This window comes from Lissotriton vulgaris, chromosome 6 (genome assembly GCF_964263255.1).
Source record: "Lissotriton vulgaris chromosome 6, aLisVul1.2, whole genome shotgun sequence".
Classification (NCBI taxonomy): domain Eukaryota; kingdom Metazoa; phylum Chordata; class Amphibia; order Caudata; family Salamandridae; genus Lissotriton; species Lissotriton vulgaris.
Window position 1 is genome coordinate 1,371,978,383 of NC_141694.1, and position 72,089 is coordinate 1,372,050,471.

Sequence of the window (72,089 nt, forward strand, 5' to 3'; positions counted from 1 at the left end):
CTTCTGTATATTAACCTCCAGATTGCTTTTCTTACAAAACAAGCTAAATTCCTCTAAGACACGCTGCAGCCCCATAGGTGTTTTAGATAGGAGCAGCGTGTCATCCGTAAACATTAAAGCAGGTATTCTGTGGTTAGCGAGTTTTGGTGAATCTATGTCCTTAACAGCTAGAAGATCCTATATTATCCTGTTTAAGAAGAGGGAGAAAAGAGTTGGTGCAAGCACACAACCTTGTCTCACACCCTTCTCTACGGGGAATGGAGCTGAAAGTTTCCCACTCTTCCCGAATCTTATTTTGGCAAAGGTACCTTCATGTAAGCGTTTAAGCTGTTGCCAAAGGTAAACTGGAGCCCCCATTTCAAGCAGTAAACCCTACAACTGATCTCGATCCACCATGTCAAACGCGGATTTGAGATCCACGAATGTTAGGTAGAGAGAGCCCCCCTCCAGCACTATAGCTTTCCAATGTATTAGTTGTAATCTAAACAACTGGTCTATTGTTGAGGTTTTGGAGCTGAAACCTGCTTGAAGGGTAGTGGGAATCTTATGGTCGTCCATCCAGTTCTGCAATCTTCCCAAAGAACATGGGCAAAGATCTTTTGTGTAACATCAATTAGGCTAATAAGCCTATAATTTGCCGGTTCTAAGGGGTAACCTTTTTTATAGATGGGAATGATCTCATGGTGGCAAACCATGGAGAATTGCATTAAAAAGGCACAGTAGATACTGGCCCCATATTGGCATCCTATCCAATCCGGGTGCCTTATTTGGGAGGACTTTGGCCAGGGCCGCTGTATCCTCAGCCAAAGAACTTGGAGGTATATCTGCCTGAGAAACAGTAATAGAATCAATGGCAGGTGGCCCCAGCTCGATAGCTCCTATTTGGTCTTGGAATACAGCAGTTCAAAGTGAGATCGCCAGACCTCCTCCCCAAGGTTTGGCTCAATTGCATTCCTGCCCTCGGGTCTTCCATTCCTCACCAAGTTCCAAAACCCTCTTGGATCTTTATCGTCTAGGGCTTTTTTAATGGCCCTCCATCTGTCAATTTGCCATTCGGATTTTGCTTCTAAAATAATTTTCTGAAAAGATGCTCTTGCCTCCCTAATACATACAATGTCACCTTCTCTGAGTTTTGTCAACAGGGCATTCTTTGCTTCTCTACATGCCCTATTATACCGAGGGTTGATACTTCTTTGTTCGTTCATTTTATGAGTTGATACGCTAAAATAAAACTGAGCCAGGGTACTAACCATGGCCGCATGGTTTTCCCCCAACACCTCTAAAGAATCAGTGGCACCACTATTATCTACAATTGAACTTGCACTAGCTAAAAAGGGTATAATAGATTTATATAAGGACGCCATTGCATCTGGGGGTTGTAATAAGATCCCCAGTGAATTCTTCTGCCTCCAATAATTGCAATTAAATCAGAGGGAGGCGGGTAGTCACCTCCTGTCCCATTGCCAGTTGATGCCAATCCAGGGTGACGACCAGCGGATTGTGATCACTTTCAGCACGAGTCTGCACCAGAAAGTTCACAATCCTATGCCAAAGTTCCACCTTCACCCAAATATAGTCGATTGTGGAGACTTGGCCATTCCTTTCAAAGGTGTATTTCCCTGGGTTATCAGCAAGCAGGTGACCATTACATGCCATCAATGAATAACTGAGAGTAAGTGAGGTCAACTGCAAAACTAAAGGGGTCCATCCCTTCATCTGGTAGTAGTTACACATTGGGATATCCTATGTTGAAATCTCATCACTCGTGATAGGATGAGGTAAAGCATTCAAGGGTTCAAAGTGGCAATTGAAATCCCCTCCAATGATCGGAAAGACTTGTTTGGGCAATAACCAGAGAAGGGCTGATAAACATTCTAGCGGCTGCGAGGTCTGCCCATACCTAGCAGGACGAGAATAAAGTTAATAATGGCCACCTTTGGGAAAGTATTAAGGGAAAGAATAATACAAAAAATATCAGGGGAATGGGTTTCTATCATCTTAACTGAACAGTCAAGGTGGACACCCACCCGGATACCCAACCCACCCGATGGTCTTCCCCTGTGCCCCTGTATAGCCACTTTACAATAGGTTGCAAACCCAACTCTATGCAAAGGTTTTGGGCCCCACGTCTCCTGAAATAAGCACATTTCGTGGGTGTCAATGAATTCCCCCCAATCAGGGAAATCCATTTTAGCACTCAGCCCAGCTATATTCCAGGACAACAACCTTAGCCCTTGTGGTGTGTATTCCTTAAAACTCTGAGTGTCTAGAATGGAGTCCCCTCTCTCATGGGCCACAAACAAGATCTCCTCATCATGGCCGACAGTGGGTTCAGCAGTGGCCTCAACATAACTAACAGCTATCCCATTAGAATTCTCCATTAGTGCCAAAACATTTCCCGTTTCTGGAAGATATTCAGTAACCACAGCTCCCTGATGCCTTTGATCTTCTATAGCCTGGGATGAGGAAGTGGCTTCCCCACATTCAATTATATTAGACTTGCTCCACACCCTGCAGGGCAATATACAAATTATAGCCTCCTTGCTATCGTCAATAGCTCCCTTAGAGGATTCTTCACTCACCAATACCCTGCTTGGGAGCAATGTCTGATCATGGGCCACAACTCCCTCATCAACAGAGGCAGGCCTGGCTGTTGGGCCTTAGAAATTAAATGTTGGCTACTAGTGGTCAGTCAATCTACCTGGTCTAGAACCCTAAATCTATTACTTACGGGGAATTTGACTGATGGGGGTGTCATATGTACAACGCCCATTATATCCACTTCCGACCTAGGCTCTTTGGTCCCGACTTTCCCAGTTTTCCCATAACTTGCCCCTTCTCTCTAAGGGTGGATATAGTGAAATGGCAGGATAAAAATAGGTTAGAGGGAGGGACTGTATCTGTGATGATGACCGTGCCAAATGCCAATCGCATATGTATTCTACCGCCTGCCTGTCTCTAAAGTTTATCAGGATGTAATCACCCTCAATGTGTTTCTTTCTTTGCCCCACCCAGTTTACTCTGCGGGCGAATAAGATTTCACTGCATACCTGTGGTGGAAGAGGCCTATTAGTGTTAAGCCAGTGGGTACATTTATTTTTAAGGTCAGAATACGACTCCTCTTTGCCATGTTCCAACACAGGGACCCCAGCTAGTACGACAACATACGGGATTGATGCAGGTGGTAAATCTATACACGGCAGGCTAGACTTCATTGCACTATGACTCAGAGTATTCCTGCAGGAAGCAAGGATTTTCTTTTTTCTCAAAGGTTCAGGCGCCAAACCATCCCCCTCATTCAGTGTTACTAAATTCATATTTTCAATAACTTCTACCCCACCATATGTCACATTCCCAGAATTCACACTAGTGGCAGCCTCAGCATTTCCACTCAAGGCAGGTAAAGATAAATTAGAAGGGAGTGGATTAGGTGGGCTTATGGAGGCAGTGGGGTTACATAATACATTTGCTGTTGTTGCAAGAAGACCAATGTCCCCCCATTGGCTTATTGTTCTTAACATGATTTTGTGTAGAGGATGATTCAAAATGCAAGGGTCTTTCCTCTATTGATGAAAGTCTTTCAAGGAGTGGAAGACACGATTTAATAAATAGAGCTTCCATTCTAGCCCAAAAATCTGCTCCAATTTGGGTTGAATAGGCCTCACCCATATTTGGAACAGTCGTACCCGCCAAAGGAGATGGTGAACAAGTTTCAAGTGTAGATGGCACTTCCATAATTTCCGTCACTCCGGTCCTTGTAGATTTTTCGATTTTAGCATTTTTGTTTCTCTGGGGACCTCCACCCCGCTGTCTCTTTGTTACCGGTTCTCGTGGTTGGACTGCCACTTGCGGAGAGGAGTTACAAGCAGACCTCATTGAAGCTCAGGGCAATGCACTACGAGCAGAGTCTTTGTTTGCAGGAACGACGTGCAAGATAATTAATGCAGGTTCCAAAAGAGGAGAGGTATTTACTAAACTTACTGAATCATGCAATGGCTGGCTATCCCCTCCTTTAGGTGCAAGGGGATCAATACCCGAGACTATAGGTTGCTCTGGTGACCTTGTGTGCATTAGCCCACCCAAAGATGATCGTTTAGATAGCATAGTTTCCAGCGATAAACGCCGTTCAGTCAGTTCTATTTTGTGCGCCGGTACCGATGATGCTCTTTTTAGCAACTGGTCCAGTGTCCCCACCACTGATCCACCCGTAACAGAATTCCTCCAATTTCCTCCTCTAGAGGCCATCGTGATTTTATAACCAACTCAACAACTTATCCAAAGGTCAAGAACGCCGAATAAAGATGATGGAACAAGTATGCGAACAGTCTTGTAGGCACTAACCTTAAAATGCAAGGTCGGTCAGAGGGGGGCCGGTCTGTCCTCTTCCGTTCTCGAACGGGCTCAAATGGGCCCGCCCTTGGCCCAGCGCGAGCCCGCATGTGTCCCGCGGAGTGGGTGTCGCGAGCAGTTAAGTGCTGGCAGAAATCAGGGGCCAATGCCCCACAGGTGTTAGAGGCGTGGGGTTCCTGGGACATGTAGTTCTCCCCTCGCATCAGGGCAGTAGCAGGCAAGCAGCAGGGAGCACAGTGGAGGTCTCCCTCAGCAAATAGGGCCTCCTTTCATGCATTACTCTGCCTTATTGGGGCTTCCCATGGGTGTTGCTGTGGGTAATCCCACACAACATCCATGGAACCTGATTAATTTCTAGATTGACAAGGTTTTGTAAACCTGGGAATGCGTCAGTTTCCTACGCCCACCTTGGAGGAGCAACGAGGAGAAATACTTTTATTACTCCTCGTTTTTCCTTTTTTCATTTTATGTCGTCATAACTAGAAGGAACATTTGGGTACGAATATATCTCTGCTGATCATAATTTTAAGCATTCTTTTGTGAAGATGTGTGTTAGTCTTTAATAGCTAGATATATGTCAACAGTTTAAATTTTGTAACTTTTTACTTGATGTGGCAAGTATGATGTGTTTGTTGTGCAAACATTCATTGCCTAGGTTGGTATGATAGTAACATGTATAACAAGCTACTTATGTCTACATGGGCATGGCATATATGCTAGTGGTATTGTTTAACAATAAAGACAATAAGAGAGTTTGTGAATTTAAGATTGATGGGCGGGATGCAACTCTTTACAATTGTTGTAAAACTAAAATTCTACAGTCACTGACAGTCAGAAATATTAGCATGTCATTAGAGTGAGACCGGTTATTTAGAGATCTGCATGGTAGGTGATAATGTGATTGATTGCCATTTGTTCCATAACTAGACAGGCAGATTGTAGTGCCAACTCTGTTCCTATTAGCAGTATCATTTTCTGAATGTAGTCTAGAGTAGATGAAGTGAGTTAAAGTTACTCTTCTTTCATCTTCCCAGATGTCTCCGCAGGCTGTTGCTGCAAGCTTATGGAGGATGTTAACATGAGGTATTCTGCATGGTAGTTGCACAGAATGCTCCATCAGGACAGACCACAATGTTAAGTTCCTTAACAAGTGTCATATTTCACAAATCTAGCCATAAGGTTTGTTCACCATGTCAAAAGACATTTTGAGAGAGATGTCAAAGTAGAAAAGGTTTAAATTTATTGCAAGTAGAAAGAAGAAGTGTTTTTTCTTTCCACAAGCATCTGATTTAGTATTTCTGTGGTGGGTGCCCTTATGTTGGAAATGTAATTCTTAAAGTTTCAGAAACACCGTAGTGGATGCTATTTCAGTCAAGCAAACCGTAAGTGATAGGTATCGCCTTGTCATTCACATGCAGGTGTGCAGCTTTTGTGATGATATTGAGTAATTAGCATTGACAGAGTGGACATTTGTTTAAAGAGCAGTAATGAAATGAAATAAAATGAAAATGCAATTGATGAAATGCTCTTCTATCCATGGGTGTCTAGGTGCTAAGCCCAGGAAAAGAACAGCCCAATAGTTGGAGAAAGGGCCAAAATACCAGGATTATTGGATGTAAAGTCACCTTTTTAAGGCTTTTCTAAAAGCCAGTACATTAGGCTTCTGATTAATTTAAAGAGGCAAGGAGTTCCACAACTTAGAAGTGTAGGTCACAAAGCTCCTGCCACCCCAGTTGAACTTTTTGAATTCGGGAACAACTAGGTTAAAATTTGAACCAGGCCGAAAGGGTGTACATGGAATATAATACTGAAAGCACCAAGTCAGATATTCTGGTCCAATATTGTGTAATGCTTTAAAAGTAATGCACAAAGTCTTAAAGCTATGCACTGCTTCATAGGAAGCCAGTGAGGCTGAATCAGGGCCTGAGATACAGACCTTCATTTGGGAATTCCCAGGAGCAGACGAGCTGCCGCACTCTGTACAATTTGGAGTTTCTTTAGGAACCTTTTCTGTATGTTTTTGAAAAGGGCACTGCACCATTCTATTTTAGTGTTGATCGAGACAGAGACCACAGTGTTTTGTAGTTTCCTGGCAATAAAGGGAAGGACTATTCTCAGTAATTTAAGCAGTAAAAATGAGGAGGAGGTGATTGCATTAATCTGTCATTTGAAAGATAACTTACAGTGAAACTGTACCCCCAAGTTTTTACTTTCATAACCGGACTAGGAAGGCTACCAAGTTCTTGGGAACACCAGCTTGGGTACCAGAAGGGGGTGTTCCTGCTAAATAATAAAACCTCAGTTGTTGCTGAGTTCAATTTCAGACAGTTCTCATCAATCCTCCTCCCAATTAGGACCTTGCAATTGTGAAATCTGGATAGAATACCAAAAAGAAGCCAAAATACTTTATTACATTTGCCAGTGGGGTAACATATATATTGAAAAGGGTAGGGCTCAACGATGAGCCTTTCGGAACACCACATGGTAGTGAAAATGAGGGGGAAGTTACATTTTTCATAGCCACAAATTACTCGTGGTCAGTAAGAAAGGATATCAACAGGGAGAGCACTGCCCCTAATTCCATTGGCAAAGAGACGTTCAATGAGATGGTCATGATTGACCGTGTCAAATTCAGCTGAGAGCTCTAATAGAATCAAGGCAGCGTTTCCCTCATCGTCATGGGTCTGCCTGATCTCTTTGGATGCCATGGTCAAAGTCAGTTCTGTATTATGATGCCTTCTAAAGCCAAACTGAGATGGGTCCAAGAGATGGTTATCATTGATGGAGGATGCCAAGTTATTATTTATGGCTTTTTCAACAAATTTTGCTAGAAACCGTACATCTTGCATAGCTCTGCTGCTTATGGTATTCCATCTTTGTGCTCCATCAACTTTGTGTCTTTACTGGCAGACTGCAACTTCAACAAAAGTACACTCTAACTTTGCATATAACAAGTATGCCGTGAAGGTCCCTACCTGGTGATTGATGACCACAGACTCATAGGAGGTCAACATACTATATATATTTTGCCCATCTTATTAATATTGGCTTCGGTCACTCTTCACTTGGTTTGCTACTCATAGCATAATCCCTAAGTGGAAAAGTTCAACTCAGCCCTCAGTAACAAAATGCTCAATTCCATCCTTATGCACATCAGTAGTCTATCCATCTTGTCAGCTTGGCTATTTATTAATCCTGACCCAAAGCTCACAGAAATTCAGGAAATATTCTCCGACATCTCAAATTTAAAAAATAAAATGTTGTGGGCACTCTATTGCAACTACAGCTCACTCCAACTGAATTGTATCAAAGAGGAATCAATGTTGTAACTTGATGAATTTAGTTTAATTTTGACTTCTGTACATTCTCATGGCCTTTATCACTGAGAGCAAAGTTTTTTTCGGGCTGAGTAAAATTGTGAGAATGCACCGTCATGCAGTGACGGCTCACAGAAGGAGTGCTGCAGGGTAGTGGGACAGGGTGGGGGTTAGTGGAGTCGAACATACGATGACAATGAGTAAAGTAAGTAAATACATAAATAAAATGAATTACCTTGCGCTTGCTGCATCACCGAGTTGTCCATGCAGCGAGCGCAAGGTAAATAGTTTTATTTATTTATTTACTTACTTTACTCCTTGCCGTTGTATGTCCGACTCCACTAACCCCCACCCTGCCCCGGCCCACCGCCGTGCAGCACTCCCTCTGCGAGCCACCACTGCCATCATTATGCATAATCTATACAACAACAAAAACAGCCTGATATCACCAATTAGTTTCAGCTTTATTAATTTGGGTGTGTAACTTTTTTAGGAAGTGGTGAGCAGTGGAAATCTCAGGATATTTTGATACTTTGTCTGGCTGTCTTGAACTCTCTGGAATGACTGCTAGTCACTTAATGCCATGACAAAGTTGGACCCAAATATGCATTAATCTATATTTGTAACTTCTTTCAAGGTAAAACAGTACCAGCTGTCTTACCTCAAACAATACCCATATGAAAAGAGATCTGTAGAAAGATGTCTATTTAAGAGAGTGGTAAGTAAGAGGTTTATTAAGTACTCGATTGCAGAGGCATTGTGGGGCTGGAATAGCAGAGATATGGGAAGAGCCCAAGAAAGAACAAGTTGTTACTGAGTGGTAAAGAGCTAGGTTTTCTTTTTTTTTTCTTTATCTCTGGGAATAAATTTAAAAAAAAACATAGGTCAATGTAAGATAATATACAAGCATACATCAATAAAGATCAATTGGAAATATTGGAAATCTTATATGAATGCGAGTACTTAACAGAGAGGGACTCTTAACACAAAGAACAAATACATTTACCAATATTTAAGTGTTATAATATAATAGTGCCTGACTTTTTATCTATTCTATGTTTGACATAGGCCCCCAAATTTGATAGAATTTCTTACTGGAGTGACTTCCCCTAGTGTTGGCTATAGCCATTTCTCTTTCATACATTTTTCTTATCATTACCCACCATTCCAACGCCCTAGGAGGTGTCTTAGAAATCCACACCTGAGCAATGCATAATAGAGCTGTTACTATAATGACAGAGAAAAGGCATCTTAAACCAGAGTCAGGTGTTACTTTATATCCCAGCATCCTTTCTGCCTCCGTTAGTTGCATATCAATACCTAGACGTTCTCCCACAATTTGAGCAACTTCTTTCCAAAATAGTGTCAAGCATGGTCAGGTACCAAACATATGTAGTTTATCTGCAGCAACCATTACACATTTACCACACATGTCCTTGTCGCCTGCGACTGTCAGCAGCCCACCTGGCAGTTCATTCTGGAGTATAGTATAACATACATATGGTTGCAACTTTAAATTAGCAGAGTACACTGCCTCATCCAAAGTCCCTAATGCATCTTCAATATCTACAGGGCTGATATCCTCACCCAGAAGCTCACTTCATTTAGATACTAACTCCACGCTATCATTGTCCCAAATTTGGGAAAGTAGCTGATAAACCTCGCTGATAGACCACTTTGAACTTGAGTGCAAGTGGGTCAGTATGTCAGATTCTACAGGTGTTCTTATATCTCTATGACTCCATAGACAGTCTCTTACTTGTAGATATTTATAAAAAAGGGGCAGATTTACAAGCCCCCTGCGCCACGTTTATGCAGCGTTGCGTGACGCAACAGCGGCATAAACGTGGCGCATCCCTGCGAGGCATTTACAACGTGAGGCATCTAGGGAGATGCATCATGTTATAAAGCCCAGCGCCACAATGGGGGCGTTCCCACGCAGGGTGGGTGTTCCGGCGCCTGTGCGCCTCGCAAACGTGCCTGCGTGAAATCTACAAGATTTCACGCAAGCACTTCTGCGACGATGCTGCGTCAATTCTTTACGCCTGCTTGAAGCAGGCGTAATGACTGACGCAGCATGTTAAGTATTGGGCGGTCCTGAGCATTGCTGGAGTTGCGTCGCGCTTGCGACGCGACTCCAGCGATGCGCCGCCCTTACGTCTCGAGATGCGTCACGCATCTGCCTACTCTTGCGCCACGGCGCGCCGCATTGTAAATGCGGCGCATCTGCCGTGACTCAAGGGTAGTTTTGCGTGACGCGTTTGTTCTGCCGCATCTCTGCTGATATGCAGAGATGCGCCAGAACTTGTAAATATGCCCCCATATATTTTGGAAGACCAGTTGCCCTCTGTAAGTCTTCAAAGGCTCAAAATCCATTAGTATTATATGGATGCCCAAGTTGGCTAATACCGTATCAAGTCCAAAGTTTAGCTTGAGTATCATGAAATATATCCGGGAGCATAGCATTACCCCAGAGCAGGAAATCGAGCATGCATTAAGGGCAGGGAACATTTAGCTACAATGTCTCACCAAATATAGGCTATATCTCTAAGAGTCTTAAACCATACTCTTTTAAAATAGATATGATAATTTATCTTATATAAGAACATTTTGATGTCATTACCGACTGCAAGGCTATAGCAGTAATATTGTTTACTAGTAGAAAGAAGATTACAACGTCGTCCTGCGAAGGAGGCCCAAAAGTATAGCTTATAATCAGGCAATTGGAGCCCTCTCTGTTTATATGGGAGTTTTAAATGCTGTATAGCAAGGTGCAGCTGTTTATAAGCCCAAATAAAACGACTAATTGCCCCCTCAAGTTTCTTAAAAAAATTATTCAGAATTCGTAATGGTATTGCCTGAAACAAATAAAGAAATTTGGGTAAATAATAATTTTAATAATGCTGCAGCGCCCTATGATACTGATTTGCAGTTTATGAGAGACCTTCCTTTTTGAGGTCACAGAGCTTAGCAAGGGCTCATAGTTAAGTGTTATAATCTTTTCTTATTTATTTTTATTACATTTTTATTGAGCAAAGCATTAGGTTCATAAAAATAGATGATGTACTTCAAAACATTTTCACAAATATTAACCTTAAAACCAGTTACAAAGAATTAGATTGACAGCCAGATAAAAATATGAAACAAACAAGGGGGCTAAAGCAGCTAATTATGTTTTCTTTCAAAAAGATAAATGCAACGTTGTCCTGAGACGCACTAGCGAAAAGATCATTCCCGACTATTCTGCGTTACATACAAATAAAGTGCTTGTGCCATCTTATCGCCTGAACCCCACATTGATACAATATGCTTCTATATTCTGGTAGTAATAATATCTTTCACCCTTTGATCAAAGTGCAGGGTGCATTCTATAAAGTGTAAGAAGAAGTGTCAGTGTCGCTATAGTACAATAAGGATAAAGTGCTAGTGCAATTTGCCAAAAGGCTGCTACATTGATTAGCCGTCCCTTGTACTATGATCTAACTTTAAACTCCTCCAAATCATTAAAAAACTTCCAATTCTGCTCGATTTTCTTAATTGCTCCAACCCTCCTAGCGTAAGCTTCTTCGAATTTTTGGGTTCTTTTCATTTTATCAAACCACTTCAGATGAGAAGGTATTTCCCTGAATTTCCAGTTCTGTAAAATCAGGGAGCGAGCGACCACACATGAAAATAAATAGGAAGGCCTTTTCGGGCCCGGATAGTATCTTTTCGTCTTGACTGGTACCGAACAGTATAGCTTTGACCTCCAGCGGGATGCTCTTGCAGAATGCTTGCCCGATATCCGAAAAAACCTCTTCACAGAACGACCTAAGTCCTGAACATGCAAAAAAAATATGGTGCCACCCGCCTTCCTCAGCTAATTGGCAGCAAAAGCACCTATTTTCTACGCTTGGAAATCTTATGTTTAGAGCGGCCGGAGTTAGATAAGATAGCCACTGCGACAAGAAGGCAATCCTTTTCAAATCTGCGGCACGCAAGGATTTACTTCCTAAAAGGCATATATATTCCCACTTCTTCATATTCAGCCTACACCCGGTCTCCCGAGTTATTTTGTCTAAATGAGTCTCTATCACAGAAGCCTGTCCCTCCTTAAGTAAAATGATGTCATCTGCAAAAAGTTTTACTTTCCCCATATTGGGAATTGGGGGTTGGATAGCAGCATTATTTTGAATCTTTAAAACCAGAGGTTCTATAAAAAAAGTAAAAAGTAAAGGCGAAAGCAGGCAACCCTGCCTGGTTCTACGATTTATGTTTATTGCTCCCGAATGGCTTGAGTTCATTATAACCTGGGCGGTAGCCCCCTGGTATATATTACGTAGCATATTACCTACCTGTGCTGGAAACCCAAACCGGCCCAGGGTAAAAAACAAAGTTTTCCAGTTCACAAGGTCGAAGGCTTTCTCCGCATCGACCATTACAATGCTAGCCGGGATTGATTTTGTGTTGAAATAATCCAATGCATGTATTAAGAACTGGGTATTAGTTGTCATTGTCCTCCCGGCTATGAAGCCAGTTTGATCCCTATGTATTATTTCTTGGGCGAGTTAAGCCTTATAATCTGTTCCACATTTGGAGTAGTCTGTCCCCCTAAGTAAGTTGCTGCTGAACAAGCCCCTGGTATTGCTCCATTAGTTTGATGATTGAGAAGGGCCTGCATTGTCTTTACATTTAGCTTGTAACCAGAAAAAGAGCCGAATATTTTGGCCTTCATTTGAATGACATCTATAGCTTTAATTGGATCTGCGTAAAAAAACGTTTTGTCATCCGCGTAGGCCATTATTTTCAATTCACCGGGCCCTAAATAAGCCAGAAGAATAGATAGGTTAGCGAGAAGTGATCTTATAAAACCTTCGATATATAAAGCAAAAAGTAAAGGGGAGAGGGGACAGCCCTTCCGAGTACCCCTGAGTATCAAAAAAGAAGTAGATTGCGACTGTAAATAAATAAGTTTAGCCCTTGGTTGTTTATACAAGCTCTGACCCATCCATAAAAGCGGCCATGAATATTGTAGCCCGCAAGAGTAGCCTAAAGACATTTCCATGTTACGCGGTAGAATGCCTTTTCTGCATCAAGCATAATTATTCCCATTTCAAAGGAAACTATGGCTGCATTTACATGGGCAGTTGTATCTCTGCCTGGTATAAAACCGTGTCGTTGGTATGAAACTAGTTCTGACATGAAAGGAGCCAAGCGTGTTGCCAGTACTTTTGAGAATATTTTTATGTCTTCATTAATTAGTGATATCGGGCGGTATGACCCACACTCTTCTGATGGTTTATTCTTGTTTAAGAAAAAAATTATGTTTGTAGTGTCCGACAACCTAGGTACATCCCTGATGACACTTATATGGCACATAATCTCATAAAATGGCTGAAACAATCCTTGAATATTTTATAAAACTCCATAGGTATAGCATAATTCCCTGCTGCATTACCAGAAGGGGGGCCACTATAGCATGAGATATTACCTCATGCATAATATCTTGGTTAAGCATCTGTATCTGTTCTTCCTAAAGACTTGGTAAGCTACACCTTTCTACATATTCAACAAATTGACTTTCATCAAACTAACTAGGACTGTCATATAGATTTTTATAGTACCGGGCAAATTGTTCTACTATCAACTCTGGCTGCGTTTAAATACACCCCATCCCCTTTGATAGCTTTTATCTCCAGCTTCTCCTCTTTATCAGAAAGCTGATGTGCTAATACCTTCCCAACTTGCTCTCCATATTCATATTGCAGGGTCCGGTTTTTGTTTTATTTAGCCACAATCCTGTCTTTGAAGACCCTTCATAACATAGCCTGTTTTTAAATCAAAAGCAAGTACGTTTGTGAGTGTGTGCACTGTTCTTTGCGACAGAACCCCTTGCCTAACTTCTTCAGCATGTGATATTTCTAATTGCAAAATAGCCTCTCCAGCAGCTCTGAAAGCCATATTCTTGCTTCTATTCTGTCGGAAAACATATTGGTGAGTAATTACTCTTATGTAGGCTTTAAGTGAGTCCCAGTCTATGAAAGGAGAGTCAGAGCCTTTGTTATCCATTAGAAAAGTCCTAATATTATTCTTACTAAGTATTCCATATTCCTTATCTGCTATCAGATATCGTGGAAAGGAAACACGCGTGCTTGCCTAATATCTGAGCCTAACAGAAATGACAATATTATAGGATTATGGTCAGATACTATTTTAGGACAGACTTCACACTTAGCTATACTCAGCATTCTGCCATTAGCAAAGAACATGGAGTACTGCTTATGTGGTGCGCTGTAGTAAGAGTAACCAGGCTGCATTGAAAATAAGGATCGCCAAACATCTCTGAGGCGGTGTAATCGAGCCATTTCCAAACTTGTGGCTCTTACCCTCCTCATCCTGGCTGAAGCACCACGATTGGTGGAATCCAGATTCAAATTAATAATACAATTTAAATCACCCATCATAATTAACTCCCCCTGCCATTCTATTAATTCTAATGCTATCATATCAAATATTTGAGGCTCATCAGAATTTGGCCCGTAAATAGTACATAGTACATATTTATATTTACGGATCAGTACCTGTATGATTATCCGCCTGCCTCGAGTGTCATGGGAAGTATTAAGCAAAGTACAATCAAATGATTTATCAATTAGGATAGCAACGCCTCTAATGGACACCGTCTGAGATGTACACTCAATTACCTTATAATCTAACTGTCTAAGCTGTTGACTATCTTTATATGCCAAATGTGTTTCAATAAGAGCGACAATATGAGGTTTATAAATTTGCAGCTTCTCTCGGACCATCTTGCGTTTGTTATCAGAATTCAGACCAGCAACATTCCAGCACAGACATTTAATTATCTCCATTACATAGTAGTGAGAGACCCAAAGACCAAAAAATCCTGTGACATCTGTCTTCCTCTCCTACCTTCGTTAGCACCTGAACAGAAAAGCAACATCCAAAACATATAGAGTCTTAGTCTGCATACCTTCCTAAGGCTAATATAATACATTCCAATGATAACTCTTGTGTTTATTCCCTTTGATACTTTTTTAATTACCTCCTCCACTTCCCCACATGCAGCCCAAGCTCCCACCAACCCTGAAGAACCCACCCTTCCACCCTAGTTCCAAAGAGAAGGAATCACCCCAGTCAGGCTGGTGATGGTGCTGACTGCCAATAGACAGCAAGTGCACCCCCCGGGTGCTACCCGCTAGTCTTTATCCCCCCAAGACTTGATTGATGTAAAAAAAAAACATACAACAGGGAGGAGAACCGTGTAAAGACAAAAAAGAATCTCAGCTTTATGCTCTCATTTTAAGCATATTCATCTCTTTAGCGCCTGGAAAAAAGGTGAAAGCAAACCCACACAACAAAACTCAAGCATGCAGAGATCATTATCCAGTGAAGGTCTCCGGGGTCCTTCCTTCCTGGGGACCCCCAAGAGTTAAGAATCTGCTGGGCCGCACTTACTCTTTGAAAAATCCAAGTATGTCTACCACGTATCACTTTTAAACGTGCCGGCTCTTGAAGAAACCTGTGTGGACCTGCTGTTTTCTTGGGATCAATCAACTGATGCAGTCTCAATCGTTTCTCCATTGTCTTCTTACAGAGGTCTGATCTGAGAAAAAAATGACAATGAGTTGGTCGTACCCAGGAGAGCCTGAAAAAAAACAGGTTGACATAGCAAAAAGTTGCCTAAATAGATAATAATGGGATGAGGATGTTGTTGATGGACTCGAGATTATTGATTTAGGAATAGCTGAAGCCTATGAGCTTGTTGTATCTGTGAGTCTCAGTCGGAGAGATCAGTAAATGTCTCTGGGACAGATGGACAATTTATGCACAGGAATCAGTCCCCTCTTTCCCCTCAGGAATACCAAAAAGACTCAAAATCTTCCTTTGCTACCTATTTTCAATGTATTCAACTTTGCCCTTAAGTAACAGAAGCTGTTTGTCATGTAATTCGGCTCTTTTAGCTGTAGCTGCTGTTGTGTCCTCTGTATATGCAACACTCTGTTGCAGTTCCATGATCTTGTGCGTTAAGCCTGCTACCTTCCCCGAGTCTTCAGAGAGTACTTGCTGTATCCGACTGCTATCTGCCCTAGCTTGACTGAAATACCCTTGTGGTTCTACTCTCTGGTCATGAAGCACCTGAAGGATCGTAGATAATGAGGGCTCATTGTTAGAAGCAGCTCCAGCCGGCTTTGTGAGGGGGGGGTTGTATTAATAAATCAGGGGTTTACAGCAGTTCACCCCTCTCTTCCAGACTTGAGGCTATTGAATTCCCCCTGAACTTGAGTCTCACTATGCGGGAGTGCAGTTGCCTGGGTTGAAATATTGCAGATGGACAGTGAGCCAGATAGCCTTGATATTATGGCTCTTACTTCCCCCTTGGCAGTAACCCATTTTCGAAGAGGGTTCACCTTACCAGCCACTTTACCATCAGCCTGCAGCTTTGTAGTATTGTGAGGAGCTATGGAGTATTCCTTAACTTTTCTCACACACTAAAAGGCTCATTATGATTGCGGATTTTCCGCATCCTCCGGGCCGGCGGAAGCCACCGCCGGCCGGGAGGATGCGGAAAATCTGCAGCGGACCCACCAAAGACCCACCGCCACATTAGGATGGCTGGTGGGTCTTGGTTTCCGTCCGCAGCTTTTCCTCCGCGGTTGGCTTACAACCGCGGAGAAAAAGCACTAATCTGGTGACGGTGTCTCTCAGACACCGTCCGCCAGATTAGTATGTGCCTGCAAACATCCTTTTCCGTGGCGGCTTTTCCGCCGTGGAAAAGCATGTGTAACTTCACTAGGGGGCCCGTTGCGGGCCCCCTAGGTGAAGGGGGGCTGGGGGGTGCACATGGGGGGTACCTATGGTACCCCCCTGCATTTGTATGCAGAAAGCGGCAGGCTCCGCGCGGTGCCTGCCTCTTTCTGCATGCAAATGCAATGCGTGCATTTTTAACATTGCCGCAGGTGCAGCTTGAAGCCGCACCCGTCACAATGTTAAAAATAGAGGATGTGACCGCCACCCTGGCGGTCACATCCTAATCGCACAGGAGGGGACTCCGCAGCCCATGCTGATGTCCCCTCCTCCTCAATGATCGCGGACGGACGCAAGTCCGTCCGCGATCATAATCGGCCCCTAAGTATATTTCTTTTTTTATTTGCTTTTTTTCCAAGAGTATTCAGTGCATTTGCTTGCCTCATTGTTAGTATGTAGACTGGAACAATAGCCGGGGTAGATGAGGAAATAAGCAAGGGAGTGGGCGGGATTAGAACAGCTTCCTCTTCTGCAGAATTGTTGTCTGCTGAAGTAGTACTTAAATCCGTCACCCAGCAGCCTGATTGCATCCCTGTTGCAACCTCGTCTCTGTCATCATTCTCAGAGTAAGCCTTTTGCCTACTAACTCCATTATTCATGTGTCCCAAGGAATCTTCCACTAAGGACACTTGGTCAGAGTCACAGCCCCCTCTTGATGTATTTACCCCATCCACAGCACTAGTAGTCTCTGTTAAGTCACTTCTAACAGATCTGGCAAGGCCTAATTGAGGTGTAGCTGGAGAATGGTAAGCAGAAACAGTATGCAAATACAGCTGTCTCGTACTGGCTAACTAATGCCATTGACATCTGTCTTCCCCCTGTACCCAAACAAAGCTTTACTCATCACCCCCCTGCCCCATGGTTTACAAACGATCTTAAAGTTATTAAGTCTAAATGTAAAGCACTAGAAAGAAGATGGAGGAGATCGTACTCTTTAACTTGCAAAGATGCTTACAAAGCTGCTCTTAAAAGTTATCATTCAGCGTGTAAAGAAGCACACATTTTTTACTTTGCTAACACAATAACTAATCGTTATTATATATGGGGTAACCCGAAATGAGTCCTAGGACCTGGGTATCAAGTATTACAGATATGGTGGTCCTAGACATAGAATTCCACACACAAATCTTCAAACAATTTTTAGCTCAGTTATTATTCATACCGGAAATTGATTCCTAAAGTGAAAAAGCAAAAACATAAGAGCCCAAAAACACAGGTGTCCAATGTACATACACACAAAACAGATTATCGTTATTAAAAGTAGAGGAGAGAACTCTACTATTTATTCATAATAAAAATCTCCTCATATGGCAGTACACAAATATACAATATCTACAATTCGAGACAGAAGGGGTTACGGAAAGAAAACAAAAGTGTTTTAGAGTGAAATTCAAGTGCTCGTGCAAAGGATAGAAAGGACCCAGCGGTCAGGGGATATTGATTGGTATGATAATCAAGAAATCTGTTAGCTTAGATGTAGACAGAGCCAGCCCTCAAACGTTAGTTCGTAATGAAGTTTGTAATTGTCTTAGCAAAGGTCCCTTTGCTCAGATGGTTTTTTTGATCTTCAAGGAAGGGTTGATTGGCAGGGGCATAAGAGATGCCGGCTCACTGTAGGGAAAAGCTGTCGACGTTTCGACCCAAGGATAAACAGGGCAAATTGTATCCTCATGGACGGGTCTTCATCAGGACGGGACGATGAAGGGGAAAGAGCATAGTTACATTGGATTCATGTAACCCCAGTAGTTAAGTAGGACACCGGTAACACAAATGTAGGGGCTCAGTTTGTTTAAAACCAACAACATGAAGGTTGATGATAAGTACTCCAGAAGCACTCACCCTGTTAGTGGTGTGCCTATATGCCAACTGGACAATTCGTTAAAAGAGAGCCGAGCAAGCGTGCTCTCGAGTACTAGGAGGAAAAATAAGAAACATAAAGCCATCAGTGCTGTGTTTCTTACGTAGTGATTTTCAAATACAAAACATAGACTGGACAAAGACAAAAATGAACAATGTGAAGCTAGCTAATTGGACTCACCCTCGCTCAGTCGGCGAAAAGATGATGAGTTGGGTTTTCTGTGAAGCAATATACACGCTGTGTCTGTGGACAAGAATGTATAATGAGCTAAGTGGGTCAACAGTTACAAAGTCGGAGTGGTTACATGTAACATCAGGGGATGTTGGTTAGTCATAACATACCTCCTCCGTAGAACTGCGTGGCCTATCAATGGGGCTCTGTCTGTCGATGACTGCTGAGAGAAGCTCGATCAGCGTCAGGTTAAGTACTAGACGTGACGTCAACGTGCACGCTACTGACATATCACGCTATGGCAGGGGCTGTTGCCTAGCAACATACGTGGTGTGGAATAGAAGACAGACTCTAGGCGTCTTAGAAGTTCGGAAAACATAGTAGACATGGAGGCATTCACATGCAACGGAACATAATACACATTATATGCCTTATACAGTACATGTTTACAAAGTACATATAAAATATGCATCCGGATAACAAAGTTCCATATATTTTCCAACTAAAGTACGAGCGTAAACAACAAGTGGAGCATTCAGCCATTGTACAGGGTGGACATTTGTCTTGTTGTTTCTTCGTACTCATTCAGACCCCGATTCACTGTGTCAAATATGTGCATCCATTTGCACTCTCGAGACTAAGGGTACTGGCAAAGTTCCCACCCCTGATGTTTACCGCTACTTTTTCTAAGATCCACCACCGGAGACTTTCAGGTGGGTGACCGAAGGTCAGAAAATGTTCCACCAAAGGAGCGCCTTGTACTTTGCAGCGTATTCTGCTTACATGCTGCAAAATTCGAGCTTTAACTTTTTGTATGGTCTGGCCCACATACAGGAAATCACACGGGCATTTGATGGCATATATGACACCCGTCGAGTTGCAGTTCCTTTGGTGGCGTAAGGTGTGGGTGTAGTTGTTGTGTGTACACTGCTTGATTTCCAGAGTCAAAGGGCAGGCCTTGCACCCACCACATTTGTAATGGCCGACCACTGGTGGGGTGTTCCACAGAGTTGTTTGTGAGTTGCTCGGTCTGCTATGTAGTAGGGATTGGACAACATAGTTCCTGACGCTTTTCCCTTTCCTAAAAGCATGCATAGGGGGTTCTGGGATCCCTATCTCATCTGCCACAAGATGCCAATGACTATTTATAACTCTCTTAATATCATTGCTCCTGGTGTTGAAGGTAGTCACACAGGTCATTCTAGTGTTGGTGTCCTTGTCTTTGGTTTTAGGCTCAAGGAGAAATTCTCTGTGGCAAAACCATGCCTTCTTGCGAGATTTTTTGAGCAGTCTACGGGGGTATCCTCTGTCTGCTAGTCTTTCAATGAGTAAAGATGATTCTGTGAAGTAATCCACCTTGCGGCTACAGTTCCTACGTAACCTCAGAAATTGTCCGTAAGGCAGGTTATCTCTGAGGTTACGTGGATGGTGGCTTGAGTAGCGGAGCAGGGTGTTTCTCTCGCTGGGTTTTCTAAAGAGTGTGGTACGCAAATACCCCTCATCCTGAACTATGCTGATATCTAGGAAGTTGATTTGATGGTTGCTAAAGTCCAGGGAAAGTTGGATGTCATTGGAGCAGTTGTTAAGCCAGGTATGAAAATTCTTCAGCTGCTCCTCACTTCCCTGCCATATCATCAGCACATCGTCTATGTAACGACGCCATAGCACGATGTTGTCATGGAAGGGGTTGGTTCCATTAAGTACAAAGGTTTGTTCGTATGCATCCATGAAGATTATGGCCAGATCTGGGGCAAAGCTTGCCCCCATGGCCACACCCTTTGTTTGGACATAGTACTCTCCATCAAAATAGAAGAAGTTCTTCTTCATGGCGATCTCAAGGAGATCCAAGATGAAGGCTGTTGGAACTTGGCAAGGTCTTGGCCTCTCATCCAGGACACCTCTAATGACATCAAGTGCTGCTTCTTGAGGGATATTAGTATAGAGTGAGGTTACATCCATAGTGACCAACAGATTGTTAGTTTGGTCAAAAGGGTACTCATCTACTAGCTGTATAACCTGCATGGTGTCTCTTAGATAAGCTGTGGTTGCCTCAGCAATAGGCTTCAGGAATATGTCCACATACTTACACAGGGGTTCTAGCACCGAGCCACACCCGGAGACGATTGGTCTTCCCGGGGGTTTCTCCAAACGTTTATGGACCTTAGGGAGCGTGTAAATGGTAGGTAACCTAGGGTGACTGTTATTAAGATAGTCGTGTTCGTGTTTGGTTAGGAAGCCATCATCTAGGGCCTTCCTGGTAATAGATTTTATGTCAGCACTTATTTCTTTAGTGGGGTCAGCCTGCAGTTTTTTATAGTTACCCTCCACCCCTAGTTGTGAGAGTATTTCTAACTTATAGTCATCCCTACTTTGAATGACGATCGCCCCACCCTTGTCGGCTAGTTTGATCACGATGTCAGAGTTTTGTTTAAGCGCTTCCAATGCCAATTTTTCTTGTTTGCTGGTATTGAACTTGGTATATTTTTTCTTGGCTAATACCTGGTTGATATCTCTCATCACCACTTGCTCAAATGCCAAGATTTTGTTGGACATCATTTGCGCGGGTGGTGTGAAAGTGGACGGGGGCCGTAAACCAGTGTTGCTGAATACCGGTTTAAAAGGTACTTTGTTAAAATGATGTTTTAACCTTACCTTCCTGAAAAACTGGTGTAACTCCGTTTTCAGATTGAAGGTATTGGGGAGGCTGGTAGGGACAAAGGAGAGACCCTTTTCCAGTATTCTGGATTCTTCTGGTTTTAGGGTATATGTAGACAGGTTGATGATGGAACTAGTTTGCTCTTTTTCTGTTCTGCAAGCTACCACCTGTAATGCTTGTTTCGGGTCCTGATTTCTCCATGCTGTTCCTGTCTGAAATGGACCTGTTTCTTCACTGTTCCTCCCCTCCCTCTGTTCCAGTTGGATTGTCCGCGACCCCTGGGTCTCCCCCAGGGACGGCCTCTGCCTTGGTAATCCCCCCATTGGTCCTCCTCTAAAAAAGTATTAGAGTAGTCAGGGTATGAGTTGCCACTAGTGCTAGGTCTTTCTTGTTCGTTTTCAGAGTTGCTGGTTGCAGAGGAGTCCGAAAAAGTGGTATATCTTCTGTAACCACCTCTTCCCCTATTTAGGAACCTCTCTTGAGAGTCTTTATTGTAGTAACCCTCAGCTAGGTAAGGGTAGACTGCTGCCTTGTCATAGAATTTTAGGTCCTTTGCTAATTTGTCTAGTTTTGTTGACTGAGTAAAGGTGTCGAAGTCTTTTAATGTTTTTTCTAGGCGCTCCAACGCTTCCTTGGCGTTGTTGAGCGCTTTGTCATCGGTTATCTCCTTTCTGAGTTCAGCAATCTCTTTTATCAGGCGTTCTACCTCTTCTAGGGCTGTCTCAACTCCAAGCACCATCCAGTGCCTGGAGCAGTTATTGCTGATAAAGCTAAACTTTCCTTTGAATTTGGGGTTGTCAATAAATATAGCCGGTTCGTTTCTCACCTGGAGCCCTATAGGTATCACATTAGCCTGCAAATATTGGGTTAGTACATGCCCGTGTAGTCTGGTTCGAATTAGTTTTTTCTCCAACCTTTCAACTTTATTGATCTTATCATTTAGTGTTAAGTCAATTGGGGTTGTGGAGCGCCCCAGAAAACTACCACCTTTCTGGGCCTCAATAAGTTTATCAATATATTCCTCACTGTAAGCAAGAGTGTCTTTCTCTGCCATATCCTGTCTTGATTTCTAGAGGATAACTGGTCATACAGAATTCACATATATCAAACACAGTAAACACACAAAACACCCTCGCAGGAATCCCTGCTCAAGAGATCGTTATTATATATGGGGTAACCCGAAATGAGTCCTAGGACCTGGGTATCAAGTATTACAGATATGGTGGTCCTAGACATAGAATTCCACACACAAATCTTCAAACAATTTTTAGCTCAGTTATTATTCATACCGGAAATTGATTCCTAAAGTGAAAAAGCAAAAACATAAGAGCCCAAAAACACAGGTGTCCAATGTACATACACACAAAACAGATTATCGTTATTAAAAGTAGAGGAGAGAACTCTACTATTTATTCATAATAAAAATCTCCTCATATGGCAGTACACAAATATACAATATCTACAATTCGAGACAGAAGGGGTTACGGAAAGAAAACAAAAGTGTTTTAGAGTGAAATTCAAGTGCTCGTGCAAAGGATAGAAAGGACCCAGCGGTCAGGGGATATTGATTGGTATGATAATCAAGAAATCTGTTAGCTTAGATGTAGACAGAGCCAGCCCTCAAACGTTAGTTCGTAATGAAGTTTGTAATTGTCTTAGCAAAGGTCCCTTTGCTCAGATGGTTTTTTTGATCTTCAAGGAAGGGTTGATGGGCAGGGGCATAAGAGATGCCGGCTCACTGTAGGGAAAAGCTGTCGACGTTTCGACCCAAGGATAAACAGGGCAAATTGTATCCTCATAGACGGGTCTTCATCAGGACGGGACGATGAAGGGGAAAGAGCATAGTTACATTGGATTCATGTAACCCCAGTAGTTAAGTAGGACACCTGTAACACAAATGTAGGGGCTCAGTTTGTTTAAAACCAACAACATGAAGGTTGATGATAAGTACTCCAGAAGCACTCACCCTGTTAGTGGTGTGCCTATATGCCAACTGGACAATTCGTTAAAAGAGAGCCGAGCAAGCGTGCTCTCGAGTACTAGGAGGAAAAATAAGAAACATAAAGCCATCAGTGCTGTGTTTCTTACGTAGTGATTTTCAAATACAAAACATAGACTGGACAAAGACAAAAATGAACAATGTGAAGCTAGCTAATTGGACTCACCCTCGCTCAGTCGGCGAAAAGATGATGAGTTGGGTTTTCTGTGAAGCAATATACACGCTGTGTCTGTGGACAAGAATGTATAATGAGCTAAGTGGGTCAACAGTTACAAAGTCGGGGTGGTTACATGTAACATCAGGGGATGTTGGTTAGTCATAACATACCTCCTCCGTAGAACTGCGTGGCCTATCAATGGGGCTCTGTCTGTCGATGACTGCTGAGAGAAGCTCGATCAGCGTCAGGTTAAGTACTAGACGTGACGTCAACGTGCACGCTACTGACATATCACGCTATGGCAGGGGCTGTTGCCTAGCAACATACGTGGTGTGGAATAGAAGACAGACTCTAGGCGTCTTAGAAGTTCGGAAAACATAGTAAACATGGAGGCATTCACATGCAACGGAACATAATACACATTATATGCCTTATACAGTACATGTTTACAAAGTACATATAAAATATGCATCCGGATAACAAAGTTCCATATATTTTCCAACTAAAGTACGAGCGTAAACAACAAGTGGAGCATTCAGCCATTGTACAGGGTGGACATTTGTCTTGTTGTTTCTTCGTACTCATTCAGACCCCGATTCACTGTGTCAAATATGTGCATCCATTTGCACTCTCGGAGACTAAGGGTACTGGCAAAGTTCCCACCCCTGATGTTTACCGCTACTTTTTCTAAGATCCGCAGCCCATGCTGATGCCCCCTCCTCCTCAATGATCGCGGACGGACGCAAGTCCGTCCGCGATCATAATCGGCCCCTAAGTATATTTCTTTTTTTATTTGCTTTTTTTCCAAGAGTATTCAGTGCATTTGCTTGCCTCATTGTTAGTATGTAGACTGGAACAATAGCCGGGGTAGATGAGGAAATAAGCAAGGGAGTGGGCGGGATTAGAACAGCTTCCTCTTCTGCAGAATTGTTGTCTGCTGAAGTAGTACTTAAATCCGTCACCCAGCAGCCTGATTGCATCCCTGTTGCAACCTCGTCTCTGTCATCATTCTCAGAGTAAGCCTTTTGCCTACTAACTCCATTATTCATGTGTCCCAAGGAATCTTCCACTAAGGACACTTGGTCAGAGTCACAGCCCCCTCTTGATATATTTACCCCATCCACAGCACTAGTAGTCTCTGTTAAGTCACTTCTAACAGATCTGGCTAAGCCTAATTGAGGTGTAGCTGGAGAATGGTAAGCAGAAACAGTATGCAAATACAGCTGTCTCGTACTGGCTAACTAATGCCATTGACATCTGTCTTCCCCCTGTACCCAAACGCAGCTTTACTCATCACCCCCCTGCCCCATGGTTTACAAACGATCTTAAAGTTATTAAGTCTAAATGTAAAGCACTAGAAAGAAGATGGAGGAGATCGTACTCTTTAACTTGCAAAGATGCTTACAAAGCTGCTCTTAAAAGTTATCATTCAGCGTGTAAAGAAGCACACATTTTTTACTTTGCGAACACAATAACTAAGGCATCTAATCATCCTCGGCTCTATTTTCGGTAGTGAAGAAGTTAGCTGGCTCTGATACCATCCCTCCTCCTCCTGTCCTTGATGAAAATCAATGTAACAACATTGCTGACTTCTTTATTCAGAAGGTTGAACTTATGTACAAGACACTATCTGCTCCTTCCCCCTCCTTGTGTAGTATGGCTTCTGCATTTGACCCAACATATCACAGCAATTGTGACCAGCTAGCCAAGATTTCTTCCTGGCACCCTTTTTAAGAGTCGTCTTTCCAAAATTTTTTAAACAGTATTAAATCTGGGTCTCCTCTTGATCCTTTGCCTATTAACATCTTTTGTCAGCTCTCTGCCACATCTAATGGCGTCCTTATCGATCTTCTTAATGCCTCTATGCGGGAGGCCTTGGTACCCTCCCGAGTGGAAGTGAGCCATGGTCATCCCTTTGTTGAAAAAGGCCAGAGCAGACCCTTCTGTACTATCTAACTTTAGACCTATATCTCTGCTACCGGCTTTCTTCAAAATTTTGGAGAAACATATCAATACTCAACTGACACAACACATAGACAAAGTTGGCTTTCTTCATTATTCACAATTCGGGTTCAGAGCCAACTTTTCGGCTGAAACCGCTCTGCTTGGGGTTACTGAGAAACTGCGCCAGCATTTAGATCAAGGGGAAACTGAGGCACTGATTCTATTAGATTTGAGGGCCGCATTCGACACTGTGTCGCATAACATCTTGTTTAACGCCCTTGGGTCTCTTGGGCTGGACGGCACTGCCCTATCCTGGTTAGCTTCATTCCTTGATGATCACACTTTTCAAGTCTTTTCTGCTAAAGCATCATCCAAGATCTGCGTATCAGCACATGGATTCCCACAGGGATCCATTTTAAGCCCCCTGCTCTTCAACATCTATGTCAGACCTCTGGCAGAGAATGTGGAAGAGGTGGGTCTTTCCCTATATTCAAATGCGGATGATACGTAGATTGTCTTTTCGCTTTCCACCACTAAAGACGCTACGACATCTGTCCTTCAGTGCGGCCTACTGCAAGTGACAGAGTGGATGCGCCTTAACTTTTTGAAGTTAAATGGGGATAAGACTGAGGTCCTTTTCCTGGACAAGCACAAGGACCTATGGGGCCCTCACCATTGGCCTCAGGATAGGGGTTCCTTTCCCCTACCTGCCACCCACGTCCGTAATCTGGGCATCATTATTGATGATAGTCTCTCTATGAGACAACAGGTGGCGAGTTTTGCTGCCATCTGTTTTGATCTTGAGGTGGCTTTGTAAGATCATTTGGATACTTCCTGCCTCAACCCAACGCACCAGACACTCATCACCTCTCGCCTCGATTACGGCAATGTTCTCTATCTCGGTAGCTGCCAATGGTACTGAGAAAGGTACAGGTAGTTCAGAACTCTGCATTACGCATTCTTTGTCAAGTACCTAGACAGGCTTCCATCTCGCCGTATTTACGTGACCTTCACTGGCTTCGAATTGATCAAAGAATTACATTTAAAACCCTGTGTTACATCTTTAAAATCAAACAAGGTGTGGCACCAGCATATCTGCAAGAGCTCATCCATCCTTACACTCCTTCTAGTCCCCTGCGCTCTACAGCCCACGGAGACTTTGTGATTCCCAGATTTAAACTTGCAAGAATGGGAGGCCACTCCTTTTCTAGTCTTGGCCCCAAAATCTGGAATTCTCTTCCGGTGTCCTTGACCCGCCTATTTCAGCTTTCGAAGTAATCTTAAAACTTGGCTCTTTTAGTATCAAATGGGTCTTGACTGCTCCTTTTCTAGCAATTTGTGTGCTAGGCACCAGGAAACACTTTTTGGGTAGCTGCGCGCCTTACAAAACTAATTTAATATTAATAATTATAATAAAGAAGTATCTATAAGTTCAGAAACACTGGCTAAGCCTTCCAATAATCGAGCAAGTTGTATATCTAATGGTTTACCTTGCAAAAGTATAGCACTCGTTTTGTCTCCACTTTGGCAGCTACCAAGGGCAGGAACTGCAACATTTCTCATTTTAGATCAGGTCATACTGCCTCCAGAAGAGCTGCTGCCGTTGTTCGCTCCACCAGAAGGGGGTACTTATTCCACACGTTTGTATACTATTAGCTGCCTTCCCCAACTGAAAAAGCTTAAGCCTGTGCTTCCCAAGCTGAGAGTTCTGCCCTTCTGTCACATTTGCTGTAGGGTGCCCTGCCGTCTCTGCGTGGTTTTTCCGTTGGCATTCCTTTTCCTTGTCTCTCTCAGCCAGCCAGGGGCCAGGGCTGTTGCAGGCGTATGCAGGTTGCGAGCCCCTCGTTCTGGAGCCATGACCGTCTGCGAAGCTTGCATAGCGGGAGTCAGCCGAAGGAAACAGAGCCAGGTTTTCAAGTAGGCCTGGGATTGTGTGCAGACAGGTTGGGAACTAATGTTCAAAGGCAACTTGTGAAAAAAACATGGCGACGCAAGTGACAAGGTGAACAGCGGTGGAGGCGCAAGGTTAACAATTGGGAAGATATTATACAGTGAATGGCTCAAAGAATGGTAATGATTGAAGAGACTTTGATGGACAATTTGCTGATTTTATTTTGAGCCAGAGAAGAGAGGGCGCCTAGTATTGCGCTGCGAAGTCGACGGCGTTTTCATCCTCGTCAATTGGGATTGTCTTCAGTACTAGGTTGTCTGGTTTAGAGTGTGCTGAGGATCAGTTAGATGTAGAGGTGGGATCCATGGCGCGGATGCAGCGAGCCGTCATCCGGGGAAGCTGGATTGAAGGTAAACGGAGCGCCTGCAAGAGACGTCTCCACGGAGGGTTTCCGCGGTGGTAGCCCCCAGGGTGGAGCAGATCCTGAATGAATCGGGGATTGAAGGTAAACTGAGCACCTGCAAGAGAACTCTCCACGGAGGTTTTTCGGGTTGGTAACCATCAGGGGGGAGCAGATCCTGAATGAATCGGGGTTTCTGCGCGGGAAACAATCCTCTGGCTGGTCTCGGCAGTCAGTTTTTTTCACTTATACACACTTTAGCACCAAGTGCATTCAGGTTGTCATATGATTTCTTCTATACAGTGCTGCCTTATACTGTATAAACTTGTTTTTTTTATCATTGAAATACATGATGATTAACAACCTAAACTTTATTGAATCGAAGTCTCCTTCATTCCTCACTTGTAATGCTTGTTGCATTCATGCTTAATTGTCTACGTTAATATTACCAGTGGGGATATTGTTTGTTATTCTACCTGAGATTAATTAAAGAATTCCATTCATCACCTTGTTGTTTGTTGAAGTACGTTTTACAAGTTGACATATTGCATGTATAACTACTGTGAGTAAAATGACCAATTGTCTTGCTCTAGCAGATCTTTCTGTCATCCATACTGAATTGCAACAATGCACACTGAACTTCACTTGAGCTACAAAGGACAAAGTCCTCTTTTTAAAGGAATGCAATACAATGACATGCAGGGAGGGTTTTCATCATGACCAGTCAAGGGGTGCAGCTTTGAATAGTGCATGATGTGCAGTGGCACTAGCGTCCTGTTGTGTTAGTGGACCTTTGCAACCCAATTTGTGGCTATATATAAACCTTTTCGCTCTCTCCGTAGAAGGTACCTCTAAGACACAGCAGAACCGTTTACAGAATGAGAGGGGGGCGCTCGAATCTGGAAACGTAGCATGTTTCTTGGAAGACAGAACTGCTCCTGCCTTGGAGGAGTTTGATATCTACATAACAAATTGCTATTTAGAAGGGGCGTGTTTAGGGAGTCCCTTCCAAATAGGGGTTGGCAATGGATTGTATTAATTTTTTTGTGACTGAAATCGAACACAAAAACATTAATATTTTGCTGATAGCTTAAAGATAGTTGTCATTTTGTGAATGCGACAAAAATCATTTTTTAAGCGAGGGCTGGACCACTGCCAAGTTTTAAAAAAATGTAAAACTTTTACTTTTTTATTTTTTAAAGCAGCCCATGTTCCTTTAATGAGAAGGACTGCATTTAAAAAAGAAAGCTTTATTTTTATTTCGAAGCTATCACAGGAAAATTTGGTCTGCTATTCCCAGTAGGCCACTATCCTTGTGATGGAAGCCAAACATCGTGGGTCGAGGTTTGCAATCTGCCTTATCAATGTGCATGAGGTAGATAAAATCGCGACCCACTACAATATGGTATTTGGCAACCTGGCCTATTAGTACATAGATCAGTTCGCAAATTACTATTGGATTCACTGAAAGTCTGCACAAATTGCAACCGCTTTTAGTGAATTCAACGTTCGGCATCTGGCCCATATATCTTTATTGGATGCAGCACATAGGACTTTGGATTGGCTGTTTCAGTGATGCACATTTCTGGACATGGACCTGAGTCACACTGTTGTAAGCATGTGATGGAGAAATCTCAAGCACCCCATATTTTGAATGCCCAAATGGCATTAACCCTGGGCGAAGAACTACTATCCGTTCGTGGAGTTTGCGGAGTTTCGGCAACTCCGCGTTCCGCGGAGAACGCGTAGCTGTCGATTACTCCGCGATCCGGTGCGTAGCGTAGTTCTCGCACGCTAAATAACATTATCGCGTGCGCGGCAATGGCTTACCTTGGTTCTGCGTTCGCTTTTTCCCGGTCGCGTGTGCCACCATGTTTGTAAACCCTCCCGCACAATTCCGTGCGACTGTGCGAACGCGATAACGTCATTTGGATGCGAACGAGAAGATGAGTTCCCGAACATGTCTTGCACAACCCGAACACGTTACTTGTGACCCGGAACAGGAAATAAGGGAACGCAAGCGGGCGGGACAAACCTCTTGGGTAACTTAGCGCGCTAGCCATCCCGAGCATGCAGGCAGCGCCCCGAACACGCGCACCGCGCTCCCGAAGACTAAAAACGGCGCGCAAACGGGTCTAGCAAGCAACTACGCATGTCTGCGGAGCTACGCGTAGGTCGCGGAGTGCAAGTGCGTCTTCGCGTAGCTCCGCGGAGTGCGGCTCCGCGAACGACGCCCAGGGTTAAATGGCATACCAATTGCTGCCTACTAAAATCAGCTATGAACAGGATGGAAAAACAAGGAATGTTTAGCACAGTTGGCTTCTGTAAGGAAAGCATATTTCGTAATTGTTGTTGCCAGGTACTTAGGAATTGTGTTTTATGGATGTGTGTAGTTGTCAGAGTTATTTAAAATTAATTCTTGCCTCAAATTTGAACCATTAAAAATTAACAGGGGCAGCCAAACACATGTGGTATTTGCTGTATGCGTAGTGCTAGGCTTAGTACACATTGACTCGGTTGTCTAGCTAGAAACTAACTAGTATTCGCATTACGATATGGCACAAACTTTGGAAGTGCAAATTGTATGAACTTTTAAGGTTAACCATAAGGACCTGGACATTGTGAATGCACTGAGACTTAGAGACTACACCTGGTTATTTTGAAACTACAGTTGACAATGTGATTGTATACCTGTGATTTATAAAGCTACATTGATCGTTTGAGGGTATAGACAACCATTTTAGAATTGGTTTGGCCATTTGGGGCTTTAAGGGAACATTTTGAGACTTACTTGGTCGTAAGAGGTAATACATTTGCATTGTGGTGCTACAATGGACCTGTGCAATAAAACTTTATTATATGAGGCTCTTTTGCGCAGTATGATTATGTATGGGATTTAAAGGAGTGTCCATAAGATGTTGAACCATGGTATTTACGACTATACTTCACTGTGTGATTGTTGACCCAGTACATGTTATGTTATGTTATGTTAGTGGTTCTCCTAGAGCGCTTGGCCACTTAGGAATGGGCTTCCCAGTGCCATCAGGAGTTATGCGAGAAAATACCCTGCTTATGTTATCAGAAGAGTCTTTACCTGTCTTCTGAAACTTGCAAGTTACAGTTGGATCTTAGTAGGAAGGCAGTTCCAGAGCTTAGAAGCTAGATAGGCAAAAGATTGCCACTTGCTTCTCGCCCTATTGATTCTGGGGATCGCCAGAATAAAGTGATTGTTCGACCTAAGATCTTGTGCTTTATTGTACAGAATGATGAGATAAGTAAGGATATGTAGTCTCCGAGCATGTTTTACTTTGTGTACAATCTTAATGTTTTACATTCTATCCTTTTATTTACTGGAAGCCAGTGGAGGCTAACCAAGGCAGAGCACGTAGACTGTGATCTTGGAATGCTCAGTTGGGATCTGGCTGCAGCATTCTGAATAATCTGCGACCTCTTAATAACATAGACAGGGCTGCCGAGATATAGCAAATTGCTATAATCTAACCGTGAAAAAATTAGACCTTGAATCACTTTTCTATGGTTTTCTGCAGGAAGCCATCTGATCATCTTCCTAAGTGCTCTCAGAAGCTCAAAGGAGGTACCTGCTACCTTCTCTGCCTGGGAGACCATTGTTAGGTCTTCATCCCAAAGAACTTCCAGGCTCTTAACTTCTACTTTCGTTGAAGGGCAGTCTCCCAGATATGAGGTCCAGCTAAGATGGCTCCAGAGGGATTGGGTGTTTCCAACCATCATAACCTCGATCTTGTTGCCTTTTAATTTAAGGCAACTAACAGTCGTCCAGCTATTCATTTGCACTTAGCAGGTAGACAGATTTGCGGTATTGAGGTTGGTGTTTTGTGCCAGGGATGCACCGATCTGGGTGTTGTCTTCATACAACACCATATTGAAGCCAGCTGAGCTTTTGATATCCGTTAAGGGACATAGTAACGCGTTAAAGAGAGTAGGGCTCAAGGATGAGCCCTAAAGTACTCCGCATTTAAGCTGATGAGTCTGCGACAGGCAGGGTCCTTCCTTGACCTAGAAACTTCTGTTGTCCAGAAAAAAGGTCTGACAATATAACGCGTTGCCTGTGATTCCAAGCATCTCCAGCCTTTGTCGAAGAATTGAGTGGAAGACAGTATTGAGGGTTGCCCTCAAATCAAGAACCATGAGTGCAGCTGAGCTTCTGTGATTTAATGTTTTCCTAAGGGTTTCCTTGGCCAGTGGGAGGTCTGTCTCTGTACTGTATTCGAGACAGAAACCTGTTTGGGTCTGATGAAGGACATTGTACGATTCCCAAAAACGTGGACATATAACTGTTGACCAGTTTCTCTATGATTTTACAGACTCCTGGGAGCAGAGATATGGGTCTATGATTCTCTGCCTTATCAGGGTGTAAGGAAGGCATCGTCAGTAGTGGGCTGCTGATCACATGCTTTCAGCGGTCAGGGACTAGTCTTTTTTCCAACGACAGATTGTACAGGGTGATCAAGACTGTTATAATGATGTCTCCTTCTTTCAGCAAAATATCAACTGGAGCTAGATCTCCTGGAGTTCCGGATTTAAATGTATTTGCTACTTCTCTGATGGCATTGCAGCTTAGCTGAGGGAAAGTCGATAGGGCATGAGTGGTATGACTTTCTAGTGGATGTCCTGAAGTAGCAGAGTTCTGAACAGAATCCCCTCCCAGAGAGTTATAAATAAGATTAACTTTGCTAATGAAAAAATAAAAAGCTGTTTCTGGATACATGAAAATTGTAGCTGAAAATTTCAGTCAAAGCTTTGGTGCATTTGAGGCAGTTACTTTGCGCTCAGCACACTAGCCTATTTATAGATGGTAACAAAAAATCGATCATGACTTGTTTTAGGAACTTTACATTTTATATATCATGGATTTATTGCACTAATACATTTCGATACTGTCACTGTCTGTGATGTCACCTGGTCAACAGTCATATGTAATCTCTTCCTGTGATGCCATATGGGTATGAGATCATTCTTTACTACTTCATTTGATGCCTTTGGGGATTGGGGTCAAGGTAACTTCTGCTACCACTGGCATTTTGTTGATTCGAACTATCTGAAGAAAGTGCATACTAATAAATATTACACGTTTGAAATGAAAAGTGCATTTTAATTCAGCTTGTCACAAGAGTGTAAAATTCTGTAAAAAATCTATTAAAACATGCCCCTCAATGCAAAGAGCAGATGCTCTTTTCCTTCCCAGTGGGGAAATATTTCCTAGACTATCGCCAGCTCCTACAACAGGGACTTCTCTTGTACTGTTGACAGGAGAGAGGAAAGATGTTGCTTCCAACAGATAACTATAATAAACAATTATTTCCTGATTTTTAATTCAGTTTGGAACCGACTAAAATTAGAGAGATGAGTAAATTGCATGTACTTGATGGTGCAACAGGGGACAAATATTCATATCCCCCTGTGGGACACTGCCCCCAAAGCTCTGCCTCCAGAGCTCTGCCTACGGCAACAAACTGTGAAAATAGGTCAGTCTGTCTAGCATTCTATTACCTTTCATATCTTATTTTCCACGATAATCTGTTTACTATAGATGAGTCAACAGAACAAAAGCATTTATATTCATCTTAAGAAAGTCGATAGGAGACCAATTTCTGCATTTTAGTAACAAATCTGCAAAATTAAAAAAATACTTAATTGGTATGTTATTACTGCTAAATTAGCATCACAGTATTGAACATGCTCTTAATGATCTGTTCCATGTGGTCTTACCCATCAACATGCTTTCATGCACCGCAAACATTGACTAGATGCTAAAGGCAATAAGGAAGTATGGGAACACTAGCTTATTGTCATGCTGCGCTGACCCGGGCAGCTCCTACAGCTCTGCCCGCAACCTCCTGCTCACACCCGCTTGCCGACTCCTGTCGGCTGGTGAGGGTGGAGCTTGAGGTCTTCAAAAGCGGGTGGTCAACGAGGAGAACGCGCTTTGCGTTCTGTCATGGACCCCGCACAGGCCTCTCTAACCTTCTGCCCTCACTTACCTGTATTCTCGTGTCCGCATCAGAGAGCAGGAGCATTTCTTGCGTTCCCCTCCCAACGTTTCCTGATTTCGTGCTTCCGGGTTGCCGCTCCTCTTCTGGGGCATAGTTGCTGCTTCAGCGCGCCCCCTCGACCAGCTTAGTTACTTTTCTTCAGGTAGCTTTTCCTACCGCTGTGCCTGCAAAACAGATTTATAGAAGTATTTCAAGAGTCATAGTCTTAGCTAAGGTAAGAGGCAATATATCTATGCTTTGTTCTGAGACTAATATACTTATCTGCAGGGTCGGATTGGGATCACAATTCGGCCCGGGCACTGACGAAAAAAGTGGCCCACATTCAAGAGGCGTGGCCCATATTTAAGGGGCGTGACCCACATTCAAGGGGTGTGCCCTTTCATGAAACACCATTTGCACAGACAAGGAATGAAAGTGGGAGGATACTGTTCTTGCACAGGACACAGGGCCAAGGTGACAATGGCCTACATGCTGAGCAACTAAAAAAAATAGCAAGGCCCCTTTTTGTCACAAAATTATTCCAGCCCTCCAGCACAGGAGCACCTGAAAAGCAAGACACCAAATTGTACCTGGTGGTCACAAAAATTTGTTATTCACCAGGAATCACAGCGCACCTGAAAAGCAGCAAAGCCCCTGCTATTACTAACCTACTTAGCCCTCCCCAGACCTTCAGCTCAGGAGCACGTGAACAGAGGTAAGGCCCCTGCAATTAGTAAATAAATCAACCCTCCAGGCCTTGGGAAAATGTCCTGGCAGGGGAGCACAAAACACAGCTTTCTGGGTCATCCAAGGTAGCCATGTAGCCAGGGGGAGTGTGGAACAGGAGCCCATATTACCATCGATGCCCAGGCTACTGGCGCAAGACGCCTCTTAGTTCCCATTCTGAATAATTACCAAAATAAAGAGACGGGCGCTGGGAGCAGGAATCACAAGAACAAAGATTTATTTCTCATGAGGAGAGCCTGTCATGTCAGACACGAAACAAGGTGCCATCGGGAGGGGCTCTCACAAGTGAGCTGAGACTCCGTCTTTTATACCTTACAAAACACTTGGCATTACAATCAGGACATTGTGACACAAAGAAAAGACATCCCTATAATCCTCGTGTCAATCCTACCCCACATATGTTATCAATAGAGACCCTTGAACTGTAGATAGGAGAGGGGGCAATGACGCAGCTGAATGTTCGGCTGATTATTAGGATGTGTGCGCCTGATCGTAGCCCAGGGGGTGGGGAGGCCAGGATCAATAGTGGGTCCTTTGAAGAGGAGTGACTTCATACAATAAAGGGCAGTAAACAGTTCTCCCGGCTTAGGCGATGGCCTCGGACATGTGTGGACAGTCCATCGCGGAGGGAGGGTTTACTAACAGAGGGGTTATTCATGAAAGGAAAGGAGGTGTTGGTCAGGCGCGGCCGTGACTCCCAAGGACAGGGTCTTGCAGAGGAGGAAGGTTTATGACTTGTCCATGTGAGGGAGAAGGAGGGGGTCAGGGTGCGCGCAGGGTCAGAGTCGCACAGAGAGAGAGAGGTCTTATGACCCGTACATGAGAGAACAGGGGCAGTCAGATACAGCTGGGGGGCTATGTCAGCTGAGGCGAAGGATGCTTCTTCAAGAGGGAAATGGGGGGTGCCTGGGTCAAGCAGGAGGGTTGCCTTTCATAGCAGGGTCGCGCAGAGTGCTGGGTTTCATGGTCTATGCATGTGAGAGTGGGAGGGGGGTGCTCAAATGCGCGCAGGAGGGAAGCCGGGGATTTTATGAAAACGGACAGAGAGGCCATGGCCTAAAATGGCTGTCATGTACATATGGGCACGGGCTTACATTGGCAGAATGATGCGGTCAACATTTCAGGGTATACGTGGTGCCTACAGGGAGGGGGACGGGAGAGGGCAAATGAACGCCGCTTAGGTACATTAATTTTGCTAATTTCCACAGGAGGCTGAGGTGAAGCTGGTGCATGGGAAGTGCCTTCCCAGTGTGTTCTGGCAGTTTGAGTATTTACCATTTACTGTAGTATTACCCTTGTACCTGTGTATGGTACCCTTTTGTAACTTGCACATGTCACTTTTCTCTTGTAACACACTGTTTGCTACCTCTCATTTTTGTTTGCTTTAGATACTTGTACAAGTGCCACCATTGCCTACGTAACGTTTGTTCTTGTGCTGGAGTGTCTGCCATTAATTGCAGTATTATACCTCTACTTGTATTTTGTACGCTTTTGTAACCTGCACACATATCACTTTCCTCCTGTAATGTATCGTTTGCTCCTCTTGTATTTTGGTTGCTCACTATTGTCCCTTTTGATTCATTTAACTTAACGTTTGCTTTTGTAATTTGTCCACTTATTATTTTCTCCTCATGTATTATTGCTGTTCCTAGTGTGAAGCGCTCTGACACCTTCGGGTAAAGTCCGCGCTATATAAAATAGCTTAAATAAATAAAGAAAACTAAAAAATTCCAAACATCACCAGGCCCCCACAGCAAGACCCATTCTTCCTCGCCCACTATGCCCTGAATGTGAAGGGCTGTGGGCGAGGTGTTAAGACTAACACAGTTTCTGGGCTGCGTGGGCGCCAGGGGGCCGAGGTGCAAATGGCTCAAAGGCCTGAGAAACACTTGGCCCCCAGGGAGGCCGATTATTACAAACAATCACACCCAGCCCAGCCTCAGCTTGATTGCTTGGCAGGGTAGGGGTGAAGGAGAGCCCACAGCTGACAATCGCTGTCTGGCCGCACAGCGAGGCAGCTTTCATTTTCTCAGTCTCTGTCTCCGTGCACTCTGTGGGCCGTTTTTTTTCTCCCCTTTCCTAGTCCACTCTCTGTGGACTGGGACAGGGGAGAAAAAAAACGGCCCACAGAGGGCACTGGGGCACCGGCCCTTCGGCCCATTCCCGAATGCCCGCCTTGCCAATCCGCCCCTGCTTATCTGATTCTGCACTCCTCAGCGTTGTGGAATGTATTCTCTGCTTTGATGCATTTTTTCTCTCTTTTGCTGTAAAAAAGAAGAGAATGTTATTATTTACTGAATCTTGAAATACGTAATTATCGCATTTTGACCCAGCACCTTTTTGTGCCACATTTATTTCTTTTCTCTTGTTATTCCTGAATAGGAAAATACGTTTTTTGTTTTTTTCATAGTTTTTCAGGATGTATTATGGGTTTGAGGAATTCAAATGGTGGTCTCCGTTAAGATTGGTATGTTTCACACTTATCATTGTTTTTGTCTTGAATACTGCAGTCCTAATTATTAATAAGTATACTTTCACATTTTAGATATTACTGTGTCAGTCTCAAGTTCTAGTTGTTCATATCTCCTTAAAACCCCCAGCAGATCATTCAGCAGGTATATTCCTAAATTTACCACACATTCTGTATCGGAGTAGTAGTAGTTCTAATCTCATACTTAACATTGTATCTTTTCCCATTAGGAAACATATGGAACACCACACCAGAAGGACCAGTGGATTCTACTCCTTTTCCCTTTCGTTGTTTTGTTTCCCCCCTATTCCCCACCTTCTCCTCTTTTGCTTTGACTTTGTGGGGCAAAGGAGTGGGTGAGGGAAGTTGGTACCCAGCATCTATTCCTTCTACTTCGCCCCTGCGGAAAATCCATGTGAGCCTCAGACTTATATTTTAGTTTTATTGTTTTTCCAACTATCCCTATAGCTCCCTGTTGGTAAGGTTACTGTACATAAGGGTATAATTCAACATAGTTCTCTCTCACTTTACTCAAATGTTATTGTAAATTGATAATTATTGGAGACTCCATAGTATTTAATGACTTTTTATCATTATTGGCGGTACAGTATGCAGTTTTTTCACACTTGGAAAAATGTGGGCACAAATTAATAATGGGATTGTTTGCATTTTATAGACACTGCAGTGGTGTAGCTCAAAATGATGCCACCCGTGCAGAATGTGGTGATAGGTCCCTGAGTCTTCCATATCGCACATATATTCATCTACCTTGGGCTGAATGTTTCCACAATTAAAATGGTTGCGGCCCCTGGGTGCTTGTAGACCCCCTGTGCCCCAGGGACTGTAGAAGCATATGTTATGCTCCTGGTGAGCTATATGAATTTAAAATAAGATATGTACTCTAATGAGGGCACCTGACTCGAATAAGTCTTTGATTTCTCTGGGAGGGTTCTGAAATGGTACACTCACTAATGACTTGGAACAATTAATATGTATTTACTTTAGATCCTAGATTATGACTTAGATTACAGTGTCCACCATGTGATACATTCTGACCATCAATAGACTCAGAACATTGGACATTGAACTACGACTGCAATAAAAAACATAATTGGCTCAGGCATTGATAGTAGGCATTGAGGGTGGGTCGGTAATTGCATTGACAGGCACATTACTAAAAAAACAAATACAAGGAGATGATGAACGGAGCGCTGAAACATTTCAGACACTCACCCCCAGTCACAGATCTGGGTTGAATCCATCATCATTCTTTAGCTCACTTCGTCACCTCAGTTCAGACCCAGCTATATGCAAATCAGTTTTGACCCTGTGCCTCATGGGAACAGTCCAGCCCGAACTGCCAAGCCAGGTCTTCCCTGAACCAGAAACAATCATCCTGGGACAGGTTTCTGGGTAACACCCTTCATCAGCCAGGCTAGCTTGAATCCAGTGGCAAAGTGAGCAAGGGACCTACGTCTGGGCATACCCTGCTAACTTAGAGCAAACAAAGCAAACACAAAGTGATGATGGACGGATCGCTGAAACTTTTCAGACACTCACCCCAAGTCACAGATATGGGTTGAATCCATCATCATTCTTTAGCTCACTTCCCCACCTCCGTTCAGACCCAGTTTCAGCAATCTGCCATCATCTTGTTGTGTTTGCTACACTACTAACTAGCTAATGCCTCTTGTTTGGTGGTAGCTTTTGTGTGAAAATGCTGGCTAGTGATCAGGGCCGGACTGGCCATATTGAGCACCGGACATTTCCCCGGTGGGCCGCTAGTGTGGGGTTGTTTTTGTTACCGAGGTCGGCATTATCGGCCCCCTGTAGCAAAATCGTCTGAAACCGTCCCTCGCAAACTGCTTGACTACACCCCTCCTCACCCCGGGGAGGTGGGGGGGGGTGAGCAGCTTGCCAGGGCCGATTTCAGTTCCCAGTCTGGCCCTGCTAGTGATTATCAAATGTACCTATTTATTCATTGAAACATCTTATTAAGCGTGTACCAGTCCAGGAAAGATCGCAGCGATGAGCAAAGGTATGAGATACAATAAAAAAAAATTGCTAATAATTGAGCTGACACCTCAATGAGGTTGTATCCCTTTTTAAGAACACTTGAAAGAGTGAAATAGTAGCTTTACTTACTGATAAGACTGATTGGAGTCAACATCAAACAGGAAGATAAAAAACTCATAAGATGGAACTGTCTCAGATTTAACCTTCAGATGAAGCTTTGTGGTCGTCAGTGTACTGGTGGGAACAATGCTAAATCATACACTGATTCACAAGGGGGTATTATAGATAGTCACTTGGGTGAGAGCATGGATGGAAGGTAGGGGTATTCCATACTGCAAGGGGACGGGGGTTGAGCAGGCATTTTCAATGCACAACTTTAATATGAGGTTTGTGAAACACTTACAGGCACATACATCAATGTTAAAATTTGCGATTCTTTATTTGCGAGAAACAAGGAATCGCAAAAATTGATACATCCCAAAAATTGCAAAATAATAGCGATTCGCAATAAATCGCAATCGCAGTAAGCGAGATCTCAAATTGTGAACTCGCTATTGCAAATAGTGAAATGCACAGTGCACAGTCATAGTGAGAGGAGGGAGCTGACTGCAGGAGCTGAACAGGAGTGAAATTTGTATTTGGAACGACACCTGGCCTTTTCACACAATGGATACAGCAACAGTAGAGAACAGCCAAAGTGCCAGGAAGAGGAAAAATCAGTTTTCTGATAAGGAAATAGACACACTAATTGAGAGTGTGGCAAACAGCCATGATAAGGTGTTTGGAAAATTGTCACTGAAAGTGGCAGAGCAGGAAAAACATAAAATATGGATGCGGATCCAAAATAAAAAGAAAGCTGCTGGGGTCATACACCATACCATCAACGATTTAAAAAAAAGATAGTACAACTTGCGTAGTCGTGCAAAGGAGCGCATTGCCGACCGGCTTAAGGAAGCCGGGAAGACAGGAGGGGGAACCCCAACACAGACTGCCAACACACCCAAGGAGGACATGGTGAAGTCGAGACTCCAGCCTGAAGCTGTTGTTGGGGTGATGCAGCTAGACACCTCTGGAGCGGCAAACACATCTGAAGGTAAGATGCATGCATGTGGCCAAATGTCATTAATTTGAAAGCTATTACATCAGCTCAGTACAGCACACTTGTCCATAATGAAAATTCAGTACACATTGTGGTTAAAAATCTAAGTGCATTATGGGAGATGCAGGCAGGTACTATGGCAAACACACAAATAGGAATAAACCAACTCAAAATTAGTGTAACAGCAAAATATTTGTTTATAGGGAAATCATGATTTCTGTGACATGACATGAATAACAGAAATTAATGCATTTTTGCACAGTTTCACCTCACAGATGCAAAACCTGAAGATGCAGAGGACAGTGACTTCCCTGACACACTGGAAACTAGCGCAGTAGAAGCGACGGACACACCTGTGGTGCCACAAAATCCATCACGTGCCCCTACCACACGCAGGGCAACTGTTCCACCAATGGTGACAATGGAATCTGAGGACGAGGCACATGTAACACTAGTGGTCAGCCAGGCTAAAGAGACACCCACACCTACTCCTCAAGCACAACTCCGCAGTAGCACTGTCTGAGGCTGGCGACGTAGAGCGAGATCACTAATCACACAGCTGGAGAACCAACCTAATGATGCCTGGGGTGGTCTTGAGGGACAGATGCTCTGGGTACAGCGCCTGCAGGCAAAAAACACATGTTTAGAGCAGGCACAAATTGGAAAGATGGCAGCCAATATTGCAGTACTGATAGATTGCATGAAAGAACGGACCCAGGTGATGCAGGAGGGACATGTGTCACAGACGAGACATCATCGCCAACTGATGCAGCGCATGAATGTGTATGCAAAATCCAATAATAGGGTGGCCAGAGCCACTGAAGTGCTGGCACGTAGGTCTGTGACCATGCAAACTAAGATGTTCCATTGTAGTGGGGATGTGGCAAAGGAACTGGGCCAGGTGACGAATGCAGTGGAAATGATGCAAGCTGCCACGATTGAGTCAAATATTGTCACGCTGGAAGAGGGTAGTGAGGAGGCCTCAAGCATGAGCAGTCTGTCTATGCCTGCTACCATTACAGGAAGGCACAAGTCACGCAGCAGTACCGTCTCCGCTACCAACATGAGGGATGAAGATGCGGCATCTGAAAGGCGTCTGGGTATGCGTGGGAGGAAGCGATAGACTGCCATGGTCTCTGACATACAGATCTGGGCCTAGATGTATCAAGCCATTTGCGATTCACAAAGGCCGGAATTCGCAAACAGTCTTTTTGCATGTTTTGGCATGCATCAAAAAATCGCAAAATAAGGAATCTCAAAAATTTGTGATTCCTTATTTTGCTATAGCATTTAAGGAATCGCAATTTTGCGATTCCTTAAATGCTATGTATGTAGCATTTTCTAATGGTGAATTTTGGTTAAGAAATCGCAAATTACCACCAACTTGTAGTTGATGGTAAGTTGCGAATTCTTTTAAAAATGCACAATTTGGCATTTTTGAAGGTGGCATGTGATGCACATACATGCCCATAGGGCATGTATGTGCGCCATATGCACACACATGTTAATTTCAGTGGTGCACCAGGGTGTCCTTGAGACACCCCTGCACCCTTGAAATTATTCTCATTTTGCGATTCGCAAATTGCGAATCGCAAATTGAGATGTATTTCACAATCATTCCTATAAGCCTTCTGGCCCATAGGAATGAATGGGAAATTATTCCTTATTTGCGAATTCGCAAATTGCGAATTCGCAAATAAGGAAGATTAAGAAATCTCTAAAAAAATAGCCATTTTTTACATACAACCCATTTTGCGATTTCTAAATAGCGATACCTTAAAAACAGTTATCTATACCCCCACTTATGCATCCTAGCAGTCCCTCGGGACTGATTGCAGTGAACGAAGGTATCAATGTGCTAATACCTAATGCAAGCTTGTTACAAACCGCCCTGCTGCCGGAGGGTGAAAAAGACCTTAGCGAGTTTTATTCCTTCTCTGACGAGACCGGAGAGGTCGGAGCCGATGTAGTGGGGGAATGGTCGGAGAGCTATGAGTCTACGGAGGAGAATGAGGAGTCGGAACCTCTTCCTAATTCTTCAGAAGATAGCTATGGGGAAGGAAGACAGAATGTTAACACTGTTAAAGCCAAGACTAAAGCAGGGTCTAGAGTCATGCAATGTGGTCTGGCCAAGGACCTCTCTGGTGTCAGCCAGGGTGCCAGCTCTGGTATCTCGGAGATGCCCCCTACCACGGTCGAGACTATCTTACAGGCAATAGCAGCACATAGAGAAGAGACAGCTCTGGATAGCAAAAGATCTCGTGCAGCTTTGCGTAAAATGCAAGGGGTTGTCAAGAAGCTTTCTAAAACCTGCAGTCACATAGGCGAAAGAGTCACGGAGATGGAAGTAAGGGTGATGTCGGCTGAAAAAGATTCCTCTGAGAATTCCGAGAAAATTAAGCTTCAGGATTCGGAGCTTATGGATATCAAGTGGAAGCTTGAGGACTTCGAAAATAGGCAGCGGCGTAATAACTTACTTATTTTAGGAGTTCCAGAGAAGATGGAGGGGGAGAACATGCGGGCCTTTATTATCAAACTCCTCAGTGAATCTATGCCTGAAGTGCAAAACTCGAACTGGGATGTGGAAATACAACGGGCCCACCGAGTCCCGTTCAACCTGCCACCTAAACCAGGGGTGTACCCCCGTGCTATTCTAGTATATTTTGGAAATTTTTTGTTACGGCAGGTGGTGGCTGAGAAAGCGAGACCTGATCACAAACTATAATTTAATGACTTTTTATTTTATTCAAGGCCCGATTTTTGACACGCAACCGTGGAAAGACGATGGAGGTTGCGTCTATTGATTAAACCATTTCAAGATAAGTTAGCCTTGGCATTCCTGAACAATCCCGCTAAACTCAAAATTGTATATGGTGGTCAGACAAAGTTTTTTCAGTCTGAAATTAAAGCGAAAGCCTATCTTGATGAACTATCTTAGATAAATCATAGGTATTGCTAGTAATAACCTGTACATATTTAGGAAAGAACAGCATTTAATCATGGCTGGTTTGCATTATGTAATGTACATGTGGATATCTCGTAATAATTGTTAGGCATGAGCTAAGATTTACCTGGATGTTATGAAAGATATAGGGGCCACTTCGGTCATGGTTCATATTTTTTTACTTATTTCTTTATTAGTCTTTTCTTGTTGGGGAGCGGTAGCTCAGTAGAAGTGCAGCAATTACATCACCCAGACTCTTGTTGAGTCTGAATGCCTTCGTAAGGGGGAGAGGGGTAATGGGGGAGGGTTCGGGGGAGGGATTCTTGGGGTGGTGGGAAGGGGGGGTGTGGGGAAGGGGAAGAAAAAACTAAAAATGAACCAGGTCTATTAGCAAGGTGAATGTTAACTTTGGAAACAATGGGAAAGGAGGTAAAGCAAGACAAGGAATATAATTTGATTAAGGTCAATTTGCAATATTTTTAAATAAACAATGGGTAGACTTAGTGTTCAATCTTGGAACGTAGGGGGGCTCCTATCCAGAGACAAACGTCTTTGATTGGGCGAATTAATGAAATTAAATCCTGTAGATATTTTGTGCATTCAGGAGACGCATGTTCCCTGGAGTAAAAGAGCTTTATTGAGCCTCCAGGGGTATAATTTGCTGATAACATCATCCCAATCCTTGAATACCAGGGGCGTAGCAATTTTTGCAAAATTCTGCTTTGGCCGGGGAGTACGTGTTCTCTCTGACGCGCATGGAAGGTGGACAATTGTTAAACTGGCCAGCGGAATTATCATCGGCTCTGCTTATGGATCAAACTATGATGACCCTGCAGTATTTGTAACTTTGGAAACAGAATTAGCTACGTGGCAAGGCCCGCTAATCCTCTGTGGTGATTTCAACATTTCACTTTTGCCATCATTTACGGCGCTAGCACCAAAGCAGAAATATACGGGTCGGAAACCAAGGGTATACCGCGCTGTTAAAAGCCTGGTATGTTGCTTGGGTTTAATTGATATATGGTTACAATACAATCCCAATGACCCAGGCTATACTTATTTTTCCGACCCCCATCAAAAACACGTCCGGATCGATTACATGTTTACCTCTAGGGATTTAGCACCCTATTCATTTATAAATAAACCACCCAAAATATTCTCGGATCATAATCCTTTTGTATTGTCAACCATTCATGATGCCAATCTCACTCAACAATGCTCTTGGTCTTTTGATAGAAAGCTGCTATCTAACAATGAGTACATTAATCATATTAAAGCCTGGACTGAGGAATTCCTCAATATGAATCGCTTTAGTGCGTCAAGAAATATTGTATGGGATTCCTACAAATCTGCACTAAGGGGGAAACCATTAGCTTCCAAAATAAAGCCGGAAGAATCTTAAGAAAAGAATATGAATTGAAAATATCTGCCTTGGCTAAAGCTGAAGAAGAACATACTGCCAGAATTACACAAAAACAAGAAGCCAGGCACTTGATGCTTCAGGTAGCAGTGTGGAAATCTGAACTAAACACTAAGCTTAGTCAGAAAGCTGCCCAAACATATCAAGCACTCAGAAACAAGTTTATGAAAGTGGGGAGAAAGTTGGTAGACAGCTGGCACTTCGTACACGTCAGAAAAATGTTAGGAATAGCATTTCCTCAATAGTAGATAATGAACAGACATTTACTCACGCAACAGACATCAGCTATCAATTTCAAATGTATTATCAGAGTCTCTACTCGGAGGAAGCGCCAGCTACAGAAAATTATATAGCAGATTATCTTGAGAATTTTCTTATTAATTCTAAGGCTATGAAGCTTCTAGATGATACCACCAGGGAAGAGATTGAAAAAGAAATTACTCTAGCAGAGGTGGGTGCTGCGTTATCTTTATTGTCATCTGGTAAAGCAGCAGGTCCAGACAAATTACCGATTGATCTGTTTAAAATTATTAGCCACCAACGATGTCCTATTTTATATGATTTATTCCTTGGGATTCAATGGAATGGTGTTCCACCAGACTCTTGGGATGAGTCTAACATAATCATTTTTCCAAAGAAGGGGAAACCCCCCGAGCAGCTAACTACCTATCGCCTAATATCCCTGATTAATTCGGACTCTAAATTATATGCAAAGGTATTGGCTCTCAGACTCAGTGGGGTCATTGAACGTCTTGTCTCCCCGTGGCAGCATGGCTTTATTCCTGATAAAGGAACTATAGAACACACCCGCCGGGTAATTGCATTGTTTGATGCTATGGCTACCACGGGAGGACAGATGTCGATGATTCTACTTGACGCTGAGAAAGCCTTTGACCGCGTCTCATGGGACTTTCTGTGGGAAGTCATGAAACGCAATAATTACAGCCCCAAATTTATTAAAACTATTAAGTCAATGTATCTCCTCCCCAAAGCAAGAATTCTAGCAGCAGGGTCAGTATCAGGATATATCAACATTGCTAGGGGCACTAGGCAGGGGTGTCCGTGCTCGCCCCTGCTTTTTGCTTTATATATTAACCCCCTTATCATGAAACTATTAGAAAGTAACAGTATTAAGCCTGTTATTAGCTGCCATTTTGAAACTAAAGTATTGGCCTATGCCGATGACATCGCGGTTACTACATCTGACCCGATTGAGGCTATCTGTGAAATAGAGAGAGTGACTACGGAATTTGGATGCTGCTCGGGATATTCTCTTAACAGAGGAAAGACGATTATTCTGTGTACCGATAATACTATTTGTCCGGATCAACGAAGAGCTGAAAAGGCCACATATTTGGGAGTTGTTCTTTGTGCAAATTCTAAGTTATTAGCAAAAGCTAATTTTGATCCACTAGTGGTTAAGATAAAAGATGATCTCGAAAGGGTTACTAGCCTCCATCTCTCCATTATAGGAAGAGCCAACTATTTAAAAATGAATATGCTACCCAGATGCCTCTATTTATTCCGGGCAATTCCGCTAGCCATTGATCAGAAAGTGTTAGTGCTGATTAACTCACTTATGTCAAAATTTATGTGGCAACACGGTACGATTCAGAGATCACTTACACTATTATCACTCCCTTATGATGGAGGCGGCCTTACTATACCTAACATAATTCTTTATCACTGGGCGGCGTTTCTAAAACAGCTTACTCCCATGATTAGTGGTCTAAGTGTAGAGAGCCCGGAAGGCTCTGGAGCAATACCTTCAATATATGAGCTTCTATTAGGTCAGGAGGCGAAGGGCTTACTCTTACGGAAAACTGAGGCAAGGAATTATAAGGATTTTAAGGGAGAAGTCATAGCTAGGGCATGGAGAATTTGGAATAAAGTGGCCAAATATATGCATATTGGGAAGATTAATCGATATACGCCGCTCTGGCGCTCCAATGCCATTCAGGGCCAGGATCTCGTTCTTGCCACAAGGAAATGGGACAATCTGGGAATCAAAACAATTGGTGAATTCTTAGTAAATGACTTTGATACCACCTTTTTTGATTTGAAAGTAAAATATAATTTACCAAATGGAGATTTTTTTAAATTTGCTCAGATATTTGCTAAATTAAAGGCCAAAGAGTCCCTGATTTGCCTTTCTAGAAATGAAATTTAGGATGCTATACCTAGAATGCACACCAGGATAGGGACCTTGTACAATATTCTCTTGAGCAAGAAACACGATGATCTTGATAAAATTGAAAGTAACTGGGTAACAAAATTAAATAATCCTAACGTGGACATCGATAGAATGTTAGAGATGAGCCAGAGGTTTTTTATGGCTAGCAATCTCAAAGCGCAACTTTATAAACTTTATTTGATCTTTATTTCACTCCTGCTAAACTGTTTTCGTGGGGTAAGCGTGAGAATGATTTATGTCCTAGATGTACTCAAGGGCCGGCAACCCTTATTCATATGTTTTATTTACAATTGTCCCGATTTGATTTTGATCAAAAGTATGATATTATCCTTTTGGGAAGAGGTATTTGGTCACAAAATACCAGAGTCAGAAACTTTGTTTTTATTAGGACATGATTATTCTTTAAATCTAGCAAAATCAGAAGAAAGATTATTGTTTATAGGCACAGCGGTATTAAGGCTAATTCTGTCGGCTCGCTGGAAAGAAGCTGACCCGCCAAGTTTTCAGATGTGGCTAGCACGCTTACTAGCGGTCTATAGATATGAAACTGCTTTTTTGAAACAAGAGGAAGTAAATCTAGGGCGCGTGGGGAAGCACTCTGGCGTCTGGTTACTAACTGGAAAGCTGGCATTATTCCTAGTGGCATTGGTTGATCCAAATATTTGTGCATTTATTTCTTTGCCCTATGTGTTTACTCTATGTTTGCTTTTGTTGAAATTATTGTGATTGCTTGATTATTCGCCTTGTTTTTATTCCTTGCTACATGGTCTACTTATGTTGTGCTGCTCGCCTTTATTCTTTGTAAAATGACTCTTGCTTTTCCTGGTTAAAAAAAAAAAATCGCTATTTAGAAATCGCAAAGGGGAATGTTGATATTTCTACCCCTTGGTGAGGTAACCATTGCCGGACACAACACTTTTGACTGTCTTTCAAGTCATGATTTGATTTGATGGCATTTATGTACATTGCTCCTATTCCTGTGCTACTGGGGACATAAGATATGTGCTTCAACACTCAAGTCATTATTTTTTAAGATAAACATACTTTAACTGCAATACCCGTGTTTTGTCTCATCATTACTCACCTCAGACATTTTTTTGTGTTATTTTAATGCGCCTCCTGCGCCCTTCTGTTGTGCATGCCCCCTTTGCTACACGACAGTGCGGCCCTTGCTGATTGTCGTCCTCCGACTCGCTTTCAGCATGTTCAGGGTTGTATTGTAAGGTGCCATCCGGTTTTATGGAGGCATCTGAAGCAGCTCTTCAACAGCCCAAATGTGTGCTCTATGAGGTTCCTGGTCGATATGTGCGCAGCATTCTACATGGCAGTTGTAGGATTGAGGTCCGGCGTCATTATGTAATTACGCAAGGCGTATGCGATGTCACCTACATGGAAGTAAGCAAAGTGTCAGTGGCAGTATTACATTTGCATACGTACAATCTCTGTGAGCCTTAATAACACATGTTTACCAAGCAGATATCCCTCTCCAAAATCACCCCTGAAAAGACGAGTGTGTATGCCACTCTGGCGAAATATATCGGAATCATCTGCACTCCCTGGGTATTGCGCTACAAAGTCAGTTATTATGCTTTTGGCATTGCATATACCTGTATGTTAAGGGAAGGATAACATTTTCTTTTCCTATATATGTATTCATTTCCTGCCGGGGGACATATTGCCACATGGGTGCAATCAATGCAACCTAAGACTCGTGAGAAGTGGGCCATCTGGTAAAATTCCTGTTTAGTCTTGGTGAGGTCATGCGCTGTTGCAGGAAGCTAATGTGTGAGCTGATCTGGGACATCATGGCATCAAGGAATGTTTTCAAGATTTTTGAAAGTGTGCTTTGAGACACACCTCCAGCTACTGCTATGACCTCCTGGAAACTGCCTGACGCCAGTAGGTGCAGGCAGCAAAGGACATGCACCAGTGTGGGCATGGCATTGGTCCTACGTCTCTGTCGCTGCAGAATGGGATCAGATTCATTGATTAAATCATGGGTCATTGCTGCATTGAGCCTATATCTAATCTTCTGTCTGTCCTAGCAAAGTAATGCTGAATCTGAAGATGCGCTCCTGTATTCTCCTCCTTCTGTGTGCTGCAGTCTGGAGCCTCATCCTCCTCACCATCGGGTAAATCCCTGCCATTGTGAAATGTTCAGGCTCAATCTGTGTATGTTTAAGTAAGTTTCTGTTGACTTTCAGCTGTATCTGATTTACACTAATTATTACCACCTGGTTGCGATCCTTCTTATTTTGCACTTGGTAATTTGAGATTTTCAGTAAAATCGCAAATTGCGATTTTTCATGCATTTATTTGCAATTCCCAAATTGTGATTCACTATTTGGTAGACGCAATTAAAGATTCGCAAATGTATTCTCAGAATAAATTGCGATTCTTTAATTTTACAAAAACTTTTGTTTTCGCTACATTTGTGTTCCTGCATTGCTGCAGGGTAATTTGCGATCACAAATGGTATATTTTAGCGATTTTCAATTTTTGCAATTTTTTTTAAGCTTGATGCATGTGCCTGTTAACGACTTAGCCATCAAAATCAAGACAATGCTTTCAAGTGTTCAAGATAATTCTATGGTCTAGTGAACTGAAGGGCATTGAAAAGTGAAGGAAATTTTGAAGGAAAGATTCTCTGTTATTAAGGATGCAGGGGGCATCTTCCGCAATGGTCAGCATGGCAGTCTCTGCACTACAAATATGAAACTTTAAGACCTGTCCTGCAGCCTGTATAACCGGTAATATTGCATATTGTAATTAATACATTATTTTGGGGTTAAAATGAATAATCATCTTAGTAAAGTTCTCTTGGGACCATTCTAAGTCGCCTAGGAAACATCTGGGCAGGAATTGCTCATGCCCCATGCTAATCTGAAACAACAACAGATGCCTGCGAAGAAACTTTTTCATAAACCCGTCTTTAACTTATTGACTCAATCAAATGATAAGTGACTGTGCTTCATATCGCTTATATCTTTGTACTAAATTACCAAAAATAATACTCAGAAAATAAAGATAATTAGCATTGAAACTGTCTCTTTTTGAAAACAAGAACAAATATACATTAGATATTTTAATTTTGTAATACTAAAAATAAATATAGGTAAAGAACATGGGACTAGTGAGAAAGCGCACACGCATAAAGGTACTGCCAAAAGGGTCAATTTTGATCAAATGTTCTTGGCTGGCACTCAGAATTAATTTAATAGAAAGGGGGAAATGTGTTGACGTTTTGGTATTGTGATTTCATATATACATACAACCATCTTCACTCTAGAGTGAACATGAATCCCAGAATAAGAAGTGACTCAAATGAAAGAATAAGCCTGCTCCAGCTAGTCAAAAAGGAAGCTAATCGCGGAGTCAAAATAACAGTCCACAATTCACCAATGCCTTTACTAGGGATACAGATTGGCGGGGAAATAGGCATTTTGTGAGTCAACAAATCATCTAAAACAACAGGTCAGGGAAATATCCCAATTTAACCAGACCCAAGAGTGTAAGTGCACACCCTGTGGAGGCAGCTGAGGATCAAATCCACACAAAACTGCCAGGTGTCCCACTACCACATGAAGAATCTTGGAAATAAATCTAAGTGCATTTCAGACTGTGTCCCATGTATGGCATGACCAAGTGCTGCTACTTTTCTATTTCTGTTCTGCTGAGTCTGGCAGGCCGAATAAATGTAAGACTTTAAATAGGTTGTGCATTTGTTGTCTTCTCTGCAAGGTGATGGTGCTGCCTACGCACATGGGACTTGAAGCTAATTTAGTCATGTGAGTGGCTTAACTTGTTCTCTCTTGTGGTCCTTGCATTCTGGTGCTTGTAGTCCCACACTTACAACTAGAGGAGAGGAACTACAAGCTTCAGAATGCAAAAAAAAAAAAGGACAGGATGAATTTCTCGTGTAGCATGGGGAAATTTGAAATCTTAGCTCTGGACAAAAACAGGAAGGGAATTTCAAAAAGGCAATGACAAACACTGATAACTAGAGAAGGCGCTAGTAGAGGACAATAATGCTTCATTGGATGCATTGCTCCAATTGGTGCATAGCCCTAATAAATATACTGCCCAGCTCTATGTACTGTTCCATTGATGCCATGCTCCATTGGGTGTACTGTTCTATTGGATATACTGTTCAGATTGATATACTATTCCATTAGATATAGTGTTCCATTGGGTGCACTGCACTATTGGATATATTTTCCAGCTGGGTGTACTGTTCCATTTGTTACACTGCCCCATTGGGTGTACTGTCCTGTTGGGTATGCTGTCCAGCTGGATATACTGTTCCATTTGTTACACTGCCCCATTGGGTGTACTGTCCTATCGGATATACTGTCCAACTGGTTGTAATGTTCGATTTGTTTACAGCCCCAATTGGGTGTACTGTCCAGCTAGATGTACTGTTCCATTTGCTACACTACTGCAGTGAATATGCTGACCCACTGAAAACACTGTCCAGCAAGATATATACTGTTCCACTGGATACACTGCTGCATTCAGGATGGTCCCATTAAATACTTTACTCTGATAACTTTATTTCGGTCAAGCGACCATAAAAGTGCAGATAAAATACATACAAGTCACAGATGATTAAAACAATAAATAGTGAGCTAATTATTAAAAAATGAATTAAACTCGACAGTTATCAATGAAGAAAATAGTGTTAAATACATAATTGATCATTACAATCATAAAAAGATTTTCCTTCTACGCCACACTGAAGGACTGGGTTATTTAGAACCCAGCGGTGCCAGGGCACAACACCTGAAACCTTCGTGGGTAACCTGCTCCGGCGTACCAATCACAGAGACACGGGACACTTCCTTCGGCGTCAAAGATTCAAGGTTTATTTACTGCAGGGAATACAGAAATCATGACAAGCAACACACGTGCAACTTGGGGAGACTGCTTCAAATTGGTTCTGTGAATCGCTCCTTTTATACATGGTTTTCCCATAGAGTTACAGTGAACACAAAAGTTTATGACCCGGTTCCCACAATTATCCCCCAGAGGGGCCGCTTTGGTCACTTTGATACACATAAGGCCCGGAACATAAGTGCGGAAACATTTGGCGGTTCCCAACTGTAAAAACCCATCTTCCCAACATTAGTGGATTCCAATCGGTAATAAACAGATCGAAATAGGAACAAGAACAGGTGTAGAGGAAGACGGAGACAGTGGGGAAATCGGAAAGGGTGTAAAAAGGGGAGGTATCGAGAAACACGAGATACAGGCATCAAAGGGACGTGCTTAATGAGATGCACGGCTGAGACAATAAGCCGAGACGGCAAGATGAGTCTCGAGCGGCGCCATCTGCCGTACAGTATCATCTCCCTCATCATAAAGACACTTACAAAGGACATGTGCCTTTCGCAAGTATCTTGGGAGTCCCAGGGTCGTGAAGCGGACAACGTCCGTTCGCTGGCTACTTGAGGGCAAGAGACAAAATGGATGCCGTATCTAAGATGGAACCCGTGGGTACAGATAGAAATACCCACGTAACAGATGAACGGTTTAGGTTAGCACAGCGAAACTGCGTACACCCACTAAACTCGTCATTTGCGGTTCATAGATACCAGACTCGACTATATCCGTGTGAGTCGAAAACACCACTTACAATTATCACGGAACCTCAGACGCTCCTTTTGCCCTCATGTAGGCAAGCACTAGTCGGAATCACACTCAATATTCATCAGACCATCTAGATGTTGCTGTAGCATAGCTCTGTCCAACCGAGTTCCATCTATAACAGGCGGCTGTCTCATACACGTTGTAGCACAGAGGCCACATAAGGCAGGACCGCACTGCACACAAAGGCAACACGTGAACAGGAACGCCACGACAACTCCGATAATCATCAGAATCTTCCAACCCCAAGTCGACATTAGGCCCCAAAACCACCCAAGTAGCGTCCAATCCCCTACATCCACGTGTATGGATTCGGAGATCTTATGCAACTTCGAGATGGCTTGATAGACAGTCGGAGCATTATCTGGAATGAAAATGCAGCAGCTCGAATGGATCACCTTACATACCCCACCTCGATCTGCTAAGATGACATCTAAAACCATACGGTTTTGTAACGTCATTAGCCTATCCGCCTGAAGTTCTGTGGTGATATTACCAAGGGCACTGGCAGTAATATTAGCTGTCGATTCTACCACTCGAGTCAACTGTCTCAGGTTCCTACTATTAACCATAGGTCCCCAAAACGGGAGGAAACCCTTGAAAAAGTCTCCTGCCTCTTGACCGGCAGTATCCTCTTCGCTAATTACGCCTCTCACAACTCTGGTCTTGTGATAATCGGCATCTACAGTAAACGTCGGAGGCAACAAATTTGCGATGAAGCATGAGCCCATGAAGTCAGCGGGCAACCATGCGTACGCACGATCATGGCAGATAAAGTATGTACCCTTGGCGGCCAGAAACACAGGGGACGAGACCATCGGCAGAATGTAATTTTCAGTGCAAGCACTCTCTCCAAGTCGGGCTTTCGATCTTCGACCACGACCCATTAGACAAAAATTACCAATGTGGGGTACGACCCATATCGGAGGTGAGCTTTTAAGCTGCTTTTCACTCGTGAACACACTATACTCGCCTCTACTCAGGACCCTATAAGCTTGTACCTCTTCTTCGGGAATAAGCGAGGGATCATAGATATCGCTGTCTAAGTCCTCTATTGCTATCGACAAAGGTTTTTGATACGAGGTAGGACCAGAGTAGGGGGAACGTGGTTCTCGAATGGGGTGGAACCCTAGTGCGCTTCGAAACATTGTTTGAAATGCTCGAGCAGACCCTTGGGAGCTATACGGTAACACCAGATACGGAATTCCCTTATCCGTAGTATGTGGCATCAACCCACATACCCAACAATTAGTAGTGTTAACCACTAACTGATGCTGGTGAAGGAGCTGAATAAAGGAATTGTTGCGGAATTCTGCACGTCTAGCCTGCTCGTGTTCGGGTAAGACATGAAAAGAATGAGGAGAAACAGTGGAGGTGAGTTTAGGGTCAGAGGTAGAAGTAGGTATGGCAGAAGGTAGGAAGTAAGGTATCATGTAATACACCCCACCCGCCAATAATGCAGAAACAGTCAAAAATAATACAAATACTTGAAATATAAAACATTTCGTACGACTAAGTTGCTGCAGCTTGAATCTTTGAGCTTGAGCTTCTTCCAAGTCCATCAGCTTCGAAAATGCCATTCCCTACGACCGTCCGCAACGATTCTTGACGCACTTCGTTCTGTGTAGCAATAGTCAATCCCTAGGAGTTCCCAGGAACCGACGGTCTTTAACCTAGCGTCAAGACCTACTATACAGAAGGAAGTACGCGCGCGGCCCTACGGCCTTTATTTCACAAATATATATATATATATATATATACAAAAAACAATGTCTCTCGACTGTGGAAGCAAAAGTATAAGGAATGAAGCTCAATGTATATACACACAGGAATAAACACAATAATACGAATGTTCAAACTGATCACGGAAAACGGGATAATGTAGTTGTCAATACAGCAAAACAGGATCTTTTATTAGTCTTTAGTGCTAGATCGCAAAAAGTATCGGGTTTTCCCAGGACGTGTCTGCTCGTCAAACAAAGGATCCGTTGAAGAGACAGCGTCCTGCTGATCAGTTGAGTGTTCTGGTCTTGAGTCTTTTGATGACAAATGTTCAACAGTGTCTTTCTGCTGCACTGAGGATTCTCTGACAGGTTGTGCGTCGCTAAAAGGTACAAACGCCGGCAATCCTTCGGTTTCAGTTGATGCAATGCCTCTCCTCACCCACGGGTCTGCCGGCGAGGGAATAGGGACCTTTTTGGTGTGGGTGGCGTGCACCCAGTTTTTCCGTCCCTCAAGACGAACAGCAGTCCTCGTGGCAAGGAGAACCTGGTAAGGTCCAGTAAACCTCGGGTCCAAGTTGTTTTTGCGCGAAAAGTTCCGCGTCACCACCCAATCTCCGGGCTGGAGCTGGTGGCCTGGACCCTCCGTCGGCGTCGGCAGTGCGTCGTGAACCTGTTGGTGAATTAACCTCAGTTTAGCAGTCAAGTCATGAAGATAATCAATTAGCATTGGATACTCAAGATCACAGAAAATACCTGGCCTAGGAACCCCCCAGACATTCGCAGGACGACCGAACACTATTTCATAGGGACTAAGCCCTACTCGGGAGTGTACAGTCGCCCTAGTTGACAGTAATGCTAAGGGTAAAGCGTCAGGCCACGAAAGACCAGTCGTAGCCTGAATCTTTGCTAGTTTCAATTTAAGGGTGCCGTTATACCCTTCAACCAAACCAGCTGACTGGGGATGATTGGCACTATGGAATTTCTGATTAATTCCAAGGCCCTTGCACACATTCTTCATCACACTTCCCACAAACTCACTTCCATTATCAGACCACACGACTCTAGGCATTCCATACCGAGGAAAATACTCCTTCAGTAGGATTTTCGCAGTAGACAAAGCAGTATTGTCTTTGAGAGGATAGGCCTCGATCCATCGGGAGAATGCGCAAACCACAACTAAAACGTACTTCAGGTTATTGCATCGCTCCATATGGATGAAGTCCAATTGGATCACCTCAAAGGGACATGAAGGGGGAGCAAAACTGCCAGGAGGAGTTGGGGTTCCTCTGCCAGGATTGTACATCATACACACCATACAATTCTTCACCAGACGTTCAGCACATTTCGTAATACCATCATTCTTCCACACAGGAGACAACAACTTACAAATACCTTTCGCGCTAATATGTGCTAACCCATGCGCCATTGTCACAACGGCCAGTACATACGCATCGGGCAACAAGCACCTTTTCTGATCCGACAAATCAATCCAACAACCATTCACATCCAACTTTCCCGTGCTTTCTTTCCACTTCGTCTTTTCAGTCTCGGTGGCCTCATTCTGAATTTCTTTCACACTTTCAATAGTGTCTTCACACATGCTCGACTCTGTAGGCACCTAACCGAACTCGTCACATACATTCGAGTGCTAAGGTTCCGGGCAGTCTCCTTAGCAATCTCGTCCGCAAACGCATTACCACGACCAACATCATCCGTCACCTTACGGTGCGCACTACATTTAACAATCGCTACTTGTTCAGGCAACGTCAGTGCATCCAAAAGATCATTCACAAGCTGGCCATGCTGAATCTTCGTACCATGCGATGTCAGAAAACCTCTCTCTCTCCACAATCGTCCAAAACTATGTGCAACACCAAACGCGTATTGGCTATCGGTAAACACATTCACACGTTTCCCTTTTGCTAGCACACACGCTCTAGTGAGAGCGATCAGCTCTGCAGCTTGGGCAGAATTCTGATTCAATCTCGCAGTCTCAACAACAGTATTCAACGTTACAACGGCATAAGCAGTAGTCACATCGCCACTCGGCAACTTAAAACATGACCCATCCACATACAGTGTACCATCCGGATCTTCCAACGGAGTGTTTTTAAGGTCCACTCGACCTTTTGTTTCCTCTTCTGTCCTCAAGTAACAATCATGTTCCGTTATTTCATCTGACTCTGAGCTAATTGGTAACAAAGTTGCCGGGTTCAGGACATTACAACGTCTTATTTGAATGTGACTTGCCAACAGCGTCAACTCGTACCCAGACAACCTTGCACTCGTCAAGTGCTGAGTTTTCGTACGATTCAAAAGAGTGTCGACTGCATGCGGAACCATCACCGTAAGCATATTATCCATGACCAATCCTGCTGATTGTCGGATGGAGACCGCAGCTGCCGCTGTTGCTCTCAAGCAACTCGGCAATGCTCTAGCTACTGGGTCCAAGGTCGAGGAAAAATATGCACATGGACGTTGCTTGCCACCAAAAGGTTGCGTTAAGACACTCAAAGCACAACCTTCCCTTTCGTGAACATATAATGTGAACGGTTTACTGTAATCAGGAGTACCTAACACAGGAGCCGAACACAATGAATCACGTAATTCAGAAAAACTTTTCTGACATTCTTCCGTCCATGGTAAAGGAGTTGAAACATCCTTGCACGTAAGAGCCACTAATGGTTTCGCTAGCAGTGGAAAGTTAGGAATCCATTGCCTGCAGTACGACGTGATACCTAGAAAGGCACGCACATCTCTTTGGGTTGTTGGCACAGCCATTCGCGCAATCGCTGCAATTCTCTCTGGGGTCAACCGCCTTCCCTCCTTTGACAATAAGTGACCTAGATAGGTTACTTCTTGACAACAATATTGGAGTTTAGAAGGTGACACCTTGTGATTTAACTCGCAGAGATGTTGCAGCAACGACACCGTAGCAAGTTTACAAATGTCCTGAGTATATGCAGCTACCAATAGGTCGTCGACGTATTGGATTAAGGCCGCACCAACCGGTAACGTAAACGCATCCAGCTGACCCTTCAAGGCTTGACTGTAAATCGATGGACTCTCACAGTAGCCCTGAGGAGCGCGTTTAAACCGGAAACTGCGTCCACCGAGAGAGAAACCGAAAAGGTCCCTGCTCTCCTCTGCAATCGGAATGCTGAAGAACGCATTCTTCAAGTCAATCACCGAAAACCACGATGCAGAAGCTGGAATCAGAGTCAGTAGCGCCGTGATGTCAGGCACAACGGGGAACTGAGGAATCACTATTTTATTTACTTCCCGTAAATCGATAACAAAACGATAAACGGGTGGCTTCGAAGGATCAGTACGTTTAAGAATGGGCAATACAGGGCTGTTGCACACGTTTCCCCGAGTCTCTTCAATAACATTTTTCTTGATAAGTTCATAAATGATCGCTAACAATGCTCGTTCAACATCAAGAGAGATACGGTACTGGGGAATGCGTGGCAACCGCACATTAGATTTCAACTGAACAACATAAGGGGAGATGTCAAGCAGGCCCACATCATTGGGACCAGTTGCCCACAAAGACGCAGGAAGAGAACTCAATTCCGGCGGAAGCTTATCGAGGGACAAATACATAGGAGAGACAACCCTCTCACCTAACGTAAGCTTTACACCCGCAGGAGAACAATACAAGGTAGCATACAAACGTTTAAGCAAATCCAGGCCCAAAAGATTTTCACCACAACCAGTAGTCAAAATCAACGGAGCTTCTAGCTCACAAGGCCCAATTGTAAGGGGCAAAGGGCGCGAAACTGGATTGCTAACGGGGGCGCCAGAGAATCCAACGGAAACATTTGTTAAGCCAGACAAAGGTGCACCAGGGAGTTTCTAATGCATAATAGAACTTTTCGCTGCACCAGTGTCCAACAGAAAAGGCTCAACGACGCCCGATGTAGCAACTGCGACGTAAGGCCCTCTCTGATCAACCGGAACTGATACCACTCCCTCTCCTCGTCTATGGCTGTCCTAGTAATTACTGTCGTCAGTTCCCTGATCGACGTAATAATCATCTACATTGTACTGCGCAGATCGTCCTTGCGATGATCCGCGTTGATCAAAACAGTTATTAGAATTAGATGAGTTTTCAGAACGATCATTTTGGGCACCACGACCCCTACCGCGTGATACCTGATGTGAACCACCACGACCTCCTTTGGACGAATTACCACTATTGCGATCATTCAGAACAGGGCAATTGAATTTAATGTGTCCCTCCTGTCTACAATAAGCACATTGATTGTACCCTAACGATGATCTTTGGGAAGAGGAATCATTACGCGGCTGAGATCGATTCCATTGTGACTGCGATCTATTCTGTTGGGATGTATTCTGATTTGAACGCGGAGGATGCGCTTGTTGAAGCAACACTTTAGTCTTAAGCTCTTTCGTCTTTTTATCAGCTCGGTCGTTCTCTTCTTTCTCTCTGTTCTCATAATACTGTGCTGTGGCCAATATCTGAGCTGAGGTAGAAACGGCCCACGCACTTTCTGAATTCTTTAATTTATTGCTCAACTCGGGCAGTAAGTTTGAAACAAATTTATCCACAAACAATCGCTGACCACCCTCAGTACCCATATCCTGTCCACTATGGTCAATGAATGCTTCCTCGAACCTCGTAAAGAAGTCGGAAACACTCTCGTCCTTCTTTTGCTTACAAGCTGACAATTTGTCCCAGTTCACCCTCGTAGCTGGCATAAGAGTTTTCATTAAAGTTATTATTCGTTGAGGAAGATCAACAATCAGCTGGTCGGGTTTAGCACCACCAGTTTGTCCGGCATCTGCCGCTACAATGGCAGCCCAAGCACCACCTAATTCATTCGGATGGTTTTCCTGACGAATCTTAGCCCATACCGGTTGCGGTACGACATTGCCGAACAACATATCGATATCGGCAAGATTCATTACCGTAGCATCTACGAGCTGCGATAATTCCTTGTAATACCCTGTAGGATTTTTGCGAGGGTCGGGCAAAGACTGCTTCACCTGCAACACTTCCGAGCGCTTCCATGGGAGATGTATCCATACTCTCTGGAAATGCCCCAGTGTCGGAGGAGCAGCATTAGGATTAGGCGGCATCCAAACCGGTGGAACTTCGCGCATAGGAAATTGACCAGACTCATCTGGCAGTCTTTCAACATCCTCAACAAACAAGGCTTGAGGTATGGGAGTGGGACGAAAAGATAGCAACCGCTCAACAGCACGTCGAACGTTGGTATCCACTATCAGTCCGTTCGAGAACTGAAGCTGAAGATCAGACAGGGCGGTCAGCACCTCGTCAGGTGCATCGGCCGATATCTGATCGCGTAGGACCTTACACATTTCCTCGAACACATATCTCTGGGTTGGCATATTAAATTGACAAAATGTGTCGAGTACAACGCGTGGCGGATTTCGAAGAGGATGCATCATCCAACCCATCGCCATATTATATAGCGAAGCGCGTTCTCTGTTACCAGGAAGCTGACTACGTCTCTGAGGACCATCGGAACCAGCGGACCCAAGAACAGGTCCGAGTGAATGAAAGAAACTAGCCGCAAGAGGAGAATTACGACTACGAATAGAGGGAGAAGTATAGGACACAGGACTAACAAGTAAAGGAGTAGAAACAGAAGCAACAACAGGAGTTAACAGAGCAGGTGCAGTAGCGGGAGCAGGAGTATGTGGAAGCGGAGGAGCAGTAGGGATAGCAGTAGGCAAAGGAGCAGGAACAGTCGGAAGAGCGGGTGCAGGTTGAGGAACAGGCACAGGAAGAATAGGCGGAGGAATAGGTACAACGGGAACCACGGGAGCTGTGGTACCCTGTACATACGGAGGCGGCGACTTCATAAGATAAGACATTAAAGGATCCTCAACTGACTCTTCCTTCTTTTCCGACTCCGTAGGCAAAGCGGGATAACATTTATCTACGGTCATACGCTGTAGTCTATCAAACACTTCCTTATCCTTAACCTCCTTGTCGCGCTGAAATTGCTCTGCTTTCTTCACTATGGTAGCAACATTATCTCGCTGATTTCGTTTAGTCTGTCTGATTTCTTTCTGTCGGGCTTCTTTACGCCACAACCGAAAGGCATCAAACATGGCCGGCCTTGACTTTCTCTCGAACAATTTAACCTCTAGATTATCTAAGATCGGGGCCTCGAAGCTACCATGAGGTGGCCAACGAAGGTCACCGTCCTTCTTCGTGTATTTGATCCAGTATGCATTAAAAGTAATCGGGCCTAGCCCATGTTTACTGTAGAGCTCATAAGTGGGAGTTCCAACCGGAGGTATCGGACACGAGTCCTCCAGTCGGGAATCCATACCACAAGGTCTGAAACAACTAAACAAAGTACCGCGACCAGGCATCTTGCACACTAGCCGAGTTTCACAAACTTCAAGGGTTACGGGATTTACCAAGTCCCAGCAAAAAGCAAAAACCCTCGGTTTTTTGGCGGCTGCAGTCGTCAAACAACACAACAAAAATACGCTAGTAAAGTGTCATCGACAAAAACACTCTCACAGCGTCAACAACAAAAACACTCGCTAAAGTGTCAACAACTAAGGACTCTGGGAGCGACCCACAAATACTTAACTCAAAGATCGATGGCGTCACCAGGAAGGCCCGTCTATCGTCTCGCTCTACCAAGGTCTACGCCAGGCGCCAAAACAGGTCTACAGTCAGGGCAGCAGTCCTTCGCAGCCGTCCGGAGGCGAGAATCTTCGCGGGAAAAGTCTTCGGGCCACTTATTTCGACAACAGGATCGATGAAGCGGGGTGCACCTTCCCTCGGAGATTTCACATGAAGTTCCTCACGATCGTCGGGCTTGGACCGGTACCACTGATGCAGCCCCACGTTGGGCGCCAACTGAAGGACTGGGTTATTTAGAACCCAGCGGTGCCAGGGCACAACACCTGAAACCTTCGTGGGTAACCTGCTCCGGCGTACCAATCACAGAGACACGGGACACTTCCTTCGGCGTCAAAGATTCAAGGTTTATTTACTGCAGGGAATACAGAAATCACGACAAGCAACACACGTGCAACTTGGGGAGACTGCTTCAAATTGGTTCTGTGAATCGCTCCTTTTATACATGGTTTTCCCATAGAGTTACAGTGAACACAAAAGTTTATGACCCGGTTCCCACAATTATCCCCCAGAGGGGCCGCTTTGGTCACTTTGATACACATAAGGCCCGGAACATAAGTGCGGAAACATTTGGCGGTTCCCAACTGTAAAAACCCATCTTCCCAACATTAGTGGATTCCAATCGGTAATAAACAGATCGAAATAGGAACAAGAACAGGTGTAGAGGAAGACGGAGACAGTGGGGAAATCGGAAAGGGTGTAAAAAGGGGAGGTATCGAGAAACACGAGATACAGGCATCAAAGGGACGTGCTTAATGAGATGCACGGCTGAGACAATAAGCCGAGACGGCAAGATGAGTCTCGAGCGGCGCCATCTGCCGTACAGTATCATCTCCCTCATCATAAAGACACTTACAAAGGACATGTGCCTTTCGCAAGTATCTTGGGAGTCCCAGGGTCGTGAAGCGGACAACGTCCGTTCGCTGGCTACTTGAGGGCAAGAGACAAAATGGATGCCGTATCTAAGATGGAACCCGTGGGTACAGATAGAAATACCCACGTAACAGATGAACGGTTTAGGTTAGCACAGCGAAACTGCGTACACCCACTAAACTCGTCATTTGCGGTTCATAGATACCAGACTCGACTATATCCGTGTGAGTCGAAAACACCACTTACAGTTATCACGGAACCTCAACATACCAAACAAGAAGCGGGATACAGCAAAAACTATCGGGGAATGGGTATCATAGGTTAAAATCCGACATGCATGTGCAAAATTTCTAGACCCAAGGTTCCTACATAGGGGGGTGAGCCAACACTTCCTTTTCAAAGCATACGCCGGGCAAAAAAACAATACATGAGGGACATCTTCGCATTTATAATTACATGCAGGACAGACCTCCTTATTCTGGTTTGTCCATTTACAAACAAATGCCCTAAGCGGGAGACTGCCGTGTCTTAACTGAGTGTATAATTTCCTCGCTAGTGGAGGTTGTATTACATCTAGAAATTCCTCCAAACGAGAATCCATTTTTACTAGCAGGAACTCTACAGTCAGCCTGCCCAGGGTTGCTGAACTCTGAAAGGCAAGTGAATTCTGGCACCTCAACTGGTTGAGCAAATCTGATTTTGGTATACCCGGACAACACAACGTAGGGGTCTCCCAAAGCTCTGGCATACCAATCTGCAAGCATAGAGCCCTGATGTGGAGCAACCAGGGGATATTTTTACTTTTAAGAAGAGTCCAAACCTCCAGAAATTCCGCTCTATGGGAGGCTAACTCAGGTACTGACCAGAGCCTTTTCCAATAGAGAAGAGGCCGCGCAGCTACCAATTCTTCAATTGGCTCCAGCCCCAGATCCAAGCGTAGTGGGATGAGTGGTGTACTTTGTGGTAATCCTACGAGATGTCTCATGAAACTATGCTCTACCCTCGAAAGAATGGATATATTTTTGTAGCCCCATAGTTCAGCACCATAGGTTGTGGCCATTCTAGCTTTGATTCTATAAATTTCAAGGACCGGAGGGTCCGGCTTAAAATCAGATGCTCTATCGAATTTGCTTATACCCCCAATTACCTGGGTTAATTTGAGAGCAGATTTGGAGATTTGGAAGCCCTAATCAAAGTTTTCTGTCAGGGTGATGCCCAGGTAGACGAAAGTCTTGACCCTCTCCAGTGGTATGCCATTGAGTTTAGGATTTGGGCGGGTCTTCTTCGGTGGATTGAAGATCATAAACTTGGTCTTATCCAAGTTGATCTCCAATCCACGTGAAGTACAGAACGATGCAAAACCGTCCAGAATATGCTGAATGCCCGATTATGTTTTTGATAACAACAGAGTGTCATCTGCAAACATCAGAGCGGGCCCTCTCCCAGTAGCCAACCTGGGGGCATCATTGTCCATTACACCAGTTAAATGGTCAATAAGACCATTGATGTAAAGACAAAACAGTGTTGGTGCCAATAGGCACCCCTGGCGAACTCCTTTCAAAACAGGGAAACGTCCTGACAGGTCCCCGTGCCTCCCGCACCTTACTTGGGCATAATTGCCAGTGTGTAGTCTGATCAAAATAGACAGTAAGTAGGACGGGAGGCCCAAGTCTGCCAGGTCCCTCCACAGTTTGGCTCTGAGAACAAGATCAAAAGTGGCACAGAGGTCTACAAAGACCAGGTCGAGGCTGCCACCCTCTACACTAGCCGTTTTCCAGAATAAAACCTGCAGCCGAAAGATTTGGTCCAAAGTTGAAATACCCACCCTAAATCCTGCCTGGAGTGTGGTCAGAATTTCGTTTTCCTCCATCCACCACAGGATCCTATCCAGAATGATCCTACCCATGAGTTTTTGTGTTGTGTCTATAAGACTGATGGGTCTATAGTTTGAGGGTGTTAGCGGGCATCCTTTCTTATGGATTGGAACGATCTCAGCTCCAAGCCAGGTAGCAGGTTGGCCAGTCCCCACGAGAATCTCATTGAATAAGACTGTCAAATATGGTGCCCATATTTTCGGTTGTGAGCGAAATAAATCCCTGGGCAGTTTATCCAGGCCGGGGGCCTTATTGGGTAGTAGAATGGCTATAGCTAACTCAACCTCCTTCAGAGTGATGGCCTCATACCGATCCGGGTGAGTCAAGTCCCCACCACCGAATGGCTCCCGCCTCCGCGGGTCACACAGGGACCCCACCAATCGATGCTCATGGTGGGACCCCGGGGAGACCAGCGGAGAACAGGCCATAGCATTCCCTAGAGGGTCAACAAACTGCCCCACCAATCCATCCTTCACATGGAATTCACCACATGGTAAGGAACTAGTTTCTGGGTCAGTATTAGCATATAATAAGCCGAAGTGTGCCTCCCACACTGTGGCCGCTATGTTGGGAGCAAAAGCTGGACGAGCCCCACTCACACCTGTACTGACAATAGCCCAGAATGCCTTGGAATCCTTACTTTTGAGAGAGGATCTTAGGTTCACCCACAGGTTCTCTTCCAAATCCCTTTTTCCCTGTGCTATTGCCTTTTTATAAAGCAAGTTTTTTTTTGCATTTCTGCAGGATACGTCATACCAGGGATGTGTTCCGACCCGTGAGGATTTACTCCTAGCTGCCAAGCAGAGCACATCCGCAAGCTCGGCTGTCAATTTGTCGTGGATTTCCACAGCTCTACCCCGGGAACCAGCATCCCTCATATCAGAAATTAGCGGTATAGCTATCTGATATATTTCGGCCTGTTTGGTTGGTGAGTCCTGAAGGTGTGGCCATTTTATCCTTCGCCTATTATTAGATATCATAAGAGGGAGGGATTCAGGGATGGGACCAGGTGCGGAATTTGTCAACCCAAAACTCCCCGGTCTCAGTGTTAAGACGAGGGCATTGTGGTCACTGTCATGTCTTGGGTGAACTCTAAATTCCAGTATCCTGTCCCAGTGCCTTGCTCCCATCATTATGTAATCAATGATGGAGGTTTGGTCTAACCTATTGAATGTGTTTGCCCCTGGTCTGTCAGGTGTAAGAATCCCATTACAGGCCCACAATGATGTTAGAAGGGAGAATGATTTTATTAGGAGGACCAGTGGAGTCCATGCTTTGACAGGAGGGATCTGAGGGTCAGGCACATGCCAGAACTGGTCTTCAGTCACCCAGTTCCGAGCTCACAAGAGGCTCAAATTGACAATTGAAGTCTCCGCCAAGGACTACGACAGTGGTAGGATCCAGCGACTGGACGAAACTCTTCAATACGTCAATCGTTACAGATTCACGCCCACTCTTAACTGGCCTGGAGTAAATATTAAATATAGCTACCTGCGGATTGTTTCGGGGTGATAATAGTATGCACTGAACATCAGGGGAGTTTGTAGGCAATACGGCAGCCTGGGCCCCCAGATGGTCGCGCCCTACCCCCAGTTGTTGCCAAGATGTCAAAGGTAGCAAAACCAGGCCTCTGATTCTCCTCCAGTGCCCATGTTTCTTGCATCAGGCAGATGTCATAGATTTCCATGAAGGAACCCCACTCAGGCAATGACAGTTTATTTTTTAGACCGGCTACATTCCAGGACAAAATTTTTATGCTTCCATCAGCTAAAAGGGAACTAGGTAATAGTTTACCCCTATCTACAATAGAGCCCGGCCCAGAGGTTAGTAATCTCGGCTCAGAAGGCCTTTCGCTTGGCTGCCCAGTGAGCAGTGACTCAAGTAAGTCACTGAGCCCAGCATGTTGAATGTGATCCCCCGCCTCTAACCAACCCTCGGTGACCAAGTGTTGTTCTGCTAATAAGTTATCAGGGCAAAAATTAGTATGCTTTCCCTCCAGGGTTGTACGTTGGATACCTCCACTATAATCTATGGGTATGGTGAAATTATGTTCCCTAGTAAGTCAGTCCACCTGCTCCAGGCAACTAAACCTATTTCTCTGTGGAAATAGTGAAAGTATAGGGGTATGAGAATAGTGGCCCTCCCAACTTGCACTCCCCTGTTCATGTCTATTGGAGTAATTATTATTATGGCTCCCACGGCGCTTGAAACTACTATTCTGAATAACTCTCGTGTGGGGTGTAGGGTAGAAGTAAGACAAATGGAGCGGGGGAATTTGTGTGCTTGTCCAGATTGATAACCCACTACAGATGTGTTCGACAGCACATGTGTGCCTAAAATTTATTATCACACAGTTGCCTGCTATAGTTTTAGCTCCAGACCCAATCCATTCAACACTTCTTACAGATAAAATTTCACCAGAGGCATTGGGGGGAGAAGGCCTGAAGGTGTTTAGCTATTGTATGCATTTATTTTTAAGGTCACTGTGGTCCTCTGTCTTTCCCTCCCCAAGGGGAGGTACCCCAGCTAGGACAACTACATATGGCAGGGACTCCGGGGGGGAGATCAATGGAGGGAAAATCTCCAGTTGGGCCCCTGGTTATGTTGTTCCTACCCGGCTGGGATTGTGGAAATAAGTGACTTTTTCCCCATTAGTCGTCCCCCTTGTGACTGGTTTGGCCACACGAGCGACCATAGTTTTGTTAGGCTGTAGTAAGGTTGCATCTGGAGTTGGATTTCCAGATGTCTGAGCAGAGGGAACCTGGGTAGTAGTACTGGAAGTCGGCCCTCTGGCATTCAAGATTAGCTTAGTAATGTGAGGAGTCAGCCCACTAGCAGGGTTCCCAACAGGGCCAATATTGGGTCCAGTGGATATAAGACAAGAGCTAGACTTGGGGCAGCTGGTAGTCGTTCTGCTTTCAGGATTTCCTCTTGGACTCGCAGGCTCCACTTGAGCTTTCCCCAGACCTAAGTTATTTATAGTCGAGACCAGTCTATCCAATCTAGACACCAGTGGTTTAATGTGTGTGCCAATTATCTGTTCAATATGGGCTTGAAAGTCAAGAAGTAAGTGAGTTACCCAAACAGGAGTTCCTACCGGGGATGAAGAACAACCGACAGTGTCCCCTATAGAATCTTCGGTGGACACAGATCTACTAGTTGGTTCTTTTTGTAATTTAGGATTCTTATTTTTGGTACGGGGTCTACGAGCTTTTTTTCCTGTAGCTTGGGTGGGAGACTTAACGACAGGCGGACTGTCAACAACATCAATGGTATCAGTAACAACCTGTGCACAGGGCAGCTCGGCAAAAGAGGACATGAGGGAAAACGTGCAGTCAAGGAGGTTGACAGTGACTACAGATAAGTCACCTACTGGTAATAAAGGACCAGTAGGGGGAGTGATAATCTCCTTTCTGTGTTTTCTATGGCAGTAGCCACAACCACAATAGTTTTCTGAAGCATTTTGTCTATGGCTGTAAGACTCGGGAGGGGCTGCGTCATAGCAGCCTGATGTCTTGTCATGGGACGTGAGGCAGAAGACATAGTATTTCTACCCCTGTCAGACATTAGTGCAAGTTTGATGGTCACTAATCACTCCTAACACTATTCCCTCCCCACAAGGTAATAGATATTTATACAAATAAGCAAATAGCCCTAATAGGTGTGTCCGGGGCAATTTTTGACTTTTTCTTTTTAGTTTTTTTTGTTCGAGTAATTTACTTGGAAGCGAAAGTACCTTGTGAAGTTCATCAGTGTCCAGAAAAATAAAAGACGGACCCAGAAGTTAGGGGAGTTACCCGGCCCAGCCTCTTCTGGCCTCTGACGGCCACAGACGGTTCCGCCCTTGACCCGGGCTTCTCCCGGCGCTGCCCGCGCGCTGTCCCACGACGCGGGAGATGTAGCCAATTTCAAGCGCCTCCTGGCGCGAAAAATCCCGGGAGCGGCTTCCTGCCGCAAGGCAGCTTGGGGCTTGTGGTCCGCCGCACCGCGTTCACGCTGCAGGCTTGAGAAGCAGTGGTGGCGGCGGTAGCGGTAGCGGAGCAACCAGAGGGACCAACAGCGTGTTGCCCAGAGTGTACAGCAAAGTCTGGCCCAGGTAGGGAAAAATGAGGCTTGTGACCATACGCTTTAGGTGGCTGCAGTCACTGCCCCCTCCCTTGGAAGGGAACCCTTTAAAGAAGCCCTTTTACCCCACCAGGGAAGTCGCCCCTTAGCCTGAACTGCCTCTGACCCATCTGTTTAAATGCACAGGTGCAGCTGCAAACATATCAAAAATGTTAAGTTGATATTTATATTTGTTTGTGTTTGTTTTCATGTTTATTAACTGATGTGTTCGTTTATTTATCAACTGCACTCACAGAATGCAAACATAACCACTGCGCAGATGAAAAGCTTTGCAGGGGAACATTTGGAGGACGTCGAGATGTCTTTCCCTCCCTTTGAAAACGCAAAATTGTTCTTGCGAATGTTCCCGTCAAAAAAGGGGCTTTAAGCGCATTCAATTGCATTTTTTAAGTTACATAAAAAAAATAATGCTGCACCGGTAGTAGCATGATCTCTGACCTCTGAGCGGTGTCTGGGAACCAAATGTTCTGCATAGTTACCTTTGACTTTAATTAAAGCACTGGTCAGTCAACACATCTTTGAAATGGGGACACCCTTTTCTCTGCGGGATGCTGTGATCTGAGTGATGAACACATGGACTAGGATCACGTTTGACACATTTCATCTGCTCACAGTATTCAGGCTGTAAACCAGTGAAAATCACCAAGAGATGAAATGGCGCCGAAAGTGTTTATATTTAAGAGTTTGACTGAATGAGATGTTTGTGTGAGAAGTGCATCCTCAAGTGTTCATCTGGGTGAGGTTTTGGAAAGTAATTTGCCTGTGCTTTGATTCTCTGGTTCATTACCTCTCTGGGTTGCAGTCAGTTTTGGGGCCTGTATACAATTTGAAGAGAATGCCGTTTTTTTCTGATACCCCAGCCTAAAGAAATATTTGCAAAGTCTATAGAAAGATGGCAAACATCTCATGCGTCAAGACCTGTTATTCCCGAAAGGCTCTGATTAATTTATGTGTTTCAACATGTTTACATTTGGTGTAAAACTTAGAGGATGACGTTTTACGTATGGCAATATGTGGGTTGACAACAGTCCATAAATTTGCGGGCTTAGTTGAATTTGCAGTGATTATTTGCCTGTTATCAAAACAGTGGCTGCGGGTAGCACATGTTTTTACCTTTTGTGGGGCAGGTACTAGCCTCCGTTTTTGCATGAATAGAACTGTGCAGTAGGTTTGCATCCAAAGTGCCATTCTGGCTCTTCAGAACTTTGAAGCGCTATTTGGCGAAATGTGAGATGGGTTACAAAAGACTAAAGTGTATCAAACATTTTAGTGAGGGACATGGAGTGTTGGTATTATAAAAAAGGGAATTTTTACTGGACTCTCTGCAAGTGCATCCATTTTCTCATATTAGATAACCTGTTTGGGGTGGTTCTCCTTTAAAATATCAGGCTTCTCTCCAGACACAGCTTTTGTTTAGTGATTCCCTTCACAGCAGGGAGGTCTGCTGCCTGGAGTTTCAAGGACATAGGCACAAAGAGGTGTGAGGTTTCTGGGATTGGCTGCCAACAGCCTGACTAAAAGTGTAATGAAGAAAGAAAAAAGGCAGGGACTCACCAAAAGAGTCCCCTTCACCTTGCTAAATGAATGACCCCCCCACCCTAGCTTCTACCAAAGGTGTTTCAGAATGTCTAATCAGCAGGTGCTTGTTAACAAAGTATTCATTGAATTTCTAAAGAGAGTCCAGTACCAATCGTTCTAATTTTAGTATCTGGATCTCCACCCTATTGCCAATTAAATGCAGCTAATACACTTCCACTGTCTAGAAGGGTTGTCTGCACCCTCCATCTAGTGCCATGCTAAACTGGGGGTATAAACAATGGATCCCAGGTTGTTTTGTAAATGATACTGTGAACCAAATCCATCATGTGCATGATCTAATTTTAAATGTTTCCATTATTCCTCATGCTTTTTCACATTGTTATGATCCTGAGATTAATGCTTCATTTGAATATAGTTTACAACTCTTGTTTTCCCCTCAATATGCATCCTGCCATTAATGTATGCATTCAATCACTCAGCTGGTCAGTTTTTGCTGCTACTTTGGTGGACTCGTATTAGCTCGAGGGTGGACACACTATTCTCCTACTTGTAGTGTAATCAAAAACATTCCCAAATAGCGCTATTTTCAGATGTTTTTCACTACAGCCTTGCATCCTCAAATTGAATACTCAAAAGACATCTTCCATATTCCTAATATCTGGTATGAAAAACCATCATTTACTTAAATACTTCAGATTATCACCTCTCCTTTTTCTTGCAAAAGGTCCTCTCCTCCATTTCACCCTCTTTGTCTTCATGCTGAGCACAACATTCTCGAGATCGCATGCATGTGTGCTTTAATCTCTATTAATGCATTTCAGCAAACTGCTCACAACGTATTTCAAACATCATTACTTGTCCTTTGAAGGAAATAGCCCTGCAACCTAGAAATATTAAATCTCCTCTAGATAATTTTTTTAAATGCTACAACCCCTTCTCATGAATTCACACAACCCCTTCCTCTGTAGCAAGTTCTCTCCTATTTAGCCTAACTTCACATTGTAGGGCGCTTTGCTTTATGCAGCCACGCATAACACATTTTATTTTGTGCCGTATTATTTTAGAAATAAACTGCACATGTTTTTATTATTCAGTTCTTCTTCTTGGGATTCAGTCTGAACATTTCGGACAAAGCCAAACAACATGGTGCCCTGTTTTTCTGTGTTCAGTCAGCAACACATTCCAACATTTAGACACAACACAGAGGCACAGTTGCTGTTTTCCAACACAGTAGTTCTTATCATATCAACTGAAACTTGCCCTTTGGAAAACAGAGATGAGGATTCTAGGAGAGGGAAATGGTTTTGGAACAGGTGCACCAGCCTTATGCATCCTGAGATGCACACCACCTAACTACAAATGCCAGGTATCAGGTCTGGTTCTAATCCCTGTGCTCACATAGTGTGGGTAGTGTTAGACAGGTATATCATTAGCCATGATAAGGCTTTTCATTGTATACAGTTTGCTCATAATGCTGATTACTTTGTTCAGTTGTGTATGTTTTCTAATCGCTGCACAGTTGCTTTATAATAGAGCATGATAGTTTCAATAAATATAGTAAACTTTCCTCATATCGCTCTATTGTTTATTGTGGGCATGTTTGAGTAAGAAAACAAAAGGGGATGATCTGTTTCCACAGTTTCCTATGGGACAAGAGTGTTGTGTTCTGGGTTGCCAATTTACCTCTTATTCTTGGAAGGTTAGTAGGGCAGGGAAGGCACTGTGTGCTAGTCAGAGATTAGCCCATATTTACTAATGTGGAATGGTGACTCAGTCCCTACATTCTGACGTCCTGTGATCCCAGGCACAGCTCTGTTTCCAAACCTACAACACCCCGACTAATGGTGACACCATACTCCTCTCAATTTAATCTACCACAAAGAAACTGGACTACACATATGGAATGGCTTGCCTGAGCACACAAGACTGATCCCGATAAACAACAATATAAATAGCACTGGACTTACTTCTAAACTTGGACTCGAGAACTGTCTGCTGCCCAATGTAAAGTGCTTAACCTTCTGGTCATGGGTACTAAGTGCCATGTAAATCCAATTACAATATTCATTAAGAGTTGTGCAGGTGATGGCATAGCGCTGCACAAATGTGCACTGCTCCTGCAGGCTGTAATGATTGGTATGTTGATGTAGTGCCTTGCTTTGATTTCTGTCACATTAGTACCCATGCTAATCCTTAGCAAATAAAACCTGAATATTTTCAAATTTGGAGAGCAAGATACATTCTTATAATCTAGGTTGAAAATTATTCAGATAATTTTTCTAGACTGTTCTATAATGCAGGGTTGGGTATTCTAGGACCCTTTGCACCAATATGTCCATCAATGTGGGAGCCTGAGAGAGAAAACCAGTTGGACTGCAACCACACCACAGCACTCTGTGCAATATATGAGACATCACATGGATAGTTAGTGAAACCCCCAACCCCTATTTCTATGCTCAATAACACTAAAAAATGAGGAATACATTTAAGGATTTATTTTAAAATCAAACCCCTCTTCCAATGAACACAATGTGAATTGTAACTGCAATAAAGATAAAAAAAATGTTCAGCAGCGTTTACCAAAGTCACGACTAAAACTGAAATCTCCCACATGACTGCTGTTCTACATATAAAACAGTTCTACCCCAATTCTGCTACTTCTAAGCACTAACATAATTCTAGCACCGCAGAAAACAAAAACCTATTCATTTTTTTTTTTATTATTATTGCAAGAAAGACAACTTAGTACATTTCACGTAACATAAAATAAACAGATAAAAAGAAAAAGTTTTCAATTAAACCATTAAGTTATATCAGAGACAGATTATCCACAATTACATATTAGAAGAGAAAGTATAAATTTACAAGAGAAGTAAACACAAATTTTACTGGCCTCAATAAGTAAGAGATTTTATAGGTCAAAAAACTTTCGCCAAATTTTTTCCTTCTTTTTCAAAGCCTTGGGACCTCTGAGTTTAGCTAACAAGAGTTCCATTACATTTATTTCGTTTATCACGGTCCACCATTCAATAACATTTGGAGGTTCTTTTAATATCCATGATCTTGCAATAACTAACCTAGCACATGGAAAGGGGCGACCAATCGGTCCCCCCGAACGTATGGTCGAGTACCACGATCCCCCCGGGAAGCCATCTTGGGCGGGAGGCGAGTCTCGGCTGGTATGCCCGAAGCGGCGTAGCC